Source organism: Pelophylax lessonae, assembly GCF_965119305.1.
Source record: "Pelophylax lessonae genome assembly, chromosome: 9".
NCBI lineage: Eukaryota > Metazoa > Chordata > Amphibia > Anura > Ranidae > Pelophylax > Pelophylax lessonae.
In genome coordinates this window covers 185,747,966-185,820,054 of record NC_138776.1, presented here as the reverse complement: position 1 = coordinate 185,820,054, position 72,089 = coordinate 185,747,966, and positions in this window count along the sequence as shown.

Genomic DNA, 72,089 nt, shown 5'->3' with positions numbered 1-72,089 from the left:
ACAATCAGTGCTCGTCACTCCGGACGTGTATGAGGTGTCTGGGATTGATGGTTTCGGCTTTCGAGGCGATTCCCTTCGCCCAGTTTCACACACGGGAGCTTCAGGCGGAGGTCCTGGCCAAGTGGGACGGGCGTCCACAATCTCTGGATCTGCGGCTGTCGTTGAGCCGTCTCACCCGCAGGGGTCTTTTGTGGTGGCTCCAGTCCCCGGCGGTGTCGGGGGGCAAGTCCTTTCGTCCTTTGTCGTGGACGGTGATCACCACGGATGCCAGCCTGTCGGGCTGGGGTGGTGTTCTGGGCGTTCTGTCCGCCCAGGGAACTTGGTCGGAGGAGGAATCCTCCCTTCCGATGAACATTCTGGAATTGCGAGCGATAAATCTCTGTCTTCTGCGTTGGAAGGACAGGCTTCTGGGCCGTCCAGTTCGGGTACAGACGGACAATGCCACAGCGGTGGCCTACATCAACCACCAAGGGGGCACCAGGAGTGCCCGAGCGGCGCGGGAAGTAGCCGACATTCTGTCTTGGGCCGAGACGCACGTCCCGGCGATATCTGCAGTTCACATTCCGGGGGTGGAGAACTGGCAGGCGGATTATCTGAGCCGCCAGACCCTGGACCAGGGAGAATGGTCCCTTCACCCGGATGTCTTCCAGATGTTGTGCGCGAAGTGGGGGTCCCCAGATGTGGACCTGTTCGCGTCTCGTCTAAACAACAAGGTGGAAAGGTTCGTGGCAAGGACGCGCGATCCTCGGGCAGACGCCTCAGACGCGTTGGTGGCGCCCTGGCATCAGTATCGCCTGATGTATGCCTTTCCACCGATTCAGCTGCTGTCCAGGCTCCTTCGCAGGTTGGCCTCGGAACCGCACACGGTGATTCTAGTGGCACCAGACTGGCCTCGCCGGTCTTGGTACGCAGACCTCGTGAATCTGGCGGTCGACGCTCCGTGGCGTCTGCCACTTCGAGAAGATCTCCTGTCTCAAGGACCGATATTCCATCCTGCTTTACAGTCGCTGGCTTTAACGGCCTGGCTGTTGAAAGCCAGGTCCTGAAGGATAGGGGTCTTTCCCCTGAGGTCATTCCCACTTTGATCAAGGCTAGGAAGGCCTCTTCGGGGAAGATTTACTACCGTACTTGGAAGGGTTACTTTGCCTGGTGTGAGTCCAGGGGGTATTCCCCTCGCTCGTACTCGGTGTCGAGAGTGTTGGCTTTCCTTCAAACGGGCGTGGACCAGCGTTTGGCGTTGGCCACGATTAAGGGTCAGATTTCTGCGCTGGCCATTCTCTTTCAACGCCCTGTGGCGTCTAACTCTTTGGTTAGCACCTTTGTTCAAGGGGTGCGACATTTGGTCCCTCCTAGGAGGGAGCCTTTGCCTCCATGGGATTTGAACCTTGTTCTGTCCGTGTTGCAACATGCTCCTTTTGAAAAGATCAGGGAGATCTCGTTGTCTCTGTTGTCCAAGAAGGTTGCCTTCTTGGTGGCGATCACTTCGGCTCGCAGGGTGTCGGAGCTGGCGGCCTTGTCCTGCAAATCTCCGTATTTGGTGATTCACTTGGATAAGGTGGTCTTGCGACCTAACCCGTCTTTTCTTCCGAAGAGAATCTCGGAATTTCACCTCAATGAGGATATTGTTCTGCCTTCGCTTTGCGCGAAGCCTAAGCATCCGACGGAGGTGGCCTTGCATTCCTTGGATGTTGTTAGGGCGATCAGGGTTTACCTGTCATCGACTAAATCCTTTCGCAAGTCGGATTCTCTCTTTGTCCTTCCTGAGGGACCTCGGAAGGGCATGGCGGCGTCGGCTGCGACCATCGCCAAATGGATCAGACAGACGATTGTGCAAGCCTATGCTTTGAAGGGGAAGGTTCCTCCTTTTCCTGTGAAGGCGCACTCTACCAGGTCTCTGAGTACGTCTTGGGCCTATCGTCATCAGGCTTCTGTGGCCCAGGTGTGTAAGGCGGCGACTTGGTCGTCCGTTCACACCTTTTCGAAATTTTACAAAGTGGATGTTCAGGCATCGGCAGATGCTTCCTTTGGCCGTAAAGTTCTTAGTGCGGCGGTGCCTTAGGGTCCCTTGTTTGGGCCCTTGGCTGTTGGGGTGTTTTTACCCCTAGGTTACTTGTTCTTTCCTGGGTTGTTGCTCCTGTTGAGCACATTTTTCCTGTTGCCCAGTTGGTTCTCTTACTTTGGTAAGGTTCCTTTCTCTGATGTGGGTACTGTGTTGCTTTAGGCGCGGCTGCTTTTTTCCCACCCCTCATGTCTACACTGCTATGGGACGTCCCCATTAGTGACGAATATGAAGAGGCGGCGACTGTCGGAGGACGTAAGAGAAAACGGAATTTTGTAAAATTCCTTTCTCTGAGTCCTCCGACAGTCGCCGCCCCCGCCCCTCTTTTTGGGGTTTGTTTATGTACTCTACTGCTATGCTACTGAAACTGAGTTGGAAATGCAGGAAGCAGGGAGGTATTGACTGAGGGGACCACTCCCTGGGGGTGGGATATGCTAAAAGCTTTGATATTAATATATTCTGTTGCCTAGCTACTCCTACGGAGCAAAGGTCAATAACCCCATTAGTGACGAATATGAAGAGGCGGCGACTGTCGGAGGACTCAGAGAAAGGAATTTTACAGGTAAGATCTTACAAAAATTCTGTTTTTTTTTAAAGAAGTCTATAACCAAATCACACGCTTTTGAAAAATGTCATGAGCACCAGGTGGCTAAGTGGTTATCAAATCTGTCGTGCAACAGTGTATTTGGACGTTCAAATCCCTGAACTACCTACAACTGTCTCTGTTCTATATGACAAGCAACACCAGGGCCGTCTTTCCGAATGGGCACGCCCGGCACTTGCCAAGGGGCCCCACACACAGGGTGGCAATGATCTGTCCCCCCCCCCCCCCCCAGGTCAGATTAGTTTACCTGGTGGTCTAGGGGCCCCCCCTGACCAGTTTGTCAGTCTGCGCTGTACTGGTTGCTAGGAAGGCCCGCCGACTGGCATCTAGCAACCAGTGACGTCCTGAGGAGAGGGGACCCAGCATTCACAGCAGGAGGAGGATCCTCCTCGTCCTCGGCACCTAGAATGGCTCCACCCACCGCCTCCCTTCATGTGCTGTGCGGCCACTGTGGAAGGTAATTAGACTGCTGCAGCTGCTTGATTTTTTTTTTCTCTCTCTCTCTCTCTCTCTCTCCATCCTCTGTCTGTGCCATCCTTTACCTGCCATGTACATCCCCTGTGTGCCATCCTCTGTGTGCCATGTACATCCTCTGTGTGCCATCATCTGTGTGCCATGCACATCCTCTGTGTGCCATGTACATCCTATGTGTGCCATCTTATACTTGCCATGCACATCCTCTTTGTGCCAGCCTATACTTGCCATGTACATCCTCTGTCTGTGCCATCCTTTACCTGCCATGTACATCCTCTGTGTGCCATCCTATACCTGCCATGTACATCCTCTGTGTGCCATCCTATACTTGCCATGTACATCCTCTGTCTGTGTTATCCTATACCTGCCATGTACATCCTCTGTGTGCCATCCTCTGTGTACCATCCTATACTGTACTTGTCATGTACATCCTCTGTCTATGCCATCCTATACCTGCCATGTACATCCTCTGTCTGTGCCATCCTTTACCTGCCATGTACATCCTCTGTGTGCCATCCTATACTTGCCATGTACATCCTATGTGTGCCAGCCTATACTTGCCATGTACATCCTCTGTCTGTGCCATCCTATACCTGCCATGTACATCCTCTGTCTGTGGCATCCTTTACCTGCCATGTACATCCTCTGTGTGCCATCCTATACCTGCCATGTACATCCTCTGTGTGCTGCCATCCTATACTTGTCTTGTACATCCTCTGGGTGCCATCCTATACTTGCCATGTACATCCTCTGTCTGTGCCATCCTATACCTGCCATGTACATCCTCTGTCTGTGCCATCCTATACCTGCCATGTACATCCTGTGTGCCATCCTATACTTGTCTTGTACATCCTCTGTGTGCCATCCTATACTTGCCATGTACATCCTCTGTGTGCCAGCCTATACTTGCCATGTACATCCTCTGTCTGTGCCATCCTATACCTTCCATGTACATCCTCTGTCTGTGCCATCATTTACCTGCCATGTACATCCTCTGGGTGTCATCCTATACTTGCCATGTACATCCTCTGTCTGTGCCATCCTATACCTGCCATGTACATCCTCTGTCTGTGCCATCCTATACCTGCCATGTACATCCTCTGTGTGCCATCCTATACTTGTCTTGTACATCCTCTGTGTACCATCCTATACTTGCCATGTACATCCTATGTGTGCCAGCCTATACTTGCCATGTACCTCCTCTGTCTGTGCCATCCTTTACCTGCCATGTGCATCCTCTGTATGCCATCGTCTATGTGCCATCCTATATCTTTCCTGTACATCCTCTGTGTGCCATCCTATATCTGTCCTGTACATCCTCTGCGCCATCCCATACCTGCCATGTACAACTTCTGTCTGTGCCATCCTATACCTGCCATGTACATCCTCTGTGTGCCATCCTATACTTGCCATGTAAATCCCCTGTCTGTGCCATCCTATACCTGCCATGTACATCCTCTGTCAGTGACATCCTTTACCTGCCATGTACATCCTCTGTGTACCATCCTATACTTGCCATGTACATCCTCTGTCTGTGCCATCCTATACTTGCCATGTACATCCTCTGACTGTGCCATCCTATACCTGCCATGTACATCCTCTGTCTGTGCCATCCTTTACCTGCCATGTACATCCTCTGGGTGCCATCCTATACTTTCCATGTACATCCTCTGTGTGCCATCCTATACTTGCCATGTACATCCTCTGTGTGCCAGTCTATACCTGCCATGTACATCCTCTGTGCCATCCTTTACCTGCCATGTACACCCTCTGTATGCTATTGTCTATGTGCCATCCTATATCTTTCTTGTACATCCTCTGTGTGCCATCCTATATCTGTCCTGTACATCCTCTGTGCCATCCCATACCTGCCATGTACAACTTATGTCTGTGCCATCCTATACCTGCCATGTACATCCTCTGTGTGCTATCCTATATCAGTCCTGTACATCCTCTATGTGCCATCCTATACCTCCCATGTATACTCTGTGTCCATGTGCCCTCCTGTACCTGCACTGTAAGTCCTTTTACTGTGCAATCCTATATATGTTATGTACATCCTCTGTATTCCATCCTATACCTGTCATGTACATCCTCTGTGTGCCAGCCTATACCTGCCATGTACATCCTCTGTCTGTACCATCCTTTACCTGCCATGTACATCCTCTGTAAGCCATCGTCTATGTGCCACCCTATACCTGCCATGTTCTCTCCTTTATTCAATAATCCAAAGTGTTTTTGTACTGTAATTTCTTGTTTTTCAATTCCTTGTGTTTCAAACCCATGTTATATTGTCCAAACGTTGTGTTAAAGTTTAAACGCTGATTTTGTTGGAGATACCAATAAATATCGCCTTATCGATAATTAGCATTTTTATTCTCGTGGGTGATTGTGTAGGCAGGGCCCCAGTGCACTGCATTGCCCATGGGCCTATAAGGCTCTTAGGATGGCACTGAGCAACACTAATATGGCTCCTCCCCAAAAATAAAACATTGTATATGTGTGAAATTAATATATTTTTGGGTTGGTTAGATATAGGAAGTAACACTAATATTGGTTTTTGCATATGTATGTTTTTTTTATATATATATATATATATATATATATATATATATATATATATATATATATATTTTATATATATATAAAAAAAGGAGCAAGTAGAGATAAAACCGGGGGACTAAAAACCTGCTCAACCGGCGCTTGTGTAAAATATTAAAATACAATATGAGAACAACACATAAAGTGTAAGCTGCTGCTATAACATAAAATCACATAAAAAAAGGTGCATATAAAGATTGCAATATTCAAATACAGCAGGCTAAAACGCACTAGCAGCGCTCAGATACAGTGCAACCCAATGGGCTGGGGAATAAAGTCAATAGAGTTCATGCACAGTGCCCGAATGGTGTCCACTGACGACAGTCCTAAACAAGCAAAAATCCTTTGTTGTTCACCACACAGGACCCTCCACCTCACCACGGTGATCACCCTTAAGGTAATGCACTCACCAGAAATCTGGTCAAAGCTAGCCCAAAACATATGCCGATCACCAGCTGAGAGTAGATCGTCCGATCTCCACTGTAGAGAACCCGACTTCCACCAGACAGGCACCTTTCTGTCCCCTAGACAAAGCTCTGTGCTCAGCCAGCCAGGGGGAAGAAGTGAATGAGCTGAGTGCATTACCTTAAGGGTGATCACCGTGGTGAGGTGGAGGGTCCTGTGTGGTGAACAACAAAGGATTTTTGCTTGTTTAGGACTGTCGTCAGTGGACACCATTCGGGCACTGTGCATGAACTCTATTGACTTTATTCCCCAGCCCATTGGGTTGCACTGTATCTGAGCGCTGCTAGTGCGTTTTAGCCTGCTGTATTTGAATATTGCAATCTTTATATGCACCTTTTTTTATGTGATTTTATGTTATAGCAGCAGCTTACACTTTATGTGTGTGTGTGTGTGTATATATACAGTGGGTACGGAAAGTATTCAGACCCCCTTAAATTTTTTACTCTTTGTTATATTGCAGCCATTTGCTAAAATCATTTAAGTTCATTCTTCTTCCTCATGAATGTACACATAGCACCCCATACTGACAGAAAAACACAGAATTGTTGACATTGTTGCAGATTTATTAAAAAAGAAAAACTGAAATATCACATGGTCCTAAGTATTCAGACCCTTTGCTGTGACACTCATATATTTAACTCAGGTGCTTTCCATTTCTTCTGATCATCCTTGAGATGGTTCTACACCTTCATTTGAGTCCAGCTGTGTTTGATTATACTGATTGGACTTGATTAGGAAAGCCACACACCTGTCTATATAAGACCTTCCAGATCACAATGCATGTCAGAGCAAATGAGAATCATGAGGTCAATGGAACTGCCTAAAGAGCTCAGAGACAGAATTGTGGCAAGGCACAGATCTGGCCAAGGTTACAAAAAGATTTCTGCTGCACTTAAGCTTCCTAAGAGCACAGTGGCCTCCATAATCCTCAAATGGAAGACGTTTGGGACGACCAGAACCCTTCCTAGAGCTGGCCGTCCGGCCAAACTGAGCTATCGGGGGAGAAGAGCCTTGGTGAGAGAGGTAAAGAAGGACCCAAAGATCACTGTGGCTGAGCTCCAGAGATGCAGTCAGGAGATGGAAGAAAGTTGTAGAAAGTCAACCATCACTGCAGCCCTCCACCAGTCGGGGCTTTATGGCAGAGTGGCCCGACGGAAGCCTCTCCTCAGTGTAAGACACATGAAAGCCCGCATGGAGTTTGCTAAAAAACACCTGAAGGACTCCAAGATGGTGAGAAATAAGATTCTCTGGTCTGATGAGACCAAAATAGAACTTTTTGGCCTTAATTCTAAGGGGTATGTGTGGAGAAAACCAGGCACTGCTCATCAACTGTCCAATACAGTCCCAACAGTGAAGCATGGTGGTGGCAGCATCATGCTGTGGGGGTGTTTTTCAGCTGCAGGGACAGGACTACTGGTTGCAATCGAGGGAAAGATAAATGCGGCCAAGTACAGGGATATCCTGGACAAAAACCTTCTCCAGAGTGCTCTGGACCTCAGACTGGGCCGAAGGTTTACCTTCCAACAAGACAATGACACTAAGCACACAACTAAAATAACGAAGGAGTGGCTTCACAACAACTCCGTGACTGTTCTTGAATGGCCCAGCCAGAGCCCTGACTTAAACCCAATTGAGCATCTCTGGAGAGACCTAAAAATGGCTGTCCACCAACGTTTACCATCCAACCTGACAGAACTGGAGAGGATCTGCAAGGAGGAATGGCAGAGGATCCCCAAATCCAGGTGTGAAAGACTTGTTGCATCTTTCCCAAAAAGACTCCTGGCTGTATTAGATCAAAAGGGGGCTTCTACTGAATACTGAGCAAAGGGTCTGAATACTTAGGACCATGTGATATTTCAGTTTTTCTTTTTTAATAAATCTGCAACAATGTCAACAATTCTGTGTTTTTCTGTCAGTATGGGGTGCTATGTGTACATTCATGAGGAAGAAGAATGAACGTAAATGATTTTAGCAAATGGCTGCAATATAACAAAGAGTGAAAAATTTAAGGGGGTCTGAATACTTTCCGTACCCACTGTATGTGTATATATATATATATATATATATTGATATTTATTTATATATACAGTACATTGCGAAAGTATTCGGCCCCTTGAACTTTTCGACCTTTTGCCACATTTCAGGCTTCAAACATAAAGATATAAAACTGTAATTTTTTGTAAAGAATCAACAAGTGGGACACAATCATGAAGTGGAACAAAATTTATTGGATATTAGAACTTTTTTTTAACAAATTAAAAACTGAAAAATTGGGCGTGCAAAATTATTCAGCCCCCTTAAGTTAATACTTTGTAGCGCCACCTTTTGCTGCGATTACAGCTGTAAGTCGCTTGGGGTATGTCTCTATCAGTTTTGCACATCGAGAGACTGAAATGTTTGCCCATTCCTCCTTGCAAAACAGCTCGAGCTCAGTGAGGTTGGATGGAGAGTGTTTGTGAACAGCAGTTTTCAGTTCTTTCCACAGATTCTCGATTGGATTCAGGTCTGCACTTTGACTTGGCCATTCTAACACCTGGATATGTTTATTTGTGAACCATTCCATTGTAGATTTTGCTTTATGTTCTGGATCATTGTCTTGTTGGAAGACAAATCTCCGTCCCAGTCTCAGGTCTTTTGCAGACTCCATCAGGTTTTCTTCCAGAATGGTCCTGTATTTGGCTCCATCCATCTTCCCATCACTTTTAACCATCTTCCCTGTCCCTGCTGAAGAAAAGCAGGCCCAAACCATGATGCTGCCACCACCATGTTTGACAGTGGGGATGGTGTGTTGATGGTGATGAGCTGTGTTTCTTTTACGGCGAACATAACGTTTTGCATTGTTGCCAAAAAGTTCGATTTTGGTTTCATCTGACCAGAGCACCTTCTTCCACATGTTTGATGTGTCTCCCAGGTGGCTCGTGGCAAACTTTAAACTACACTTTTTATGGATATCTTTAAGAAATGGCTTTCTTCTTGCCACTCTTCCATAAAGGCCAGATTTGTGCAGTATACGACTGATTGTTGTCCTATGGACAGAGTCTCCCACCTCAGCTGTAGATCTCTGCAGTTCATCCAGAGTGATCATGGGCCTCTTGGCTGCATCTCTGATCAGTCTTCTCCTTTTATGAGCTGAAAGTTTAGAGGGACGGCCAGGTCTTTGTAGATTTGCAGTGGTCTGATACTCCTTCCATTTCAATAGTATAGCTTGCACAGTGCTCCTTGGGATGTTTAAAGCTTGGGAAATCTTTTTGTATCCAAATCCAGCTTTAAACTTCTCCACAACAGTATCTCGGACCTGCCTGGTGTGTTCCTTGTTCTTCATGATTCTCTCTGCGCTTTAAACGGACCTCTGATCCGGGGACGCAGTCTTAAACTTGATACAAACAAAACAGTGAGCAGGAGTAGGGAAGAGGCCTGGTGCCAGGGGGGGGGGGGGGCAACCAGACCCGCAAGTCAGCAAGAGCAGGCCCTGCAGGCAAGCATTCAGCACCGTCCGGCCACCCAGCCAAGTACCTCACCGCCCCCCAAAGGGAACATACTCACAAACCAAGGGGGACACTAAGAGGTAAACGGTTCAGCGGGTCATCCAGCGTAAAACCTCAGGTAATTTAAGGATGAGAATCATGGGCGCACTCTAGGAAGCGACTCCAGCCATTGCATAGTATCCTCAGGGGATGTAAAAAATCGCACCATCTCACCATCTAGAACCCTCAGTCTTGCAGGGAACAGCATACTGTAATGCTACGGTTGCGGAGTTGCAGCTTGACCTGGTCAAAAGACCTTCTCAGGCACTGGGTGTCAATGGAGTAATCCGGGAATATCATCAATTTCGCTGCTTCATAGCGGAGGGAGTCCATCTTCCGGGCTTCACGAAGCACCAGGTCACGGAAATTATGAAGACGCAGGATGAGAGTGCAGGGGGGGGGGGGGGGGGCCTCGGGTCGCCGGCATCCTGTGCGCCCGCTCCACCACAAAGAAGGGGGAGAATTGGGCCTGTGTGTGCGCAGGAGCCGTTCGGTGAAGAGAATCGGGTCTGCGCCCTCTGCCCCCTCAGGGAGACCTACGATGCGCAGGTTGTTCCTCCTATTGTGGTTTTCAGCATCCTCAGCCCTGGACTGCAGGGCTTTCACCCTGGTGGTGAGCGTGCGGAGGGTTCCGTCGTGGGCATTGAGAATATCCTCCGCATCCCCCACCCGCCTCTCGGCCTCTTTCAGCCTGGAGCGGAAGGTGTCTATATCTCTCCGGATCAGGCCGACATCCATCTGCACGGTCGATCTTTCCGGTGAGGGCCGCCTGGCCGCCAGCGGTAGCCTGCATGTGAACAGTGAAGTTGGCTTGCTCCACCAGAGCCGGTTCAGTGTCCTCTGTTTGGGTCGCCATATTTAGGAGAGTGGCGGGAGAGCATCCCACCCCACCGGCCGCAGTAGAGCTTGAATGCGATTTAGCAGGGGCGCGGAAGGAGGAAGAGTCCCTACTCTTCAATCTGGACGGCATGTAGAACTGGGCAGTGTGAAAGGTGGGTGATCAGCCCCAATTCTGCAGAGAAAACAGGGTGAAAACAGCAGCTAGGTTTGGAGCCTCAAGCCCCGTACACACGAGTGGAAATTCGGCCGGGAATTTTCGTCCAACAAACGATCTGCCGATTTTCGGCTTGTTAGTATGGTGCTCTCGACAACCGACTCAGACTTTTCGGCCAAAAAAATCCTGGTGTGCAGGCTATAAAATTTTTGTCCTCCGTCAAAACACGTCCGATTTTCATGCAGTCACTACAGATTTCAATGGGGAAAAATCTTATGAGCAAGACTAGGCATGCTCAGAGATGAAAGAACGCATACAAAGCAATCCAACACATGACATCACTTCTGAAGTAGAATTCTGTCATGCGGGAAAATTCGTGTGCAGTCTAGAGCACATTCCAACCAACAGACACCACTCTGGACAAAAGACGGACGACCGGTCGGCGGAAATTCATTGTGTGTGTACGAGGCTTCAGTAAAACACGTCCGCTGCGGTGGCCATCTTGGACACGCCCCCCTGTCCAGCTCTTTGAATGCTTTTTCTCCTGGCAAGAGCAAAGCAGCGTAGTAAATGCACCTAAATCCATATTTTGCAAATGTGATTAGAAGCCTTTAAGTGTGTCCGGCGTTCGGGTGTTTATCTATTCAATTGGCCCGAATATTAATTTTTGAAAGAACGCACCTAGTGCTTAGGCATGTTTGGGAGCGTTAAGCATTTTTTTCTGCTAAAACACTCCTCTTGTGAATGCACATGCATTAATGTACGTATGCGTCTAACGTAAATGTGCATTTGCTGTTTTTAATGCTCAAATGTACCTCTTCTGAACGCACAATTTTTTTTTTTTTTTTTTTTATATATATAAATATAAACACCTATTTCTGCATGGACACATAGGCTGACATAGTTTGGCATTTAGAGGCAGAAAAAAGTCAACTGCCCTTGAAAGTGGCATTTTTGCCGCCCAGCGTGGCCTAAAAATTGTAGGCTGGAGTTCCACTTTAAAGCAGGATTTCACCAAGAAGTTCCACTGATCCCTTTCACCTTGGGCACTTTTTTTTTTTTTTTTTTTTTTTTTTTTTTAGGGAGTACCTATTTCTGGCAGGTACCTGTACCCACTTCCACACCTCACAGGTTCCAAGAGGCTGTGGGACCAGTCGCACAGTGCGCATGTGCAGTGAGGATCTAACTTTGAAGCTGCAGGAAGTCACAGCTGGCTTCCCACAGTAAACATGGCTGTATCGGGAACCTAAAGACTGGTGAAGAGCGGGCCCAGGTGAGAACAGCGCTGGATCCCTGGACAGGTATCTCTTTATTAAAAGTCAGCAGTCACAGTATTTGACCTCATTTTTTTTAAAATTGACGGAAGATACTCTTTAAATGACCCTCATTTATGAAAGTGACCTAAAAAGTACGACTTATGCTGCTCATAGTAGCCAAAAACATTACTTTTCATACACTAGAGATATGAAACGGAGATGTGTATTTTATGATCCAAAATATGTTCTAAGGGCTTGTTCACACCAGAACGCAGTGCTGGAAATCCACGTTCCATGAGCGTTTCCCACACCACCTTCAAAATGCATCGCTGTGGGTGCCAATATATTCCTAATGAAACCCCAAACACAAATTGCATTTGCTGCAGCAGATCACTCACTACCATGCAATTTGGTGTAGTGCATTTTTGAAAAGTAGTGTGATTGAGTGCGATATCAGCCCATTCAAATGAAAGGGCTGAAAATTGTACTGCATTGAGTCTGCGTTCTGCGTTCCTGTGCAAATCAGGTGTGAACCAGCCCTAATTACATTTATATAATATACTCCGATTTATAAAAAAAAATTGCATAATTTATTCTCTATCAAAACTAAGTGTTAATCTTTTTTTGCAACATTTAATGTTCTTAGGCTATATTCTCTGTAGACCGAATCTATAGATGAGGAGAATACTGCATTATGGCCACTGGGTGGCACTGATGGGCATATTTATTTCTTATGTTACTCAGCGCCATCTTCTGGCTACAATGTAGTATTTTGCCCATTAACCCAAATGATTTGCAGAGAATACATTGTAGCCTGAAAATATTGAATTTAACTAATTATCACAGAACAAATTTACATGCAGTTTCTATGGATGAACAGCTATGAAACTGTAATGATACACCCCTTAGTCTAATGATCTCACCCAGTCGGATACCTGGTATGATGTTGCTGTATATGATATTGATGTAGTGCTCATGGAATAATCCCAGAGCGTGGTTCAGCTCGTACTGGATAGAGCCGTGTACCATAAAGCAGCTCGACTTCCTCCTTGCTTACCAACATAGGAGCAACATCTGTAGGAAACGAAAGATAACCATTTTATTATGTCATCGCAAAGGGTGATGTGCCAAGAGCTGCATTCAGTAACCAATCACATTAAAGTGTAGGGAACAGTGTATATCAAGGCTGCTGCAGCCATGATTCCCCCATTTCCTCTGTGACAATGAAGCGGGAAGTGACAAAGATTTTGTCACTTCCGGTTTTCGAAACTGCCTTGGTCTGGCCGGTACAGCCAAGGAAGCATCTGAACAAACACAATCTGTGCTTAATCAGATGTTTTAAAAGGCAGCGGAGACATCAGGGGTCTAATAGGCCCCTGATGTCTCCATAAAAAGTACCTGTGACTGCCCAAAGCTATCGCAAGGTGCTCCTTCACCCCTGGTGATAGCAATAAAGTTAAATGAAAAATAAAAAAAAAGCGTAAAACAAATTTATATAAAATAAAGAAAAATTAAGAAAACAAAACAAACTCCTGGTTTTCAAAGTGGTTCTTTGGAGGGTTTTTTTTACCTTAAAGTAGAACTAAAGGCAAAACATTTTTTTTAGTTTTGGATAGCGTGAAGAGGGATTAGAACACCTGTCAGTTTATATTGCAGTCTGTGCCCCTGTTTGGAAGATTCAGCCTCTCTATTTGTCCTGTTTACCATTATCATTGAAAGTGAAATAAAATCCAAAATTTTGGGTTGTCCTCAGAAAAGAAATAAAGGTAAAATCTTTGAATGGGGACATTAGTTTAGGTGGCCTGGGGGTCCCCAAGGAATTCCCTTAATTTACAGGGATTTCCTCTCACTTCCTGTTTGGCTATCGGACAGGAAGTGAAGGGAAATCTCTGCAATGGGACACAGATGTCGAAATAAAATAAAATATAACCCTCCCTTGCTCTATCCAAAATGGAAAAAAAAACCCCACAGTTTTGCCTATAGTTCTACTTTAATGCATTTTACTTATGCAGGGAGTATATACTGGGAGTGCATCTCCCCCTCAGTCCCCCTTATATTTACCTGAGCCCATTCTTGATCCAGCGATGTGCACAAGAGCATCAGCTCTACCGTGTCTCTCTTCCCTCATTGATTCATAAAGGCAGCGGGAACCATTGGCTCTTACTTCTGAGCCAAAAAGGAGAGCGCGGGGGGCCACTTGGCACTTTGCAATGTCCTTTCACAGGAGTGCGACTCGGTAGCGAGCCTGCTCAAGTGCCTCCATAGCTAGAGGAAGGAGGAGCCAGGACCGCCAGCAGGGGACCCAAGAAGAAGAGAGGCTGCTCTGTGCAAAACCATTACACAGAGCAGGTAAGTATTTTTTTTTATTTTCTATTTTTTAATAATAAAGAAAAAAAAAAGACAAAACTTTAGAATCATTGTAAATCATCAGCTATGGACAATTTTAAGTGCCGTAGTTTGGCAGCAATTCACTAGCAATGTGAAATCTTGCTGTGTTTGGGATATATTTACTTGGCGCAACATCACATTTTATATTTTACGAAAAAATGGGTATTATGTTGTGTTTGAGTACACTGAAATGCATTTAAGTGATTTTTTTCAAGAAAATGTAAAACTATTTGCAACTATAGTAACTATTAGGGTTGCACCGATACCGTTTTTTTTATTGGTGAGTACGAGTACCGATACTTTCGGTCAAGTACTCGCCAATACCAAGTACCAATACTTTGCCATGCGATTTGCATCAATAAAAAAAATTGGTGCAAATCATACTGCAAACTATCATATGGGATTTCCCCCACTGCTCCTGTGTGTGTGTATAAATGGGTATTAAATCGCCATCTAGTGGGCAATTTAGAAAATGTCAGAACTCACAGTACATATGTGGCCACATGCAAAATAATCTATATACGCTATATTACCAAAAGCATTGGGACGCCTGCCTTTACACCCACATGAACTTCAATGGCATCCCAGTCTTAGTCCGTAGGGTTCAATATGGAGTTAGCCCACCCTTAGCAGCTATAACAGCTTCAACTCTTCTGGGAAGACTGTCCACAAGGTTTAGGAGTGTGTCTATGGGAATGTTTGACCATTCTTCCAGAAGCGCATTTGTGAGGTCAGGCACTGATGTTGAAGAGAAGGCTTGGCTCACAGTCTCCGCACTAATTCATCCCAAAGGTGTTCAATGGAGTTAAGGTCAGGACTCTGTGCAGGCCAGTCAAGTTCCCCCATCCCAAACTCTCTCATCCATGTCTTTATGGACCTGAGCTTTTTGAGCATCTAGGTGAGTACCAATACTTGCCAAAATGCTTGGTATAGGCAGCGATACTAGTATAGGTGCATCCCTAGTAACTAACTAAAAATTGCAACAGCTACCATTTTATTCTCCAGGGCATTGGCTTTCAGAAAATGCTTGGGGGTTCTAAGTAATTTTCTTTAAAAAATAAGGATTTTAACCACTTACCACAAAGTGACGTAGGGGTACGTCAGCAGATTTGCGGTATTATACCGGGATGATGCCTCTAGCTAGAGGCACCATCCCGGTACCGTGGTTTACAGCCAACGGTCGGCTTTCCATCGGTAACGACCGATGCGGCTCGGGACCCGCTCGATCATTACCCGGGTGAGCACCCCCCCTCTCGCCGCCTTCCGTGACTTTGCCCGGGCCTTCCGTCCCACCGGGAGACCCGAGCACCCAGCTGGCGCGTCCGCCGGCTGGATGGAGTCCCGATCTAAGCTGGAAGCGGCTTAGATCGGGTCTCTGATGACATAATCCGGAGGCGGCGTCCATGACGTCACTTCCGGGTTAGTCTGCTGCAAAGGGCGGCAGATTTAAAAAAACGGCTGTATGCAAAAATGCCGTTTTTGGCGTTTTGCATACATGAAAGTGTAGTGGAGGGGTCGAGGGTCTTTTAGACCCTCGACCCCTCCATAAAGAGTACCTGTCACTGCATATTGGTGTCACAAGGGATGTTTACATTGCTTGTGAGTGTAACAGCAATAAAAGTGATGAGATTTTATTTTTTTTTTAAAAAACCTGTAATAAAGTAAAAAATAAAATAAATAGGAAAAAAAATGAAAAAATGTTAGCCGCCCCCGTCACGGTTAGCTCGCGCCGCTGCAAAAACGAGTACTGGCTCCACATTCACATCAAATTGGAAAAAAAGGAAAGGGAGGCTGGAGAAGAATTTTTCACATACCCATCCATAGTACATAGTCTGATTCCGTGGTACGTAGGATGAAGCGAACGCAGGTGAGAGTCGCAAATTCTTGCATGGCGCTGAGGAATACTGCGATATTGGAGGAACCTGTGGAACCAGAAGACATCTTTATTAGGCGCATCTTGTGAAATAATATTGGCATTGCGTTTTCCCACACCCGCTTTATATACACGGATTCAGCCATATTCATACCATCCCAACGGTAATGGGAGGAAAGCTGAAGTGGGTGAATGCAAATGGAGAGTTTGCTCCCTCTAGTGGCTGATCAACAATTATCTACTTAATCAATGCACTATCAAAAGATAAAACGACACGCATTTAAAAATGTGAAACTAGCGTAAAAAAATTGTATTTGACTGTAAACAATGCAAGAATAAACAAAAGTATGAACTGAAAATACAGCATGCTGCTCTGTATACCACCCTTTGTCGCAGTTATGTTGCACTTGTTATTGCTTTATTTTGCAAAACAGCTCTAGGTACTAGTCTATGGACTATTTTCTGTATTGTATTATACTTGTCCACTCTTCCTCACTGTAATTTGGCATGGCAGATGATGGCGCCATACACATACATTATTATTATGAAAAATAAATCAACTATGCACTAGGGCAGACCGTATGTTATTGCTAAGCCAAAGCTGCCACTGAACTAAGCAGTGCAACTGACTGAACTGCAGAGTACAAGACCCTGAAGAGAAGGAAAAGATGAGTGCATGTCTATTAGATTGTAAGCTCCCAGGAGCAGGGCCCTCCTAACCCTCTTGTATTGTTGCTGTATTGTCACTATAGTTAGCACTATATCAATTCTGAATAATAATAATAATAATAATGTCGTTTGAGCTTCAGAGAGTCTTGTGACCACCTTCATTCAGTATACCACCCTTTTTGTCAGCTATTTTCCACTTAATGCTTTTTTTTTTTTTTTCTAAACAGCTCTATCTTCTAGTCTATGGAACATGTTCTGTATTATTATTATTATACAGGATTTATATAGCGTCAACAGTTTACACAGCACTTTACAATATAAAGGGAGACAATACAGCAACAATACAATTTAATACAAGAGGGCCCTGTGCAGCACTTTACAACATCTGCACAGACAGTACGTTTACAATACAATTCAATACAGCAGGAATCTGAGAGCCCTGCTCATGTATTACACGCCCACCCTCCCTTGTAATATCTGTCACTGTAGTTTGGCATGGCAGATGATGGCGCTATACACATGCTTTATTATTGTATCAGTTACATCAACTATGCACTATGGGTTAGCATTATACCATTGCTAAGCCAAAGCTGTCACTGAATTAGGCAATACAACTGGCTAAACTGCACCCTGAAGAGAAAGAGAGGATGACTGTGTACCTTTTGAGCTGCAGAGAGTCTTGTGACCATCCTCTGTAGAAGCTAAACCCCTTTCCTGCACACAGTTATCGTACAATAACCATAAGAACTTTTAAAAAAAAAAGAAATAAATGAAAATAGACGTTTCATCCAGGTGTTGCCCCTTCTATTCTAGACGCCTGACCTACTGTCTTGTACAGGAGCCGCACACAGGCAAAGAGAGTAGACAAAGCCTTCATTCTCATAGTGTCCTGCTGGGAAATGGCCCCCGGGGCCATAGTACTGCAGATTGATGTTTCATCATGGGAGGAGTCAGAATACTCACTGAAGGCGGAGGAGAGGGTGTCGGGCACGTTCACGAATCCAGTGCTGTTTTTGCTCCATCTGCAGGAGTTGTCGTCACAATTTAAAGCATTGCGTCCGAGATCCACAGCGATGTCTCCTTCATGCAGCAGCGCTTTGCTCTCTACAAACACATAAGACATTTGTATTGCTAACTGGCAGATAAAAAAGCTCAATTCTATTTTTCTGAAAGTCACAATAGGTTAGAAAACAGAAGTGAAAGACAGGACTAAAGCCAACCCCAATTAAAGCTGAACTCCGGGATCAGCAAATATTGTCTAATGACAAGAGCCATGTGGATTCTTCCTTGTATCTCGGTGTACTTTGTGTATTTCTTCCAGTGTGAGACTTCCTGTAATAAAGACCACTCACTGCTGCTCTCTCTCCTTCTGCAGGGTGACTGGTCCTGTCTCCACCCCCTTTGCAGGCAGCCCCTCCCACAGCTCTGCTCTCTGCACAGGTTATTTACAGAACGGTGATGATGTCACTGCTACTTTTTACAAGGTAAATATCTGCCTTTGATAAGGAATTTGGTACACATAAAATGGGCTTATATTATTTGAGGCTCCATGTCTGGTGCAGCTTTAGTTATGGTTTTTAGTTTTAGACAGCATGGGGAATCATTTTCAGATTTTTTTGTCACTTCCTGTCTCCATGATGCCTATATGAGAGAAGGAGAGCAAATGGAAGGTGAGTCTGAGCGACTGGTGAGCCCATCCTTAGGCCTCATTTACACTTGTGCTTGTCGGGGAGGGGAAATGGGAAAGATGTGCGTCTACCGCCACCCCAACTCTTCTTACCTTATGCTGCAAAGGCAGAGGAGAGGGGGGGGTAAAAATTTGCCACATGGAAACAATTATTCCTACTGTGATGTTTATCGGGCGGTCACACAAGCCATTTAACTGAATGGGGGCACCCCACAACCTTGTGTGATGCATGAGGTTGCGGTACGCTAGTGCCGGTTCAAGTGTTTAAAGCAGATAAAAAAGGCAAAAAGAGCCAAGGAGACAGAAGGAATAACGAGCAGAGGAGGAAGGAAAGACATGCGGAAAGAGCAGTATGCCATAGATTGGTGCAAGTATCAGAGAAGCTGCAAAGAGAAAAGAAGGAAGGCGGCATAGAGGAGGAAGGAAAGGCAAATTTGTGGGAGTAGTGGAGAGGGAGCCAAAAAGAAATAAGGAACAAGGAGACAGAAGGGACTAGGAGTAGAAGAATTAGGAAAGATGTGGAGAGTATAGTAGGTCATAGAGTGGTGGGAGTAGCAATTACAGAAAGAAGAACCATAGAGTAGAGGGGGAAAGACGTAAAGAGTACAGTAATCCATAGAGTTGTGGGAGTAGCAGAGAGGCAGCAAAAGAGACCGAAGGAAGAAGGCGTAGAGGAGGAAGGAAAGACAGAATTGTGGGAGTTGTGTAGAGGGAGCAAAGGAAAATGAAGAAACAAGAAGTAGAGAAGGAAGGAAAGACATGTGAGGAGCACAGTAGGCCAAAGAGTGGAGGGAGTAGTGGAGAAGGAGCCAAGCAGAAAAAAGGAACAAGGAGTAGAGGAGGATGGAAAGGCATGCACACACGCAAAGCACAGTATGACAGTGAACGGTAGTAGTGGAGAAGAAGTGAAGGAAAAGGAAAGAACAAGAAGTAGAGAAGGAAGGAAAGACATGTGAGGAGCACAGTAGGCCAAAGAGTGGAGAAGGAGCCAAGCAGAAAGAAGGAACAAGGAGTAGAGGAGGATGGAAAGGCATGCACACACGCAAAGCACAGTAGGACAGTGAACGGTAGTAGTGGAGAAGAAGTGAAGGAAAAGGAAGGAACAAGAAGTAGAGGAGGAAGGAAAGATGTGAAGAGTACAGTAGGGCTATAGAGTGGTGGAAGTAGTGAGGAGGGAGGGAGACAAATAAAAAGAAGGCACACGGAGTAGAGGAGGAAGGAAAGACATGTGAAGAGCACATGTGAAACTCTCCATTCTGATCTGCACCTCCTCTCGCCCCCTACCCTGCTGATTGGATGACATCATTGGCCAGGTGGGTGGAGGTGCTGGGAGAGGATATGCAGGCATGGCCACACAGCAGGAGATGAGCGGCGACCGCAGTCTGCACGGGTCTAATGCAGTCACCGCTCATCTCCTGCTGTGCAGCCCGGTCATCAACAGGCTGTGGACCGTCACAGGTCCGTGGCCGGGGTTGGGGACCCCTGCACTATAGGACCAAAACAGAACCAAAGTGCCGTTTACAGAGTACTTCTAGAATGGGGGCTTCAGCCATGTATCATGTTCTACACACATGAGCATAGCCAGTCCCGCCTCAGCCATATATCCCAACAGTATAACGGGTTCTGGCTCTACTGTTATATCAGTCCACTGAGACTGATATAAGCCCTGGTGTGCTATTGGTTAGGTTTCCTCCACTGTCCAACAAGAGCCCTTATTGGATACAGTGGGGAGACTCCCCAAGCTCAACAGACACACCTGGAAACACATGACAGTCTAGCTGAACAATCAGGCCCCCCTGATAAGCAGACAGGGCCACAATATGGTTTTCCTAGCACCTACCTAGGAGGGTGCTACACATAGATATAAATAGGCAATTTGGATAAACGGATTACATGTATTAAACAATAATAATAGCTTTCCATGGACTGATTCGCATCTTACCAAAAAGTATTTGTTTTCAAAAGAAATCTCTATTATGCTATATTATAATAACCGCGCAAACATATTGCATAAATGAACCCATCATATAAATTGATGCTCTAGTGTGCACAATGTTGGAAAGATTCTAGTAACAAAATAAAAATGCATAAGTAACATATATGTGCATGTGTGATGGTGAAGGGTTGCTGCTATTATGAAATAGAAGGGTATCTACTTATTAAATGTTGCATGGAAGTAAACTGTGTGTTGCGTGAAAAGTTATGTGTTTTATTGACTTTTTTAATCAATAAAGATTTCTAAATCCGGACTACACTATGAGACATCTGTACCTTCTTTCTCACATATCCACACACGCCTGAGTCCTCTGGGAGACAAGGAGGAAGGAGAAGGGAGAGGAGTCAGGAGAGGATCGCAGGAGGTATTGGCCAGCTCCCTGGTGGGGGAGACCACCTTAAGCCTGAATGATCCCCTTTACCGTAAGGCAAGAGGGGATCCATCACATCTGGTGAGTTTTCCTGACACATCCCCCGAGCACATAGTGGTGACCCCGATCTTCATCCTCTACATTCAACCTTCTTTCTCCTGGGAGCTATTTGTGTTTTTTTATCACCAATCCTGCATGACATTGTCTATTTGTATGCGGACTTACTACAGCCTGTGAATAACCTTTTTTGCACTCTTGCACAATAGACGTGCTTGAAAATTTGCTATATATATATGTGGGTCATTATAGTCAATGCAATATTTCCTATTCCTTTTATATATTTCTTTCTAATCTTAATTTGATGTTTTTTTGGGTATTTATCCACTGATTCATATCACGTGCAGCCTATGTTTAGTTTGCACTGAATATATGCAGCACATTTTATTGTTTTTTATTGATTTTCTAAGAATGATTATATGCAAATCCTTCCCACCACTCACTTAATCCTTACCCACATTCTACTAATATTTTTAGTACTTAATGGTACTGGTACTCGCAAACGCTGAACTAGGAGGGTTTTTTTTACCCCCTGTTTTTCTCTTTATTTTATCTCCATGGCAGGAGGGGGTTCAGCAGCTGCTTTATATTATATTACATCATTTAGTACTTTTTTAGTAGGTTATACCCACAGAGGTGGTCTGTTGGCGCGGGTGACCCCCCCCCCCTTTTTTTAGACACTAAACTCTGGTTAAAAAAAATAAAGGTTCTGTTCAAGTATGTGTTCTTAAAGCGTTTGTTACCCCAACACTTCATATTCCTGATATGTGGCTGCTGTACCATGTACTTGTGAAAAGGTTGTAACAAATGAAAAACATCAATTACAAAGTGCGCTAAAAAGTTATGGAACACAAATATTCACAAAAATGGTGATTGCTGATGTTCAGCTAAACACAAAGTCTATATTCCAAATGGTGAGACTGTGCAAAGGTCTTGAAAATCCAAAGAATATAGTGAGGTTGGGGAGTGATGAAGGATAAGGGTAACCTCTTCCCAAACGGTGATCCAGACAGTGCTCAAATGTACACGTGATGCACCCAGTGTTAAGAAGGGACTCTTACCAGATGATGGAGAGATGCAAACATATAGTGTATAACCCTGGAGTCCGTTAAGGTCAGCTTGTAGAAGAAAATTCACAAGAGGAATAAAGCGACCATCTGCTTCCAAAGTGTGGGGATCTAGAGGCTTCCACTCAAGGGGATATCGCCACCAAGAACATGCCCAAGGAAGAGAAGGGGACTATAGTGCATTACCTCACTTTATTGAACCAATAAGAAAGAGTAACACTTACATTTTCAGGAGAAAAAACAGCATATGTAAATATTGGATCGAGGACCTCTGCAGTAGTCCGGGATCAAAGGCAACACGGCTAGCTCCCCCTGACGCGTTTCCACTAACAAGTCGGCTTCTGGGACTGGAGCTGTAGCCGTGCTGCTCGCATCTCTCATGTAAATAATGTGGCTGATGGACACTTCCGGTGCGGCCGTGGCGGGGACCCGGAAGTGTTATGACGCACTTCCGGTTCAAATACCACTTGTCATAACACTTCCGGGTCCCCGCCACGGCCGCACCGGAAGTGTCCATCAGCCACATTATTTACATGAGAGATGCGAGCAGCACGGCTACAGCTCCAGTCCCAGAAGCCGACTTGTTAGTGGAAACGCGTCGGGGGGAGCTAGCCGTGTTGCCTTTGATCCCGGACTACTGCAGAGGTCCTCGATCCAATATTTACATATGCTGTTTTTTCTCCTGAAAATGTAAGTGTTACTCTTTCTTATTGGTTCAATAAAGTGAGGTAATGCACTATAGTCCCCTTCTCTTCCTTGGGCATGTTCTTGGTGGCGATATCCCCTTGAGTGGAAGCCTCTAGATCCCCACACTTTGGAAGCAGATGGTCGCTTTATTCCTCTTGTGAATTTTCTTCTACAAGCTGACCTTAACGGACTCCAGGGTTATACACTATATGTTTGCATCTCTCCATCATCTGGTAAGAGTCCCTTCTTAACACTGGGTGCATCACGTGTACATTTGAGCACTGTCTGGATCACCGTTTGGGAAGAGGTTACCCTTATCCTTCATCACTCCCCAACCTCACTATATTCTTTGGATTTTCAAGACCTTTGCACAGTCTCACCATTTGGAATATAGACTTTGTGTTTAGCTGAACATCAGCAATCACCATTTTTGTGAATATTTGTGTTCCATAACTTTTTAGCGCACTTTGTAATTGATGTTTTTCATTTGTCACAACCTTTTCACATATTTATATTATTTCAGTGCTGCTTTTTCCCCACTTTCTTTCTCATTTAAGGTTCGCGCACCTATTTTTCTTTTCACCATGTACCATGTACTTGTATGAGAAAGTCTCCTGTTCTCTTTCTATTGCTTCCTTTATGTCAAATCCCTGGTGTTCCTGCCAGTCACTCTGTTTTCCTATTATAAACTGTCCACACTAAGCAGAAAAGCACAACGTGGCCAGTTCCCTAGCTGTGCTGAGAACTCAGTGTAATCTTCTCCAATGATCAGACTTGTCCTGACACGCCCCCGTCTACATAACAATTCACTGGGAAGCTCAGTGTGATGTTGTTTCTGCTCCCCCAGCTCATATGAAGCTGAGAACAGACAGAATGTGATCACTTATAAAAAAACATTATCTACACAAAAATGTTTTGCCTTTCTTTTTTATTTTCAACTGAATGGGTTGTCTTACTAGGTGATCGTTTACAATCACTTTAACTCAAAAAAGTCCCTTCTGTTGGTCTCAGCCTCCTATTCTCCAAATTCCTTTTGTTTTTCCTGTGATGTCACTTCCTGTTAGAGGGTGGCTATGTTCATTCTCCATGGTCCTCACAGTAAGCAAGAGCATTGCCTGTGCAATATGAGACTTGCAGTGTACACAGAGCACTGTACATGACTGCCACTAATGTGCACTGCTCATTCCAAACAAACAGATGTGAGAGAGAAAAGGAGAGGTGTTGGAGCTCATGGAGGATGTTACGGATGTAAGGCAGAAAACACAATAAGAAAGGACTTAATTGAAAATAAATTACAGAGACATTAGGTAGTGGATGTGTATGGATTATTTAAAAAATATATATATTATTTAACATCACAAAAAAAAATCTGGCCTCCTCCACCCCTTATAGCCGGCCAATCACACTCCTTTTTTTGTAAGATGTTGAAATGACACTTAAAGAGGAAGTAAACTCAGCTTTAATAATCATTTTTTTCTAATGTATGTATAGAACAAACAATGTTAATGAATTGCACATTAAATAGTTATATTAAAAAGTTTAGAAAATACCTTTTTGTTGAAGTTTACTTTTAGCTTCTTCCTGGACTCGGCTGCGCCATCTTAGCTACTGCTGCCGGCTCCCCCTGCGGATGTTTCTGCGATCTGGTGCTTTCCAAGCCTCTTTCTCGACCACCGTTACTACGGCAACCGAGCCCCGCAGTATGGCACTCTGTATTGCTAAAGCTGATGCTGCCCTGGTTCACTCCCCCTGTGTGACGTTTCACAGTCACAAGGGGAGAACCAGGAAGCTGAGGAGAAAGGCACAGTATCTTCCTAGCTGTGCCGTTTTCGGACGAACTGAGACCAGTCATGCTGTTGTTATGGAAACGGCACACATATTGTGCCATGAATTGAAAGACAAACTGAGCATGCGCCGATGACGTCATAAATGTTTTCTGGATGAATTGCAGGAAGATTATACAAGTAAGTAATGTTTTATAGGCACCGATCTATAGCTTTGGTTAGGCAGATTAGAATGAGCTAAAGTTGAAATGGGGAGTTTACAACCACTTTAAATTTAGTTTAACCACTTCTGGACCGGAAAGATTTGCCCCTTAATGACCAGGCCACTTTTTTCAAATTGGCACTGTGTGATTTTAACTGACAATTGCACGGTCATGGATTGCTGTACCCAAACTAAATTTACGTCCTTTTTTTTCCACAAATAGAGCTTTCTTTTGTTGGTATTTGATCACCTCTGTGCTTTTTATTTTTTGCGATATTAATAAAAAAAAAAAGCGAAAATATTGAGAAAAAATGACATTTTCTAATTTTTCTTATAAAAAATATCCAATATACTAAATTTTTGTGATATTTTTATTGGTTTGCGCAAAAGTTATAGCGTCTACAAACAATGGTGTTTATACTGGAATTTACGCAGCTTTTACTTTCTGACTGCCTATCTCATTTCTTGAAGTGCTAAAATGGCAGGGCAGTACAAACCCCCCCCGAATTACCCCTTTTTGGAAAGTAGACATCCTAAGGAATGTCCTGAGAGGTCCGTTAAGCCCATTGAATATTTTATTTTTTTGTCACAGGTGTTTGAAAAATGACAAAAAAAAAAAATGTTTGTTTTTACACAAAGTTGTCATTGAAATGATATATTGCTCACACATGCCATGGGTATACGTGCAATTACACCCCAAAATACATTCTGCTGCTTCTCCTGAGTACAGAGATACCACATGTGTGAGACTTTTAGGGAGCCTAGCTGTGTACAGGACTCCAAAAAACAATCACCGCCTTCAAGCTCTCTAAAGGGTGTAAATTGCACATTCTACTTCCTCATCGCCTATCACAGTTTCGGAGGCTCTATAATTTCAAGATAGCACACAACTCTCCCCCAAATGGCCCAATTTTGCAAAGTAGACACTCCAAGCTATTTGCTGAGAGGCATGTGAGTCCATGGAATATTTTATATTTTGCCACAGGTTTCGGGAAAATCATTATTTTATTTTTTTACACAAAGTTGTCCCTAAATGATATATTGTTCACACATGCCATGGGTATATGTGAAATGACACCCCAAAATACATTCTGCTGCTTCTCCTGAGTATGTGTGAGACTTTTTGGCAGTCTAGCCGCGTACAGGACCCCGAAAACCAATCACCACCTTCAGGCTTTCCAAGGAGCATAAATTGTTGATTTCACTCCTCACTACCTATCACAGTTTCGGAGGCCATGAAATGCCAAAACAGCACAACCACCCCCCCACCCAAATTACCCCTTTTTGGAAAGTAGACACCCTAAGCTATTTGCTGAGAGGCATGTTGAGTGTCTTGCAGATCTCACTTTTTGTCACAAAGTTTTGAAAATGGAAAAAAAAAAAAAAAGGAAAAAAATGCATTTTCCTTTTTTCTTTTCCAAAATAAATGAGAGCTGCAAAATACTCCCCATGCATCTTAGCAAATACCTTGGGGTGTCTACTTTTCAAAAAAGGGGTAATTTGGGGAGTGGGGGTTGTGCTATCCTGGCATTTCATGGCCTCCAAAACTGTGATAGGTAGCGAGGAGTGAAATCAACAATTTATGCCCTTAGAAAGCCTGAAGGTGGTGATTGGTTTTCGGTAGCCTGTGTGCGGCTAGACTGCCAAAAGGTCTCACACATGTGGTATCTCCATACTTGGAAGAAGCAGCAGAATGTATTTTGGGGTGGCATTTCAAATATATTCATGGCATGTGTAAGTAATATATCATTTAGTGACAACTTTGTGTAAAAAAATAAAATAAATAATAATAATTTTTCCGAAACTTGCGGCAAAATATAAAATATTCCATGGACTCACCATGCCTCTCAGCAAATAGCTTGGGGTGTCTACTTTGCAAAATGGGGTCATTTGGGGGGGGGGGGGATTGTGCTGTCTTGAAATATCAGGACAATTTACGGCATTAGAAAACCTGAAGCTGGTGATTGGTTTTAAGGGTTCCGTACACAGCTAGGCTCCCAAAAAGTCTCACACATGTGGTATCCCTGTACTGAGGAAAAGCAGCAGAATGTATTTTGGGGTGTCATTTCACATATACCCATGGCATGCGTGAGCAATATATCATTTAGTGACTACTCTGTTTAAAAAAAAAAATTGTAATTTTCCCGAAACTTAGAGAAAAATATAAAATACTCCATGGACTCAACATGCCTCTCAGCAAATAGCTTTGGGTGTCTACTTTCCAAAATGGGGTAATTTTGGGGGGGGGGGGGGTGTTTGAACTGCCCTGGCATTTTTTGCTCAATCTTAGCCACACATCACCCACTCTTCTAACCACTTGAAGACCAAGCCTTTTCTGTGACTTTTTTACATGAAAACATATTTTATTTTTAACCACTTGCCGACTGCCGTCCGACTATATACGGTGGCAGTCAGCCCCTCACAGGCAAAGTGACGTAGGGGTATGTCACTAGCCTGTGAGGCTCTGGGGAGCGAGCGAGCGCCGCCGGATGCACGCTCCCGCTCGGTCACGGACCCCCCCCACGCGTGTGCCTGGCGGACCCGATGCTCGAAACTTCGGGTATCTTAGGCTATAGAGATGATTGGAGCCATTCTCGTCTCTGATCAGCTCTATGGTCAGATAATGGAACCACTGGCTGCACTCTCAGGTTGCCCGGTGGTACAGGAGATCCAGAGAAAAACCACGGAAGGCAGTGGGGGGGGGGGGGGGAAGCAACTAGCCGCTAGACTGTAAAAGCAGTCTAGCGGCTAGTTACCTGCTAGGATCGCTTTTACATGTAAGCCGACCACTGGCTGTAAAAAACTATACCAAGATGATGCCTAAATCTGCATGCATCATCCTGGTATAACCACTCAAAGTCCAGCGACGTACTAGTACATTGCTGGTCTTAGTTCGGCATATATTGTAGGTTTTTTTTTTTTACATGCAGCCTGTGGGCTGAACGAAAAAAGAGAACCTAACAGATTCCTCCATCCACATCAATCGATGTGGATGAAGAAATCTCTGCCAGAAAATGTGTGGTATACCCATCATTAGACCGCCCAACATCCACCCACTTCTAATGATGGGCATACATGATGAAAGCCATGTATGCCTTTTTTTTTAAACTGCGGTGGTTAAATCCCCTCCTACAGCGCTGCCATCGTAGATTTACATATATGCTGAGTGCAAACGCTGTTGCTGTCAGAATATATAAATCAGTGTGGCAGCTGATGGGCGTACCTGCAAGGCAAACAATGGTTAACAATAAGAATAAAACATTACATTATAATAGCATGGAATGTTGGTATCTGAAAAATAAAAAATGGTTAACAATGAAAAGCAGCAACAATAAAGTACAGTAAAAGTAGAAAGAGTAGAAGTAAAAGAGCAGAGTAAGAACAGAAAATGAACTCAATAAAACTACAACTATTTTTGGCTTTTTTTATTTAATTTTTTTTTGTAACTTTTTTTTTCTGTAACTTTAAAACGTTCCAGGTTAGGGTCTCTCAAAATGCGATCGCCATCGAACATCTTTGGAGACCCTGTGTAAGTTTGCCCTAGACTGTGCCGTGCTGTACCCTATAGTAATAATCCACTAGTGTGTGGTAGCGATGGAAACATTCATGCAGGGACCAGGTTGGCCAGGACAGGATGGACAATAATAACTGGTGTCACGTCTAAATCCGTGTTTCCTACAGACACGACATCTTCTTTGGGGGTATCTTTGGGTAGGAGTTGGGTCGGGAGGACATTCGGAAAATGCCTCTCATGCAGCCGGATCACTGCATCTGGTAGGGGAAGTTGGGCCAAAGCACCTCCTGGATACAGACGGTCTCTGATTATCTCTTCCTGGAATTGTAGGAAGGATCCACTTCGTCCTAACGCTTTGTATAGCACATAAGCGTTCAGCAGAGCCAATTGAAATACATAAACAGACACTTTTTGTACCAGCGTCTGGCCTTACGAGCAATTAAGTACGGCGCCATCATCTGGTCATTGAGGTCCACCCGTATTAAGGTTGTAGTTGTGGACACAGAGGGGCTTCTCCAAAACACCAGTTGCCGTAGAAATTTGGACTGTCATGTCTGCGTGAATGGAGGACAGAACGAAAACATTCCATGTATCCCTCCACTCCAAGCAATCTGTTTGTTTTCAAGCAGGCTCTCTCCCCCTGTCTATGTTGGGTATCTACAAGCTGTTGGGGGAAGCCCCGGGGATTATGTCGCACGGTGCCACATGTGCCAATTTTAAATTCAAGTAGGTGACTAAAAAGTGGCACGCTTGTGTAAAAGTTGTCCACGTATAAATAGTACCCCCTTCCAAAAAAGGGTGACACCAAGTCCCAAACAACCTTGCCGCTGCTCCCTATATAGTCTGGGCAGTTGGGGGGCTCCACATTGCTATCTCTTCCCTCGTAAACATGGAAACTACATGTATAGCCTGTGGCCCTGTCACATAGCTTATACATCTTGACCCCGAATCTGGCACGCTTGCTGGGGATAAACTGCTTTAAAGCAAGGCAGCCAGAAAACTTAATCAGGGACTCATCATAGCAGACAACTTGTTGGGGGATAAACAAGGCTGCAAATCTTTGATTGAAATGGTTTACGAGGGGCTGAATTTGTGGAGCCAGTCATATCCAGGGTCACCCCAAGGATGACAGAGTTCATTGTCACTGAAGTGCATGAACCGCAGGATTTGCTCGTATCTCGTCCTGGCCATGGAAGCAGAGAACACGCGCATATGGTGAATTGGGTCAGTGGACCAATATGACCGCAACTCACTACTTTTAGTAATGCCCATGTTGAGGGATAGGCCCAGAAAGGTCTTAAACTCGGAAACAGTTATAGGTTTCCATCCGAATTCTCTGGTAAGGGACAAATTTGGGTTTGCGGTGATTAATTGATTAGCATATAAATTGCTTTGGTCCACAATAGATCTGTACAGATCTTCCGTGAAAAACAGCTCATAAAAATCAAGGGAAGTAAAATTGGATGTTTCCCCTTAAGTCCTGGGTTGGCCAGTGAATGGGGGAAGTACGGGCGCTGCAGAATCTGTGGGCTGCCAATCAGGATTTGCCAGCGCATCAGGGAGGGCACTATGGGCTCCACAGGCCTGTCTTTAAATTCTCTTTGGCTGTGGGCCACTACTCGTGCTAGCCACCGCACCAGCTTGAACTGCACTTATGGGACTCACCACGTCACCAAGTGATACTGCAGTGCTGGTTTGTCTACGACCAGGATGTACTCGGCTGCTGGTGCTTGCCAGTTCACCAGAAGGTTGAGCGGCACTAGTACCGACACTCTGCTCCATACAAGAACTCTGCGATTGTTGCACATCAGCAACTCGAGAACAGGGTTGGGTATGCCTAACCTTAGCAGGGACCACTCCGTGGTCAGAGCTATCTGTCAGGGTACCGCTGCTCTCTACAGGTTCGTATACTGACCCTGATTCTGCCAGTGAGGCCTCCCCATCGCTCTCATCTAAAAAAATAAATTTACAGGTACGTAGTGTGGCTCACAGGTAAAAAAGCCCCTGGTTGTCAAGGACTGTTTGAATCGCTACGAAAAAAAACCTGCTAGTGCTAGCAGAGATCAGGCCTGACTCTGCTAGTGCTGTGGTTTTGTGTGTTGTGTTTTTGGAAGTAACAGTAATCTATTTATACCTGCACTTGCTCAGGTGGGGTGGGCTGGGCGAGGGGCTAAACGCAGGTGCTGGCAGGTGCCATGGCCGATCCTGCTAACGCTGCATTTTGGGAACCCTAAACTATTGGGGACGCTAGTATAGTTCTGATCAGATCAAAGATTTTGATCCGTTCAGACACTATACTAGTAATGGAGGTGTATAGTGTGTGTATGTGTGTGTCACTGGCAATCAAAGGGTTAAATTTATATTTCTAAATATGCGGCGGGGATCTGACGCTGTCCTAGATTGACGCTAACTAGCGTTAACGCTAACTAATGTCACCTGTGACACTAATATAGTGATCAGAAAAGAGATCTGTACACTATAAAAGTGACACTGTGACAGTGCAATGAAGGGGTTAACTGGGGGTAATCAGGGGGTTAAATCTTTATGGGGGGGCTGACGGGTACCCTAAACCTATTTGGGACAGAAACTAACAGCCGCTAGCGCTAAATGAAGTCACAAGGCACACTATTACAGTAATCAGCAAAACAGCTATATACTGTATATAGTGTGCACTGTGACAGGGAGTGAAAGGGTTAACTGGGGGGTGATCAGGGGGTTAAATGTGCCTATCTGAGGTGGTGTACGTATAGTGATTGGTGTACTCAGGGTTAGATGCTCTCTCCTCTCAAGCTGGAACCGAAAAGGGCTCCACGAGGGGAAAGAGCAGCATTTCCTGTGCCTGTGTTTGCAAAACACAGACACAGGATGTTCTGCCATTCGTCAGAACCGATCGCCAGGACCAGGCCAAAAATCATTGGCCTGGACCTGATGACTGATCGGTTCTGTACCGAATCAGACCATCACGGGACGGAGGGCTCACTACCACTCGCCCCGAGCAGTGCTCACGACCCCACGTAGCCCTACATCGGTTAGCGCAGGAGGTGCTGCCTGCCGCTGTATATCTGCGGCATGCGGTCTGGAACTGGTTAAAAAATATATATCTAATTCAGGTATGTGTTCTTTACCTATAAAAATGCTTTTTACTGATCTCAGATTCCTTCACGTATCTATTTATTTTAACTTTTTTCTGATCTAACTTCCTGAAATGGGCTTTGGGCTGCGGGCTGTGGCTTTTGGGCTGCAGGCTGTGGGTTTTGGGCTGTGGGTTTTGGCCTGCGGGTTTTGTGCTCCATAAAAGTGATTTTTACTGATTTCAGACTCCTCCAAATCTCCATATTTATTTTTGTGTTCCGACTTCCTGCTGTGGGTGGGGGGGGGGGTGGACTGTAGGGTATGGGTGGTGGGCCGTGGACTGTAGGGTATGGGCGGTGGGCCGTGGACTGTAGGGTATGGGCAGTGGGCCGCAGGCTATGGGTGGTGGGCCGTGGACTGTAGGCTATGGGCGGTGGGCCGTGGACTGTAGTCTATGGGCAGTGGGCCATGGACTATAGCCTATGGGCGGTGGGCTGTGGACTGTAGCCTATGGGCGGTAGCTAATGGGCGGTGGGCTATGGACTGTAGCCAATGGGCGGTGGGCTGTGGACTGTAGCCAATGGGCGGTGGGCTGTGGACTGTAGCCAATGGGCGGTGGGCTGTGGACTGTAGCCAATGGGCGGTGGGCCGTGGACTGTAGCCAATGGGTGGTGGGCCGTGGATATGGGCTTTGCAGTGTACACGGAGCAGTGCACATAACTGCAACTAACGTGTACTGCTCGTTCCAAAGAAGAAGAAGTGAAGGGGAAAAGGAGAGGTGTGGGAGCTCATGGAGGATGTTACAGAACAAGGAAGCAGAAAAAAAGTAAGAAATGATTTATTGAAAAATAGGTAACAGGGTCATTACCTAGTGGATGTGTATGGATTTTTACTGAAAAAAAAAAAGGATAATGTTTAGTGTAAAAAAGAAAAAAAAATCTGGCATCCTCCTCCCCTTATAGCCTGCGAATCACGCTCCTTTTTTTTTATAAGATGTTGAAGTGACACTTAAATCTAGCTTAAAAAATATACTGTGGGTTTTGGGCTGCAGGCTGCGGGTTTTGGGCTGCAGGCTTTGGGTTTTGGGCTGCGGGCCGTGGGTTTTGGGCTGTGGGCCATGGGTTTTGGGCTGCAGGCTATGAGTTTTGGGCTGTGGGTTTGGGCTGCAGGGTGTGAGCTTTGGGCTGCCAGTTTTGGGTTGCAGACTGTCTGTATTGGGCTGCGGGCTCTGGGTTTTGGGCTGCGGGCTCTGGGTTTTGGGCTGTGGTCTGCGGGTTTTAGGCTGTGGGTTTTTCGCTGCGGGTGTTGGGCTGCAGGCTGTGGATTTTGGGCTGCAGACTGTGGGTATTGGGCTGCGGGCTGTGGGTTTTGGGCTGCAGGCCGTGGGTTTTGGGCTGCGGGCCGTGGGTTTTGGGCTGCAGGCCGTGGGTTTTGAGCTGCGGGCCGTGGGTTTTGGGCTGCGGGCTCTGGGTTTTGGGCTGTGGTCTGTGGGTTTTGGGCTGCAGGCAGAGGCGTACCTAGGGTCTCCAGCATCCTTGGCGAGAAGCTGTATCGGCGCCCCCCCCTCCCCCCCCCGAGAGAGAGAGAGGGTTCGACAGAGAGAGGGGGTTTGACAGAGAGAAACAGGGGGGGGGGGTGACAGAGAGAGAGGGGGGTGACAGAGAGAGAGGGAAGGGGGTGACAGGGAGAGAGAGCGGGTGACAGGGAAAGACAGGGAGCTGACACGGAGAGAGGGAAAGGGGGCTGACACGGAGAGAGGGAAAGGGGGCTGACACGGAGAGAGGGAAAGGGGGCTGATACGGAGAGACAGGGACAGAGGGGTGACAGGGACAGAGGGGGGTGAGAGGGTAGGGAGAAGTAAGTTCGGTCACAGTGCTCATCTTACTCAGTCAGGGGCCATGTTCACCATGTAGTAACTTTCCCGCCCACACATCTCCTTCACAGATAGCACGCACGGGCTGCACTGAACGTATGGGCGGGCACAGGGAGAGAGAGAGAGGGGCGGGAGAAGGCCGAGCAGATGCAGCCTCTCCCATTCCTGGAGGAGGGGAGCTGCGCTCACTGGGCTATGTGAGACACACACAGCCTTGTGACGGGAGGGGGGGCGAAGGGGGCGCCGGCCGAAGGAGCTACACTGCCAATGTTTTTGCACCCCCCCCCACTCAGCCTGCGCCCCTTGTGGGCGCCGGTTTTGCCTACCATTTGGTACGGCCCTGGCTGCAGGCTGTGGGTTTTGGGCTGCCGGTTTTGGGCTGCAGGCTGTGGGTTTTTGGCTGCAGGCTGTGGGTTTTTGGCTGCGGGCTGTGGGTTTTGGGCTGCGGGCTGTGGGTTTTGGGCTGCGGGCTGTGGGTTTTGGGCTCCGGGCTGTGGGTTTTGGGCTCCAAAAAAATGATTTTTACTGATCTCAGACTCCTCCAAATCTCCATTTTTTTTTTGTGTGATCTGACTTCCTGTTGAGGCAGTGGCGGAGCCAGAGCGTTAGCTGGGGTGGCGATTGCCACCCCAGACAAAGTCCTTGCCACCCCTGTTGCCACCCCGATCCTGGGCGGGTGCATGGCAGCAGAGGAATCTTGGGATCGCTGTACGAGAGCTGCGGATGGAGGCGGATGGAGAGCTGGTAGGCAGAGGGAGGGAGGAGGAGCGGAGTAATCACAGGGGAGCGCCGATCCATCCCACACCAAGACAAGAAGACTGGACAATTGTCCTGTATCTTACATTGTGTCCTCCCAATTCTGGGTGATGTCATAAGGGAGGGACTAAGGAGAACCTCAAATACCCATTGGCTGGGGAGGCAGCAGGAGTCGGTGCAGCCTAAATCTTGCAGGCTGCACCGCCTCCTGCTACTTACACAGCCAATGGGTGCATCGGAAGCTCTGTCTGTCAATCACATGCCTTAAATCTTCATCCCGATTCCCGCGGTCTTCCTGTCTTGGTGTGGGTCTTGTGGGATGGATCAGCTCTGAAAGGAGTTCCTGGGCAGCCTGCAGTGACTGAGGTGAGGGACAGTTTTGCCCAAGTAGCAGAAGCGCCTGTTCCTGTACAGTCTATGCTCCTTACCAAAAATGTTTCCCCCTTTAATAAGTCATTGTAATGCCACCCATATTCTTGCCCTTTTACCAGGGTGAAAGTAACACCTGTGCAGCATTAGTGTCAGCTTACTGTCAGTCACCCTGTTTAAAAGGACAGGAATATGGGTGGCATTACAATGACTTATTAAAGGGGGGCAAAATTATTTATAATAATTCTCCTAAATCCTGCTTTTTTTATTTTTAGCAGAGTGGCAGATTTCTTATGGGACTAATAAGCCACAACAGCAAGCCAAGTGTTTGGCTTATGGTTGTGGCATGGCCCCATTGACCTGGATAGCCAAATTTCACATAGGCTTAACATAAACCATCAAAGCTGTGGCACATGTAGAGGGGTTCCAGTTGTGATCTAGACTTCGAGTTGTCTGTTTTTACCATCCCCTGACCACTCAGAAAAAAGTCTTAAATGGGCAAGATTATCTGAAAAAACTGACCCTTTAACTACTTCAGCTCCCCCTTAATGACCAGGCCATTTTCTGCGATAGGGCACTGCATTGCTTTAACTGACAATTGCGAGGTTGTGTGACGCTGTACCCAAATACAACTGATGTATTTTTTTCCCACAAATAGAGATTTCTTTTGGTGGTATTTGATCACCTCTGCAGTTTTTATATTTTGCGCTATAAACATAAAATTAGCGACAAATCCTTTTTACTTTCTACTATAAAACATTCCCAATGAAAAAAATCAAATTTTTTCATAAATTTAGGCTAATATTTATTCTGCCACATATTTTTTGTAAAAAATCCTAAGTGTATTTTGATTGGTTTGCAAAAAAGTTATTACGTCTACAAACTATGGAACTTTTTATTTTTTTAATTGTTTTTACTAGTCATGGCAGCGATCAGCGATTATTAGAGGGACTGCGACATTGCGGTGTAATTGAACACTTTGTATATTGACCCCCCAAAATAATACCTTGCCACCCCTTTGCCACCCCTGTTTTAAAAGTCTAGCTCCGCCACTGTGTTGAGGGGGTGGACTGTAGGCTATCAGCGGTGGGCCATGGACTGTAGGCTATGGGCTTTGCAGTGTATATGGAGCAGTGCACATAACTGCAACTAAAGTGTACTGCTCGTTCCAAAGAAGCAGAACTGAAGGGGAAAAGGATATTGTTTAGTGTAAAAAAAAAAAAAGTCCGGCCTCCTCCTCCCCTACAGCCGGCCAATCACGCTCCTTTTTTTGTAAGATGTTGAAGTGACACTTAAATCTAGTTTAAAAATATATAATTCAGGTATGTGTTCTTTACTGATCTTAGACTCCTCCACATATCTATTTATTTTATCTTTTTTCTGATCTAACTTCCTGAAATGGGTTTTGGGTTGCGGGCTAAAAAAGAAGTTTGGGAGGTAATGGAGGAGGATGACATAAGGAGGCAGAAACATACAGAGACAATTTCATAAGAGTCGCTGGTGCCTCAAGGATAAAATGTGTTCACCTGAGAGCTGGTGGCTTCATCAGGATTATCGGACTCTTTTCTGTGGTAAATACCTGGAGTGTTTACCTGAGAGGCGGTGGCCTAATCAGGATGAAAGGACTCCTTTCTGTGGTAGAGGTCTGGAGTATTCATCTGAAAGGTGGTGGCCTCATCAGGATTAACAGACTCCTTTCTGTGTTAAAAGTCTGGAGTGTTCATCTGAGAGGTGGTGGCCTCATCAGGATAACGAACTCCTTTCTGTGGTAAAAAGTCTGGAGTGTTCATCTGAGAGGTGGTGGCCTCATCAGGATAACGAACTCCTTTCTGTGGTAAAAAGTCTGGAGTGTTCATCTGAGAGGTGGTGGCCTCATCAGGATAATGAACTCCTTTCTGTGGTAAAAAGTCTGGAGTGTTCATCTGAAAGGTGGTGGCCTCATCAGGATAACGGACTCCTTTCTGTGGTAAAAAGTCTGGAGTGTTCATCTGAGAGGTGGTGGCCTCATCAGGATAACGAACTCCTTTCTGTGGTAAAAAGTCTGGAGTGTTCATCTGAGAGGTGGTGGCCTCATCAGGATAACAAACTCCTTTCTGTGGTAAAAAGTCTGGAGTGTTCATCTGAAAGGTGGTGGCCTCATCAGGATAACAAACTCCTTTCTGTGGTAAAAAGTCTGGAGTGTTCATCTGAGAGGTGGTGGCCTCATCAGGATTAACAGACTCCTTTCTGTGGTAAAAAGTCTGGAGTGTTCATCTGAGAGGTGGTGGCCTCATCAGGATAACGGACTCCTTTCGGTGGTAAAAAGTCTGGAGTGTTCATCTGAGAGGTGGTGGCCTCATCAGGATAACGAACTCCTTTCTGTGGTAAAAAGTCTGGAGTGTTCATCTGAGAGGTGGTGGCCTCATCAGGATAACGAACTCCTTTCTGTGGTAAAAAGTCTGGAGTGTTCATCTGAGAGGTGGTGGCCTCATCAGGATAACAGACTCCTTTCTGTTGTAAAAGTCTGGAGTGTTCATCTGAGAGGTGGTGGCTTCATCAGGATAACAAACTCCTTTCTGTGGTAAAAAGTCTGGAGTGTTCATCTGAGAGGTGGTGGCCTCATTAGGATAACGGACTCCTTTCGGTGGTAAAAAGTCTGGAGTGTTCATCTGAGAGGTGGTGGCCTCATCAGGATAACGAACTCCTTTCTGTGGTAAAAAGTCTGGAGTGTTCATCTGAGAGGTGGTGGCTTCATCAGAATGAACGGACTCCTTTTTGCGATAGACGTCTGGAATGTCCCCCTGAGCGGTGGTGGGTTGATCAGAATGAACAGACCCCTTTTCTCTGGTAATAGTTTGATATCTAGTAGTCTATTATCACATATTATGCCTACAGGCAGATAATAAGCATTTTCTACTATAAGGAGAAAATAGCTAAAATATATATATATATATATATATATATATTGGTCTAAATTACTGCATGTTGTTTTACAGGCATCTGAAGAGAAAGGTGTTATACATACCAGAAAAACACTTGGGGGTCTCCATCTTCACCAAGCTCCAGGATGACATGAATGTTCAGAACGTCTATCTCACATGGTAGAGGAATACTTGCCCGGCACAAGGGACAAGTAGCAGAGTGTAAAAGCCATCTGTGGATACAAACAGAATGGAATGTATGAGAACAGCCTAGTGTTCTGGTGTCCTCTGTGACATACTCACTCAGGCAGATGGAACAGATAGGCCGCTCCACTGCTGGTGGTCTCTGTGGCGCTGGGTGGTGCTCAGCATCCCTGCGGTCTCTGGGAGAACGGCTCCGGTTGTTGGCCGCGTCCTCCTGTCTCCTCCAAAGTTGGCCTCTCGTCCTGTGGGCGACTGGAGACTCTCCGCCCTCTTGACGTGGTCGCCTTCCACGGGTACGTTGTCGTGAATGACGTGGCATTCTGATGCTGACTGATGTTGGTGTACCTGAAAATAGCTAAAAGTTAGTAATAATAGTAATATATAAAATAATAGTTTGATAGCAATATATTTGAATAAAAATGCTAATAATCGCAGTTAATCGCAGGCGACACAATTGGACAATGTGACTCGGTGCTGGGAGGGGATTGGAGGGATTTGTACTGGAAGTAGGGGATTGGGAGATTTGTAATGGGAGGAGGGTATTGGGAAGATTTGTACTGGGAGGAGGGGATGGGGGGATTTGTGCTGGGAGGCGGGGAATTGGGGGGGTTTGTGCTGGGAGGAGATGGGGGGATTTGTGCTGGGAGGAGGGGATTGGGGGGGTTGTGCTGGGAGGCGGGGAATGGGGGGATTTGTGCTGGGAGGCGGGGAATGGGGGGATTTGTGCTGGAAGGAAGGGATTGGGGGGATTTGTGCTGGGAGACGGGGATTGGAGGATTTGTGCTGGGAGGCGGGGAATGGGGGGGGGGGGGTTGTGCTGGGAGGAGGTGATTGGGGGGATGTGTGCTGGGAGGCGGGGATTGGGGGAGTTTGTGCTGGGAGGAGGGGATTGGGTGGATTTGTGCTGGGATTGGGGGGTGGGGGATTTGTGCTGGAAGGAAGGGATTCGGTGCATGTGTGCTGGGAGGAGGGGATTGGGGGGATTTGTGCTGTGATTTGGGGGGAGGTTTGGGCTGGAAGGAAGGGATTGGGGGGATGTGTGCTGGGAGGAGGGGATTTGTGCTGGGATTTGGGAGGAGGTTTGTGCTGGAAGGAAGGGATTGGGGGGATGTGTGCTGGGAGGAGGGGATTGGGTGGATTTGTGCTGGGATTGGGGGGGGGGGATTTGTGCTGGAAGGAAGGGATTGGTGGGATGTGTGCTGGGAGGAGGGGATTGGGGGGATTTGTGCTGTGATTGGGGGGGGGGATTTGTGCTGGAAGGAAGGGATTGGTGGGATGTGTGCTGGGAGGAGGGGATTGGTGGGATGTGTGCTGGGATTGGGGGATTTGTGCTGGAAGGAAGGGATTGGTGGGATGTGTGCTGGGAGGAGGGGATTGGGTGGATTTGTGCTGGGATTGGGGGGGGGGATTTGTGCTGGAAGGAAGGGATTGGTGGGATGTGTGCTGGGAGGAGGGGATTTAGGGGATTTGTGCTGGAAGGAAGGGATTGGTGGGATGTGTCCTGGGAGGAGGGGATTGGTGGGATGTGTGCTGGGATTGGGGGATTTGTGCTGGAAGGAAGGGGTTGGTGGGATGTGTCCTGGGAGGAGGGGATTGGTGGGATGTGTGCTGGGATTGGGGGATTTGTGCTGGAAGGAAGGGATTGGTGGGATGTATGCTGGGAGGAGGGGATTGGGGGGATTTGTGCTGGGATTGGGGGGGGGATTTGTGCTGGAAGGAAGGGATTGGTGGGATGTGTGCTGGGATTGGGGGATTTGTGCTGGAAGGAAGGGATTGGTGGGATGTGTGCTGGGAGGAGGGGATTTGTGCTGTGATTTGGGGGGAGGTTTGTGCTGGAAGGAAGGGATTGGGGGATTTGCGCTGTGATGGGGAATTTAGGGGAGTAGATTTCTGCTAGGAGGGGGAATTGGGGGGGGGGGGAAGTGAGTTGGGAAAAATATTTATACCTGTGAGGGGGGGGGGGCCCTGTCAGGTAAGCTGTTTGGGGCCCCTGTCAGGAGGCTGTTCGGGGCCCCTGTGATTTCTAATGGCAGCTCTGATCCTGAGTGTGAAAAAGTGATTTCTCTTCCCTCCAACTAGAAAGGAGGAGAGAAAACACTGGCAGATTATTTACAGTACAAACCGGGTCCAGGTCTCTATTGTCCTCCCCCCCACACACACACACATATCCAGACACTGGACCCGACCTCACTGGTAAGGTGACATGACAGCTAATGACACTTACCGTCTCTCCTGGATACAGAAGATTTGATATAGAAGCTGTGGCTGTAGTGTTAGAAGATTCCACTATAGGGCGCTGTGACGGCAGTGACAGGAGACACTCCCTCTCCCTGGCAACCACAGTAAAAATGGCGCCGCTCCGCCTCCGCGTGCTATAAAATCACATGATCCGCCTGCCCCCTGCACCAATCAGAGGAAGCGCGAGCCCACCTCCGCGCGCTGCCAGTGAGGCCGCTCATCCGTGAGGCCCACTGACAGGAGTGACAGAGCTGGGGAGAGGATTAGACTTTCTCCTCCCTCCAGCCTGCAGGTGGCAATAGAGAGCGCCTCTGTGTAGTGAGGGGAGGCAGCCGTCCTCCCTCTATCACCCTGGTCACATGACTGGAGGGAGGAAATCGATGCTTCCTGGTGTGTTAAGTACAAGGGGGGAGAACTCAGCCCAAGACCTTCCCTCTCTCCTCCTCACACCTCTCCTCTCCTCCTCATCCTGAGAGTTCTCTCAACTACCCATCCCCTCTCTTCCCTAGAACCCCATCTCCTCACCTACCCCCCCCCCCCCATCTCCTCCTCAGATCCTCACCTACCCTCCCCCCCCCCCCATCTCCTCCTCAGATCCTCACATACCTCCCCCACCCATCTCCTCCTCAGATCCTCACATACCCCCCCCCCATCTCCTCCTCAGATCTTCACATACCCCCCCATCTCCTCCTCAGATCCTCACATACCCCCCCCCCCCATCTCCTCCTCAGATCTTCACATACCCCCCCCCCATCTCCTCCTCATATCTTCACATACCCCCCCCCCATCTCCTCCTCAGATCCTCACATACCCCCCCCCCCATCTCCTCAGATCTTCACATACCCCCCCCCCCATCTCCTCCTCAGATCTTCACATACCCCCCATCTCCTCCTCAGATCTTCACATACCCCCCCCCCCCATCTCCTCAGATCTTCACATACCCCCCCCCATCTCCTCAAATCTTCACATACCCCCCCCCCATCTCCTCAGATCTTCACATACCCCCCCCCCCATCTCCTCAGATCCTCACCTACCCCCCCCCCCCCAGGCTTATATTATATGGAGCCCAGAAAATGTCATTGGTAATCCTTGGTAAAGTCTCCCAGTAAATCTATCAGTGCTTTTCCCATCAGCCTGTCAGTCTATTCTCTTTTTATTTATTGATTTATTTTACCATGAAAGCAGACATTTATTTTCTACATTTTCATCTTATTTTTTTATTTCCATGACTTTCTTGCATTTATAAAGCATTTCTCTGCTAAAGCCCCCCTCTGGACGAACCCTTCACCACTTTATCCAAAACAACAGCAAAACCATAAATGTTGTCTTAGTGCCGCTTCACATTTCTGCCATCACAGAGATGGCATGTAATTCTGAGCGCTCCTAAAATAACATGCCATCTCTGTGCGCTGCAAATTCACCCATACAGATTGTATGACTCAATTCCCACCGCAATCGCACCGATCTCGCACAGGACCCTTTTTTTGGTCTGCAGCAGAATCGGATGGCATGGTGGTTCACACTAGTGTGATCCGATTCTGTGCCAACTTATAGATTGCACTGCGATATGCCATCTGATCTGGGGGTGTCGTTAACCTTTAATTGACACCCCCAGTGTATGGCATATGGCAGTGTGAACTGCCAGGGGTGCGGATGCGATGCGGGAACACGCTGTATATTCGCAGCGTTCCTACATCGCAGAAATGTGAACCGGCACTTATACAATAATTTTTAGTGTATATTTATGAAAATCCATGAGTAAAAATACATTGTAATTAAAAATAGCCAACAATAAAATGACTTTAAAAATATATTTTATGCATCAATAATAGTGGTGGGGGAGGGGATGTATGCTCAGAAATGAGGACACCCGTTGATTGAAAAGAGGGGGTCTCATGGATTTTTTATGCAGTGAAGTAACAATTGCCACCACAGTCCATGCAGCTGCTATGGTGCCTGGGTGGGGGAGGGGGGGGGGCTGTTGGCTCTGACCCTGTACCCCCATTGTGACATTTTCCAGCTAATGTTAGATATATAGGGGACTTCAGGATCATTATTGTTCTTTGTCACCAATTCCTATTTGCAGGCTGTGCAGTAAAAATAATTTATCTGTCTTAGTAGAGAACCCCCTCTCTTCCTCACCCCCCCTCTCTTCTTTTGACCCCCCCCCACCCCTTTCCTTAGAACCACCCTCTTCCTCAGACCCACCCCTCTCCTCCTCACTCCTCCCCTCCTTGATTGGGTCTCGGATATAGTAACCTGGAAACGATGTCACAATGTCACTTCCAGTTTACTCGGCAGCCAACAGCGCCAGTTTTAATTAAATGTCAGTAAACCGCCGATCTTGGTGTTTTGAATGCTTTGAAGTGCGAAGGATGGATTTGGGGTCTTCTAGACCTCCGATCTCTCCAAACAAATAGCTGACATGTGACTATTGCTGTCACATGGGATGTTTACATTTCTTGTGACAGCAATAAAAGTGATCCAAATTTTTTTTTATAGGGACAGTGTAAAAAATAACTTTTTTTTTAAGCACCCCATCCCTCCATGCTTGCGTGCCAAAGTAACGCATACGTAAGTCGCGCCCAAAAATGTAAAGTGTTCAACTTCAAACCACACATGTGAGGCATCGCCCCGATCGTTAGATTGAGAGCAATAATTCCAGCACAAGATCTCCTCTGTAACTCTAAACAGATAACCGGAATCATTTTTTAAACTGTCACCTATAGAGATTTTTAAGGACCGAAGTTTGTTGCCATTCCACGAGTGTGCGCAATTTCAAAGCATGACATGTTAGGTATCTAATTACTCGGCGTAACATCATCTTTCACATTATACAAAAACATGGGGCTAACTTTACTGTTTATTATTCTAAAATTCCTACTTCTATCCGGGTGGGACTGTGCTGGTACACTTGCTCAGAGGCCACTACCATCAGAGGGACCAAGCAAGCTGGAGGATAGGAGAGCACTGGCTTTGTAACAGATCCTCACTACAGAGTCCAGAGTCACCGCTATTTCCACAGACTCAGCCCTTGAATGTCCCGGGTTCCGTACAGCAGAGAAAGGGAGACGGCGTTACAGCAGACTGCATACTAGTGAGAGGCCGTTGGTTACAGTCTTGTTACGCTTCTCTTAAAGAGACAGTACCACACTAATTTGGGATTCAGTTTGGGGTTTTTCTTCCCTTTACTGTTGGATTACAATTTTTTTTTTTTGAGAGCTCCAACGCAGGACTCTGGGCCCCAGCACTAGCCAATGACTATTAGTCGCCTTGATCAGTGGGAGGGTTTTAGAGAGATTTTAAGTATCACTTATTTTACTTGCTGTGTGTAATGGTATTGCATAGAGCAGCCCCCATCCTCCTTCTCCTGGGGTCCCCCACCGGTGCTTCTGGCTCCTCCTGCTTTCAGAGTGCCCCAATAACAAGCCGCAAAGTATAGTATAGAGTGCCCCTATAGCAAGCCCCAAAGTATAGTATAGAGCGCCCCCTATAGCAAGCAGCAAAGTATAGTATAGAGTGCCCCTGTAGCAAGCCACAAAGTATAGTATAGAGTGCCCCTATAGCAAGCAGCAAAGTATAGTATAGAGTGCCCCTATAACAAGCAGCAAAGTATAGAATAGAGTGCCCCTGTAGCAAGCCACAAAGTATAGTATAGAGTGCCCCTATAGCAAGCCCCAAAGTATAGTATAGAGTGCCCCTATAGCAAGCCCCAAAGTATAGTATAGAGTGCCCCTATAGCAAGCCCCAAAGTATAGTATAGAGTGCCCCTATAGCAAGCCCCAAAGTATAGTATAGAGTGCCCCTGTAGCAAGCCACAAAGTATAGTATAGAGTGCCCCTATAGCAAGCCCCAAAGTATAGTATAGAGTGCCCCTATAGCAAGCCGCAAAGTATAGTATAGAGTGCCCCTATAGCAAGCCCCAAAGTATAGTATAGAGTGCCCCAATAGCAAGCCGCAAAGTATAGTATAGAGTGCCCCTATAGCAAGCCCCAAAGTATAGTATAGAGTGCCCCAATAGCAAGCCGCAAAGTATAGTATAGAGTGCCCCTATAGCAAGCCACAAAGTTTAGTATAGAGTGCCCCCTATAGCAAGCCACAAAGTATAGTATAGAGTGCCCCTATAACAAGCCACAAAGTTTAGTATAGAGTGCCCCCTATAGCAAGCCACAAAGTATAGTATAGAGTGCCCCTATAGCAAGCCACAAAGTATAGTATAGAGTGCCCCTATAGCAAGCCGCAAAGTATAGTATAGAGTGCCCCTATAGCAAGCCACAAAGTATAGTATAGAGTGCCCCAATAGCAAGCCGCAAAGTATAGTATAGAGTGCCCCAATAGCAAGCCGCAAAGTATAGTATATCTGTGCTGCACTGTGTATACTGACATGTATGAACGGTGTACTGAGCTGTGTGTGTGCTGCACTGTGTATACTGACATGTATGAACGGTGTACTGAGCTGTATGCGTGCTGCACTGTGTATACTGACATGTATGAACGGTGTACTGAGCTGTATGTGTGCTGCACTGTGTATACTGACATGTATGAACGGTGTACTGAGCTGTATGTGTGCTGCACTGTGTATACTGACATGAATGAACGGTGTACTGAGCTGTATGTGTGCTGCACTGTGTATACTGACATGTATGAACGGTGTACTGAGCTGTGTGTGTGCTGCACTGTGTATACTGACATGAACGGTGTACTTGCTGTTGCTACCTAAAGGCAAGGTAGGCACCGGCCTTGAGCACACATCAATAGGGGGCGCTGGAGGTTCCACCGTTGCCTCCTCGGCTGTGTGAGTTGGGGACAGCCTAATGGAAAGGGGACTTCCTCTCGTTCCATACAGCACTGTGCAGGCCTAAATGGCTGCTGGAGGGAGGATTTTGCTCCCTCCCCTTTCCCCAGCTGCAGGACTTCTTGTTGTGAGTGTTGTGTCCACCCCTCCCCCCCCCCCTCCTGCCGCCTTCCGCGGCTCGCCCCGGGTCTACCATCCTACCTCCGCCGCCCAAGAGAAGACCCAGATCTCTGGAAGTGATGTCATGACATTACTTCTGGGTACTCGGCGCCGAATTAAAAAAAACTGACTGCATTCAAAACAGCCAAACTTGGTGTTTGGAATGCTTTTCGGTGCTGAGGGGGGGTTTGGGGTCTTTTAGACCGCCGGATCCCTCCAGAAGGAGAACCTGTAGAAAAAAAATATATACATTTTTTAAATTTGTGAAAATATCCGCTGATACCGATATCCGATCACCAAAATATCGGTATCTGCATTAAAAAAACGATATCCGTCGATCACCACTAATTTTAACCCACCTCCCCTCTTCTGCATTTGTGGTATTAATAACCCCCTCCCCCCACATTGGTGGTCATGGAAGGGGTTACATTTCAATGCCATTGACCACCAATGTGGGGAAGGGGGTTAAAGAGGTTGTAAACCCTACAACCTTTTTTTTTCTTTTCTTGCAACCTGTAAGAGAAACACATAATGAGCTAGTATGCATCGCATACCAGCTCATTATGAAATATTTACCTTAGAACGAGCCCCCGCCGTGCCGTCCGCTTACCTGTATGACGGGCGACACGTCTTCCGGGATCGCGGCATCCGGCCATCTGATTGGCCGGAGCCGCGGTGACGTCACGCGCGGGAGCCGACAGTCACGGCACGGGACTCTGAAGGAACAGCACCAGCGGCCGTTCCTTCAGAGCGCATGCGCCAGTGACGTCACTGGCTGCATGTAAGGTAAATATCTCCTAAACCGTGCATGTTCAAGAGATATATTTACAGTACCTATAGGTGATCCTATGATAAGGCTTTCCTATAGGTAAAAGTGTCAGAGGAGGATTTACTTCTTCTTTAATTATACTGACACCTGTGCTAGGGGTAAATAATGCAGCCTCTGACACCAATACTGGGGGAGCTTTAATGCGTCCACTGACACCAATACCGGGAGGTTTAATGCGTCCACTGACACCAATACTGGGGGGTTTAATGCGTCCACTGACACCAATACTGGGGGGGTTTAATGCGTCTCCTGACACCAATACTGGGGGGGTTTAATGCGTCCCCTGACACCAATACTGGGGGGGTTTAATGCGTCCCCTGACACCAATACTGGGGGGGTTTAATGCGTCCCCTGACACCAATACTGGGGGGGTTTAATGCGTCCCCTGACACCAATACTGGGGGGGTTTAATGCGTCCCCTGACACCAATACTGGGGGGTTTAATGCATCCCCTGACACCAATACTGGGGGGGTTTAATGCGTCCACTGACATCAATACTGGGGGGTTAATGTATCCCCTGACACCAATACTGGGGGGGGGTTAATGCGTCCCCTGACACCAATACCAGGGGGTTTAATGGGTCCCCTGACACCAATACTGGGGGGTTTAATGCGTCCCTTGACACCAATACTGGGGGGGTTTAATGCGTCCACTGACATCAATACTGGGGGGTTAATGTATCCCCTGACACCAATACTGGGGGGGGGTTAATGCGTCCCCTGACAGCACCAGCGGCCGTTCCTTCAGAGCGCATGCGCCAGTGACGTCACTGGCTGCATGTAAGGTAAATATCTCCTAAACCGTGCATGTTCAAGAGATATATTTACAGTACCTATAGGTGATCCTATGATAAGGCTTTCCTATAGGTAAAAGTGTCAGAGGAGGATTTACTTCTTCTTTAATTATACTGACACCTGTGCTAGGGGTAAATAATGCAGCCTCTGACACCAATACTGGGGGAGCTTTAATGCGTCCACTGACACCAATACCGGGAGGTTTAATGCGTCCACTGACACCAATACTGGGGGGTTTAATGCGTCCACTGACACCAATACTGGGGGGGTTTAATGCGTCTCCTGACACCAATACTGGGGGGGTTTAATGCGTCCCCTGACACCAATACTGGGGGGGTTTAATGCGTCCCCTGACACCAATACTGGGGGGGTTTAATGCGTCCCCTGACACCAATACTGGGGGGGTTTAATGCGTCCCCTGACACCAATACTGGGGGGGTTTAATGCGTCCCCTGACACCAATACTGGGGGGTTTAATGCATCCCCTGACACCAATACTGGGGGGGTTTAATGCGTCCACTGACATCAATACTGGGGGGTTAATGTATCCCCTGACACCAATACTGGGGGGGGGTTAATGCGTCCCCTGACACCAATACCAGGGGGTTTAATGGGTCCCCTGACACCAATACTGGGGGGTTTAATGCGTCCCTTGACACCAATACTGGGGGGGGGGGTTTAATGCGTGCACTGACATCAATGCTGGGGGTTTTAATGCGTGCACTGACATCAATGCTGGGAGTTTTAATGCGTGCACTGACATCAATGCTGGGGGTTTTAATGCGTGCACTGACATCAATGCTGGGAGTTTTAATGCGTCCACTGACACCAATACTGGGGGGGTTTAATGCGTCTCCTGACACCAATACTGGGGGGGTTTAATGCGTCCCCTGACACCAATACTGGGGGGGTTTAATGCGTCCCCTGACACCAATACTGGGGGGGTTTAATGCGTCCCCTGACACCAATACTGGGGGGGTTTAATGCGTCCCCTGACACCAATACTGGGGGGTTTAATGCATCCCCTGACACCAATACTGGGGGGGTTTAATGCGTCCACTGACATCAATACTGGGGGGTTAATGTATCCCCTGACACCAATACTGGGGGGGTTTAATGCGTCCCCTGACACCAATACCGGGGGGTTTAATGGGTCCCCTGACACCAATACTGGGGGGTTTAATGCGTCCCTTGACACCAATACTGGGGGGGGGGTTTAATGCGTGCACTGACATCAATGCTGGGGGTTTTAATGCGTGCACTGACATCAATGCTGGGAGTTTTAATGCGTGCACTGACATCAATGCTGGGGGTTTTAATGCGTCCACTGACACCAATACTGGGGGGGGGGTTTAATGCGTGCACTGACATCAATGCTGGGGGTTTTAATGCGTGCACTGACATCAATGCTGGGAGTTTTAATGCGTGCACTGACATCAATGCTGGGGGTTTTAATGCGTGCACTGACATCAATGCTGGGGGTTTTAATGCGTCCACTGACACCAATACTGGGGGGGGGGTTTAATGCGTGCACTGACATCAATGCTGGGAGTTTTAATGCGTGCACTGACATCAATGTTGGGGGGTCTTTATTGCATCCACCGACATCAATGCTGCAAGTTTTATTGCGCCCACTGAATTCAGTGCTGAGGGTCTTTATTGCATCCACTGACACCAATGCTGGGGTTTTATAAAAAAGGGGTGCGTATAAGAGCCTCAGCCCATATAAACACTAGAAGCGCTAAAAACAGCCTCTGACGAGGTTGAAGGTATATGGCAAAAACAAACAGCCTAACAAAATAAGGAATTGTTATAAAGCCTTAAAGTTCATAAGTCCATAATACTCTCAGGGTGAAGTCACACGAAAGAATGGGTGCATAGAAAACTCGTTGTGTGGTGAAACACAAGACTTCTTTATCGATCACTCAGCAACCATCATATCCTTCACCTCACCGCTGTGCTCCCCCCCTTGAGAGTGGACACGTACCCTAACGCTAAGGTTTAGCGCTTTATTCAATCAATAATCCTCCACTTCCGGATGGTGATCCCCTCAGGATTCCACTCCAACTAGTAGGGATATAGGCAGCACCTCCTCCTCAAGGAGAGTTTTCTATGCACCCATTCTTTCGTGTGACTTCACCCTGAGAATATTATGGACTTATGAACTTTAAGGCTTTATAACAATTCCTTATTTTGTTAGGCTGTTTGTTTTTGCCATATACCTTCAACCTCGTCAGAGGCTGTTTTTAGCGCTGCTAGTTTTTATATGGGCTGAGGCTCTTATACGCACCCCTTTTTTATGTTATGTTTTGAGTATAGCAGCAGCTTTATTGGTTATATAGGCATATGAGTATATCTTGCTGCATTGCTAGATACATACGTTTTGATCCTAGGAGTATTGCATACACATGAGCGCTGAGTGGGTGGGATAAGGAATACTGTTTCTTTCTTGCTCCTTTTCTATATAATGCTGGGATTTTAATGCATCCACCGGCACCAATGCTGGGGGTTTTAATGCGTCCACTGACATCCATGCAGGTGGTGTTTTTTGCGTCCACTGGCACCAATGCTGGGGGGTCTTTAATGCGTCCACTGACACCAATGCTTGGGGTTTTAATACGTGCACTGACACCAATGCTCGGGGTTTTAATGCATGCACTGACATCGATGCTGGGGGGGGGGTCTTTATTGCGTCGACCAACACCAATGCTGGGGTGTCTTTAATGCGTCCACTGACATTAATGCTGGGGGTCTTTAATGCGTCCACTGACATTAATGCTGGGGGTCTTTAATGCGTCCACTGAAATCAATGCTGGGGGGTTTTAATGCGTCCACTGACATCAATGCTGGGGGGGTCTTCATCAATAGACATCAATGCTGGGAAGTTTTAATGCATTCCATGACATCAATGCTGGGGGGTTTTAATGCATCCACTGACATCATTGCTGGGGGTATTAATGCGTCCACCGGCACCAATGCTGGGGGTTATTAATGTGGGGGAGGGGGTTAATAATACTGGCACCTGTGCTAGGGGTTAATAATACTGGCACCTGTGCTAGGGGTTAATAATGCATCCCCTGACACCAATGCTAGGGGATCTTTAATGCATCCACTGACACTAATTCTGAGGGTCTTTAACCGCTTGTCGACCGCCGCACGACTATTTACGTGAGCAGTCAGCCCCTCACAGGCAAATCGACGTAGGTCTACGTCGCTAGCCTGTGAGGCTCTAGGGAACAAGCGCGCGCTGCCGGAGGCGCGCTCCCGCTCGCTCACGGACCATCCCCCCAACCCCCCTTCCCCGCGTGTGTGCCCGGCTTACCCGATGTCCGCCGGGCAGTCGCGATCGTCCGTTAGAGCGGGAGAAAGGCATGCGGCAAATGTGAACACAGCCGCCTGTCATTCTCCCCTGTGTAAGAATGGAGATCATACGGTTCTACTATGTAGGACCGTTTATCTCTGTTCTTACACCAGTAGCCACAGCCAATCATAGTTAGAAACACGCCCCTAGGGACACACTTAACCCCTCCCTCTCCATGAAAGTTAACCCTTTCCCTCCCATTGTCATTTTTACAGGAACAGTGAATATGTATAGCAATGATTACTGTAGTAATGTCACTGGTAACCCCAAAAGTGTCAAAAATGTCAGTCAAGGGTCCGATCTGTCCGCCCCAATGTCGCAGTCCTGCAAAAAAAAAAATCGCAGTTCACCGCCATTACTCGTTAAAAAAATGACAAAAATCTTTCCCTTAGTTAGTAAACGCAATAACTTTTGCGCAAACCAATCAAAATACGCTTTTTGCCATTTTTTTTTTTTTTTTTTTTTACCAAACATGTAGCAGAAAAAAATTGGCCTAAAATGTTAAAAAATTTTGATTTTTAAATTTGTTTTTTGGGGAATTTCATATAAAAAAAAAATGTGAAAAATATTATTTTTGCAAAATTGACGCACTTTTGTTGTTTATAGAGCATGATCAAAAAATCGTACAGGTAATCAAATACCACCAAAAGAAAGCTCTGTTTATGGGGAAAAAAGGATGTGAAATTTGTTTGGGTACAGCGTCGCATGACCGCGCAATTGTCCGTTAAAGCAACGCAGTGCCGAATCGCAAAATAGGCCCTGGTAAGGAAGGGGTTAAAATCTTCTGGGGCTTAAGTGGTTAATGCGTTCACTGACATTAATGCTGGGGGGGGTCTTTAATGCGTCCACTGACACCAATGCTGGGGGATGGGGGGGGGGGGTTTAACTGCGTCCACTGACATTAATGCTGAGGGGTTTTAATGCGTCCACTGACATCAATGCTAGGGGTCTTTTTTGTGTCCACTGACACCAATGCTGGGGGATCTTTAATGCATCCACCGACATCAATGCTGCGAGTTTTATAGCGCCCACTGAATTCAGTGCTGAGGGTCTTTATTGCATCCCCTGGTACCAATGCTGGGGGTCTTTAATGCATTCCCTGACATCAATGCTGCGGGTTTTAATGCATCCACTGACATCATTGCTGGAGATTTTAATGCGTCCATCGGCACCAATGCTGGAGGGTTATTAATGTGGGGGAGGGGGTTAATAATACTGGCACCTGTGCTAGGGGTTAATAATGCAGCCTCTGACACCAATGCTAGGGGATCTTAAATGCATCCACTGACATTAATGCCGGGGGTCTTTAATGCGTTCACTGACATCAATGCTGGGGAAGGGGGGGTTAATGCGTCCACTGACATCAATGCTGAGGGGTTTTAATGCATCCACTGATACCAATGCTGGGGGGGTTTAATGCGTCCGCTGACACCAATGCTGAGGGGTTTTAATGCGTCCACTGACATCAGTGCTGAGGGGGTCTTTTTTGTGTCCACTGACACCAATGCTGGAGGTCTTTAATGCATCCACAGACATCAATGGTGGGGGTTATTAATGTATTCACTGACATCAATGCTGGGGGTTTTAATGTGTCCACTCAATTCAATGCTGGGGGTTTAATGCGTCCACCGACACCAATGCTTGGGGTCTTTAATGCATCCACTGTCAGAGTGTGTGGCGAGGAGAGCCGATCAGCGGCTCCTCCTCAAAGGGAAGCCTAGGAAAGGTAATCAGGGCACTGTTCATCAGTGCCCTGATTACTGTAAAGTAAAAAACAGTGCCCATAAGTCCCCCCCAAGCAATGCCCATCAGTGCCCACCATCAGTGCCCATAGTGTTGCCAGTCAGTGGCTGCCCATCAGTGCTGCCCGTCAGTGCCCATCAGTGCCGCTTCTTAGTGCCCATCAGTACTGCCTTTCAGTTCCGGCTATCAGTGCCCATCAGTGCAGCATATTAGTACCTCCTCATCAGTGCCACCTCATCAGTGCCCATCAGTGCGGCCTATCAGTGCCCATCAGTCCCGTCTCATCAGCGCATTTCCTTCTGTGCCTGTTAACTGTTGGCGCTTTAAGTTCCCTTTAGTCCATTTCTCTTTTAAATGGTAGCTTTTACGCCCATCTAACAGCATATAAATTCCTGGTCCTTCCTCCTCCCTGTACACTTGAAAAAGGACTGCGCATGCCCAGTGGAGCCGCCGTGCATGCTCTGAAACACGTTGTGTTCTCCTTCCGCCCGCTGGGTGTTAGGAAACACCCCCTAGGCTCACACTTAACCCTTTGATCGCCCCTGGGTTAACCCCTTCCCTGCCAGTGTCAGTACAGTAACAGTGCATATTTTTAGCACTGATTACTGTAGTAATGTCACTGGTCCCCCAAATGTCAGTTAGGTGTCCGATCTGTCCACTGCAATGTCCCAGTCCCACTAAAAATAGCTGATCGCCACCATTACTAGTAAAAAAAATAAAAATATAAATAAAAATGACATAACTCTTTCCCCTAGTTAGTAGACGTGATAACTTTTTTGCGCAAACCAACCAATCAAAATATGTTTATTGGGATTTTTTTTGTTGCAACTTCTTAACATACTAGAAGAGATGAGTGTAGAAGGCGATGTGGAGTCCCTCTAGAGGAACATTGGCCAGGGTGAGGCGCTTCGAGCAGTTAAATGGTCTTTAAAAGAGAAATCTTCGCTTAAGATGGAACAACAGATATTTCTGGGGGAAATGTTGGACCGAGCCATGGGTAGCAACTATTTTTGGCATGATGGAACATATTTCCGTCAACATAAGGGAGTTGCGATGGGAGCTAAGTAAGCACCCAGCGTGGCAAATATCTTCTTAAAGTGGAACTCCGCTGATCTTCCTCCCCCCTCCCCCCTCCAGGAGCTCTGTTTTGCTTGCATATTTATTGTAATCTATTGCATCTGACCCTATCGGGAAAGTTTTTTTTTTTTTTTTTATTCAATGACTTATAATTTTATGGTACTACACCATGAGGAGTCCACCTCTCTCTCTTTGCCTTTCCGGGGATTTTCGCATAAAGCGTCCACCTAGTGGAGAGGACCCATCGGGAGGACAAGTTGAGGACCTGTACTAAGATCATAGAGATCTAATAAGCCTGCTTGGATCTCTAATATATATATATAAACTTAGACACCCACTGTCAAGTCCAAATATCTTTGCACTTTAGGAGGAGTCAGTCACTTGCCTGCTATAATGTGGAAACACTGCTGCTACTTAAACAAATACTGGATAATATTTGGAAATACAGAAATGGAAAAGAAGTAGCGCATGAAATCACTGTTAGATGACTTAAAGTGTAAAAAGCATGCTTGTCAAAGATACTGCTTGATAAACACTCAAAAAAATATAAAGAAAAGCAATGTCCTTCAAGTCCATAAAATCCAGGAGTGCGTGAAGTATATAAATGGATCACCATCCACCACCAGGTGTCACACCGATAGATAGCAGAAATGGCAACTCACCAGAAAACGATGCTCAAGTGTTCTCACACCAGAGCAAACTGAGCAGGGATACCATACAGATGTAGGGAGCACACGCATGGAAGACCAGAGTCTCTTCACCACTGCCGCATAGAAGTACCCTTCACACACTTTCCTCAATGTAATGGTATTATGGAGAGAAAGAAGGGCTCCAAATAGTGAAGTACCATCAAAACACTTGCTTTATTAAAATATATAAATTTTGCACTCACATGTAAAAGCATATGGATAGGCATTGAATTCCATATCGGTCAAAGAGGAAGCCTGACTCGTCCAGTGTACTGGGCTAACTCCACGCCAGCCCAGTCCCTTCCGGGTAGCTCCTCTGCCGTGTCACGTGATGTCGGATGTGTCGTCTGGTCACGCCCCGACCGGTTTCGTCATGTCCGACTTCAACTGGAGGCGTGACCTAAACGACAACATCCGGCATCTAAATAGCCCTGCTGGAACGCTCTGCGTCCAATCGGCAATGAGGTAAGTAAACCGGAAGTTAACCAGCTCACCGCACTGTGGAACTTCCGACATCAATAACAACAATAAGGAAACCTGCCATATAATAGATTCACTTTAGCACTGAAAAATGACAATCCAAATCACATAATATGGGAAAAAGATAACATTATTATTCCTTGGAGTACTACCCCGTGCCGATGTGGATCTGCAGAGCATTACCAGTAACATTCTGCATATAAAACAGGTCATGTTAATATCAAGCAGTATCTTTGACAAGCATGCTTTTTACACTTTAAGTCATCTAACAGTGATTTCATGCGCTACTGCTTGGATCTCTGCTTACCTTATGGCAAGAGGGATCAACACTATCTGGTGAGTGTGAATCTCTGCCATTATTTAACATGGAGGGTGCCACCATCACTATATTCAGGAATTATTGCACCTTAGGAAGAGTGTGTTCACTTGGTGGGATATTTTTAAAGGAGCCAGCACACAGTTATTATTGGACTTTTGGACTAAATTTGCACAGTTTTTTTTTCTATTTTATACTTTTCTATTTTTCTCTCTTTTTCCACTTATTTACTTGCACAGAGCACTTTATTGTCATTATTGCTAAATTGTGTTTACTCAATTTGCACAATTATTAATCAGTTGGCTTTCAAATTTGCGCTGCTGATCACATATATAGTTGCGGTTAATTTATATATACCTTATGCCCCTTAGTGGCTTGCAGCATTAGCAGTCATAATTGATATTGTTTTGTATTTTGTTTTTTCTTTGGCGCGAGTGTTTTTGTGATTCCCATACAAGAATACAAATTGGCCTAAAAGAATGAAAACCTTTTGATTTTTAATCTTATTTTATTTATTTTTGGGGAATGTTATACAGCAGAAAGTAAGAAAAAAAAAAAAAAAAAAATATATATATATATATATATATATATATAATATTTTCTTTTTTTTTTTTTTTTTTTTTTTCAGAATTGTCAAAGTCACACAGGTGATCAAATACCACTAAAAGAAAGCTCTATTTGTGGGGAACAAAAGGACACCAATTGTATTTGGGTACAGTGTCGCACGACCGCACAATTGTTTGTTAAATGGTCATTAAGGGGGCAAATCCTTCCGGTCCTTAACCACTTAAGCCTCGGAAGATTTTACCCCCTTCCTGACCAGGGGGTATTTTGCGATTCGGCACTGCGTGACTTTAACGGACAATTGCGCGGTCGTGCGACGCTGTACCTAAACAAATTTGGCGTCCTTTTTTTCCCACAAACAGAGCTTTCTTTTGGTGGTATTTGATCACCTGTGCGATTTTTTTTTTTTTTTTTTTTTGATCACGCGCTATACACAAAAAAAGAGCGTCAATTTTGCAAAAATAACAATATTTTTCACATTTTTTTATATGAAATTCCCCCCAAAAAAATGTAAAAATCAAAATTTTTTAACATTTTCGGCCAATTTGTTTTATGCTACCTATGTTTGGTAAAAAAATTTGCAAAAAGCGTATTTTGATTGGTTTGCACAAAAGTTATCGCGTTTACTAACAAAGGGAAAGATTTTTGTCATTTTTGTTGTTTTTTTAACGCGTAATGGCGGCGATCTGCGATCTTTTTTTTTTTTTTTTTTTTTGCGGTATTGCGGCGGACAGATCGGACCCTTGACTGACATTTTTGACACTTTAGGGGTTACCAGTGACATTTCTACAGTAATCAGTGCTATACATATGCACTGTTACTGTAAAAATACACTGGTAGTGAAGGGGTTAACTTTATTTGAGAGGGAGGGGCTGTGTGTGTCCCTAGGGGCGTGCTTTCTACTGTGATTGGCTGTGGCTTCAGATGTATGAAGAGTGATTGACGGTTCTACATAGTAGAACCGTATGATCATCCTTCATACACCGGGGAGAATGACAGGCAGCTTGTTTACACAAGCCGCCTGACTTTCTCCCTCTCCCCTGCCGATCGCCGAGTGACCGGCGGACATCGGGTCAGCCGGTCACACGCGCGGGGGGGGTGCGTGACCGTGCCTCCGGGGGCGTGCGCTCGCTCCCTAGACCCTCCACAGGCTAGCGACGTAGACCTACGTTGCTTTGCCTGTGAGGGGCTGACTGCCGACGTAGATCTGCGTTAGGCAGTCGTTAAGTGGTTAAAGTAAATAAAAAATGATTTTAGAACCACTTTTATATTTTATAAAAGAATCGGTAATGTACTCTGTTGATGTGCCTTGAAGTGACCACATACTGAATATGTGCTCTAATAGTGTATGTGTACAAATATAATGTATGTGTGGCAGCAGAAGGGTTATACTATAATGTGTGTGTGGCAGCAGAAGGGTTAAGAAACAATGAGGACTATTAGCCCGCCCCCTGGGGTCAATGGTACAATAGAGATACATGATCCATCAGCCGGCCAATACAGGAGCAAGCAAGGTGCTCTCAATTAGGGGGGCGGGACCGCACATTGATTGGCTCAGTGTCAGCGATCTGTCTCGCTATTGGCTGTCACATAGGAAGCTGTGTGTAGGTTCCCGGGCGGTGTGTAGTTGGAGCTGTGCACGGTCCTGGCATCATGGCATCGGCTGGCAGCGCTGCCTCTGCTCACTTCCAGAGGGCCAGCCTGTTGTGGATGACGATCATCACCCTGTCTATGGGGTTCTTCGCAGTAAGAGGGGCGGGGTGGTGAACGATCATTCCATGGTCAGCACATTGGAGGCTGTCATGGGGGGGGGGGGGCACGTGATGACATTGATTGGACTAGTACACAGGACATTCCACCGTAGGATTTCTATAGAAGAGGGGAGTCTGCATTACTGGGGATAGGGGACAAGCTGTCATCACAAATCATGACCTACCTGGGTTATCTCTATAGGGGTGTGATCAGCAGACACCATCATTGGATCTAAGGTGGGAGCTGGGTGTACCCCCCCCCCCCCATCAGTGGGGGCTGGGTGTACCCACCATCAGTGGATCCAAGGTGGGGGCTGGGTGTACCCCCCCATCAGTGGATCCAAGGTGGGGGCTGGGTGTACCTGCCATCACTGGATCCAAGGTGGGGGGCTGGATGTACCCCCCCATCACTGGATCCAAGGTGGGGGGCTGGATGTACCCCCCCATCACTGGATCCAAGGTGGGGGGCTGGCTGTACCCACCATGACTGGATCCAAGGTGGGGGGCTGGCTGTACCCTCCATCACTGGATCCAAGGTGGGGGGCTGGGTGTACCCTCCATCACTGGATCCAAGGTGGGGGGCTGGGTGTACCCTCCATCACTGGATCCAAGGTGGGGGGCTGGGTGTACCCTCCATCACTGGATCCAAGGTGGGGGGCTGGGTGTACCCTCCATCACTGGATCCAAGGTGGGGGGCTGGGTGTACCCTCCATCACTGGATCCAAGGTGGGGGCTGGGTGTACCCACCATGACTGGATCCAAGGTGGGGGCTGGGTGTACCCACCATGACTGGATCCAAGGTGGGGGGCTGGGTGTACCCACCATGACTGGATCCAAGGTGGGGGGCTGGGTGTACCCACCATGACTGGATCCAAGGTGGGGGGCTGGGTGTACCCACCATGACTGGATCCAAGGTGGGGGGCTGGGTGTACCCACCATGACTGGATCCAAGGTGGGGGGCTGGGTGTACCCACCATGACTGGATCCAAGGTGGGTGGCTGGGTGTACCCACCATGACTGGATCCAAGGTGGGTGGCTGGGTGTACCCACCACGACTGGATCCAAGGTGGGGGCTGGGTGTACCCTCCATCACTGGATCCAAGGTGGGGGGCTGGGTGTACCCTCCATCACTGGATCCAAGGTGGGGGGCTGGGTGTACCCTCCATCACTGCATCCAAGGTGGGGGGCTGGGTGTACCCACCATGACTGGATGACAGCCCAAGCTGTCACAAGGGATGTTGTTCATCACTTGTGATAGCAATAAAGTTCGTACAAAAAAGATAAAGCGCCCGTCCAACTTTACTGTTTTTTTTTTTTTTCTCCATTAATGTGTTTTTTCCCCCAAAAAATTGCATTTGAAAAACCGCTGCGCAATACTGTGTGACATAAAAAAAAATTACAGCACACACCATTTTATTCTCTATGGTCTCTGCTTAATAAAAATATGTTTGGGGGTTTGAAGTAATTTTCTAGCAAAAAAAAAAAAAAAGGTAGATTTTCACATGTAGGAGTGAAGTGTCAGAATAGGCTTGGGAAGGAGGGGGTTAAATCCATCAATCCCTGTCAGAAAGAAGCTGTGCCTTGTTTACATTATAGGGAGCTCTCCGTTCTGTGTCTCTGCCCAACGTTCTGTGTCTCTGCCCAACGAGCACCCACAGATCAGCTTCTGTTGTAATTACAGCAGAAACGGGCTACCGGCAGCTTGCATATCCCCCAGGCGGAAGTGCAGAATCGTGTGTGTGTGTGTGTGTATATGTGTATGTATGTATGTGATTCTGCACAGGAGGGCTACCCTGTAGCTGTAAATCTGCTATGGGGCAGTCCTTAAGTGGTTAACCACTTAAGCCCCGGAGGATTTTACCCCCTTCCTGACCAGGGGGTATTTTGCGATTCGGCACTGTGTGATTTTAACGGACAATTGCGCGGCCGTGCGACGCTGTACCTAAAACGAATTCGACGTCCTTTTTTTCCCACAAACAGAGCTTTCTTTACCTGTGCGATTTTTTGATCATGAGCTATAAACAAAAAAAGAGCGTAAATTTTGCAAAAATTAGCAATATTTTTCACAATCTTTTTTTATATGAAATTACCCCCCCCAAAATGTAAAAATCTCTAAATTTAACATTTTCGGCCAATTTGTTTTATGCTACATATGTTTGGTAAAAAAAAATCACAAAAAGCGTATTTTGATTGGTTTGCGCAAAAGTTATCGCGTTTACTAAAAAGGGAAAGATTTTTGTAATATTTGTTTGTTTTTTTTTTTTAACGCGTAATGGCGGCGATCTGCGATTTTTTTTTTTTTTTTTTTTTTTTTTTCGGTACTGCGACCTTGCGGCGGACAGATCGGACCCTTGACTGACATTTTTGACACTTTTGGGGTTACCAGTGACATTACTGCAGTAATCAGTGCTATACATATGCACTGTTACTGCAAAATGACACTGGTAGTGAAGGGGTTAACTTTATTTGAGAGGGAGGGGCTGTGTGTGTCCCTAGGGGCGTGATTGGCTGTGGCTTGAGCTGTAGAAACACTGATCAACGGTCCTACATAGAACCGTATGATCAGTGTTTCTACACAGGGGAGAATGACAGGCGGCTTGTTTACACTAGCCGCCTGCCTTTCTCCCTTTGCAGCGACGATCGGCGAGCGACCGGCGGACATCGGGTCTGCCGGTCACACGCAGGGGGGGGGGGGTCCGTGACCACGCGAAGCAGGAGCGCGCCTCTGGGGGCTCGCGCTCGCTCCCTAGACCCTCACAGGCTAGCGACGTAGATGTACGTCACTCTGCCTGTGAGGGGCGGACCGCCGCAGTAAATAGCCGTGCGGCAGTGATTAAGTGGTTAAAGTAGGGTCAGTTTTTGCAGCATTTTGGGTGCGTTTCTATTGACTATAATGGAAGATGCGTTTTTGAACAGGGCAGGAAGATGTAGCAAGCAGATTGTACAAATTGTATAAAAACACAGCAAGGTAGGATTTAGGGACTTTTTTCCATGCACTTTTGCCATGCTGCGAAGCTGCGTTTTTAGTACAGCAAAAGCTCAACTGTTTGAACAAAGCTTTAGACTCCATTTCAATCGAATGTAATCAAACGGAATGGATTGACCGGGGTACTTTGTTCATTGATACAACCATATTTAGATTATGAGAATATGGGGCGGAAACAGAGATGCAATCAATGGTTTATGATCATAAGTTGAAATGGCATCCTAAAAATCCAAATCCACTTCCCCTTGTGTGGCATAGCAATCAAACGGGTTTTCGACTATAGCTGGATTATTCCAGTCGTAAAAGAAATCGATTGTTTATTGACGTGAATATGGACCAATAACTTTATCTTGTAAAGGCCCGGGTGATTGGATAGAAATTGGTCAGATAATTGAGGGGTACAGGGATTGTGCAATCGAATTGTAGTGTATATGGCCACCCTTAGCTTAGTTCATATCTGGTGATTAAAGGTCCATACACACGATAAGAAAATAGGAGGTAAAATTTCGTCCGACAAAACGATCTGCCAATTTTTGGATCGTTGGTATAGTGTATTCGACAGCCAATTTTCATACGACAAAAACTGGATGTGCGGTATAATAACAATTTTATAGACTGAACGCAGCGTTCGATTTTTCTTTAACCACTTTACCACCGGAGGATTTTCCTGCTTAACGTCCAGGCCACTTTTTGCAACTTGGCACTGCGCGACTTTAACTGACAATTGCGTAGTCGTGCAACCCTGTACCCAAACAAAATTTACGTCTTTTTTTCTCTTACGTCCTCCGCCTCCTCTAAGTCATCACTACTGGGTATTGACTTCCGCTCCGCAGGAGTAGCTAGGCATAAATACTTAGTCAAAAGAACAAAGGCATTTGCAAATACACACCCATGGGGGCTGTCCCACTGGTCAATACCCCCCTGCAGTGACCACTCCCAACCCAGTTTTCTTTCTGCCTAGCGTCAGGAGTAGTTAGGATTCTCAGTGCTGGGGCTACAGTTTCAGCCTTTCTTATCTTTTTTTATTTGATTTTTCTTTGAAAATTTCAGTTTTTTTCTTTGATTTACTAGCTGTTTATTTTGTCAGCTGTAGTTTTAGTTGATTCTTCAGATGAAGATGGATTCCTGCGGAGCTGGGAATTGGACTGACCGCCCTGGGTTTCCAGGGCATAGGGTCAGAGGGACCCCCAGCCCGCCATCGAGCATTCAGCCGTGGTTCGTCCTGGCATTATGAACGACCCATCCCTGCTCGCAGCAGGGATGCAGCCGTGAGGTGGCTGCCTCACTGGACACATCTGCGGTGCTGCAGTGTAATGTCCCTGGCTAACGGCATTCCCTGTCAGATGAGGACAGTGGCTTTCCGTTCTGAGAGGCTCCCCACGCCATCTGGTACAGGTAAGTACTTCTGTGTGGGGCCTCTGTCTGGGGTGGCAGTCCTGTGTTGCTGTGTCCCCCATGTCTGTGCTGGTGTGGGCATCCCTGTTTGTGATCCCTGAGGGGGTCTTTTACTGTATGTACATACGCTGCACTATGGTGCTGTGTGTTGTGGGAGCCCCTTTTTCCCTGTGTCACTTTGGTGTTTTCAGGGGGGGTGCAGACGATGTGTTTGGCGGCCACAGCGGGGAAAAACCGCACGGTCCGCCATTTTTGCTTTGGGCAGGCATGTTGGCTTCACTGTGGGCTGCTTTACATGCTGTTTTGGCGCCTTCCGACGCCATCTTGCGCGTGGCCGAACGATCTTTCGGCACGTGTTCGGCGGCCATTTTCCTGAAGTCTCCCATTCAGTCCTATGGGCAGCCATTTTCCCTGAGTCATTTGCAGCTTATAGTTCAGCCTCTCATGACCTCACTTCCTTTTCCTCTGAAGCAGCTACCTAGGTGGTAACACTCTGTGGGCTCTGCAGACTGTCTCTTCCATAACCTTCTGTTTTGTCATTTCTGGCTCAGTTTTCTTCTCCTATTGGGGGTCTTTTGTCATTGTTCACATATCGGTGGGCTGCGCACTCCGCAGCGGTGTTAAAGGGACAGTACCCTTTTTCTTGCACTATTATTTTCACCTTGGGCAATGGATTCTCAGGACAACAAATTCCCTCCAGCCCTGGTGGGGGACCCCAGTCCTGCTGTGGCCCCTGTTATGCCTGATTTGGCCGCTGTAGTGGCGTCCTTAGTGTCCAAAATGGAGGTGCTGATGGCTGAACGTGCTACTAGAAAGAGGCCCAGATTGTCTCTTTCCTCTGATTCAGATGGTGATATGGCTGCTGCGGCGGGCGTGCCCTTTTCAGGGTCTCGCTCATCCTTAGACCCGCTGGGATCTGAGGGGGAGGCGGAGGGGGGTTGATGATTCTCCCCCGGGGTCGCATGAAGAACGCGCGACCATGGATGCATTGATTGTTTCTGTGAAGGAAACACTACATTTGCAGGATGAGCCCAGTCCTCCAGGCATTGTGTCCTCTTTTGGGACACACAGGACCCGCAAGTCGGCGCAGGTTTTTCCCTGCCCCGCTGAGTTTCATTACACTGTTAATGAACTGTGGCGCACTTTAAAACATCACAGCGCAAACAATAGTGAATCGTATAAAGAATAATTAGGTAATTAGGTTCTACTCAAAAACTCATAAAGTGCACCGTGCAAATATGTGCAAAAATGGCTGGAGTGTAGAAACCATGTAAACATATACTAAGTAAATAAAGTGCCAGTCCAGATAAAATAGTTCTTTAAGATCTCAGTAGATAATAAGATATAAACAGTCCCAAAAATATGTCCCACGAAAGTGCTGGAGTTCCAGGAAGAAAGTGCACAAACATGCAATCTTTTGCGGTGCAGTGAGCAAGTGCCGGTCCTCCCCCTTTGGGTGTTCACTTACCGGACAATGGTGACCCCTATGCTGTATAGCTATAGAGATCGACAGGGCTTGGCTATAGAGATCGACATAAGCCCTGTCGATCTCTATAGCTATACAGCATAGGGGTCACCATTGCATGTTTGTGCACTTTCTTCCTGGCACTCCAGCACTTTCGTGGGACATATTTTTGGGACTGTTTATATCTTATTATCTACTGAGATCTTAAAGAACTATTTTATCTGGACTGGCACTTTATTTATTTAGTATATGTTTACATGGTTTCTACACTCCAGCCATTTTTGCACATATTTGCACGGTGCACTTTATGAGTTTTTGAGTAGAACCTAATTACCTAATTATTCTTTATATGATTCACTATTGTTTGCGCTGTGATATATTTTTCTTGCATTTGTGAATTTTGGGTTACCACAATTTATGAACAGCTGCATTCTAGAAATGTTTTCAATAATTTTAATATTGACAAATAGCTTTTTCACTTATCTTTGCGCTGTATTTGCACTGCACTTTAAAACATCCATTTCTGGTGCCTAGTCGGTTCAAATTACTTTATCCCTTTGCACCGGCTACGGAATCGCGATGGTGTGTGCCTCCACAGGTGGATCACACTGTGGCCGTGTTAAACAAGGCTACCTTGATTCCTACTGAGGAGACCCCGGTTTTTGGGGATCCCACGGACCGACGGTTGGAGTCTCTAGCCTGCCATTACTACGGTGGCGGGTTCCTTGCTCAAACCGGTTTTCGCGTCCGTTTTGGTGGCTCAGGCGGTGGCTGATTGGACTAAGGTGCTTAGGAGCAACCTCGTGTCTGATGCGGTTCCACCTGCCCGCCTGGCTATGGTGGATCAAATTCACCAAGGAGTCATGTATTTGTGTGATGCGGCCTTGAATGAGGCCCCTTTGGTAGCACACCTATCTAGTGTCGCGGTGCTTAACCGTCGACTGATCTGGCTGAAGAGCTGGTCGGCTGACCAGTCATCACGGAAAACAGTTGCTGATTTTCCCTATGCTGGTTCTCTCCTTTTTGGTGAGGCGTTGGATACCTTGGTGAAAGGCGTCATGGGGGGCAAGAGCACCTTGCTGCCCCAGAACCCGAAGAACAAGTCCTTTCGCGGCAAGCGGGGTTCTACTTCTCGATCCACTCAGGGGTCCTTTCGTGCCTTTCGGAACCAAACTAAGGGCAAGCCCTTCAAGGGCCAAGGTAGCCAGAAGAAGCCCTGGACGGGCAAGCAGAAGTCCGGCACCCGTTTCAGGGGTGGGGGGACGTTGGCGCGGTTTCCTCCAACCTTGGCTGCTCCGAATCTCGGACAGGTGGGTTCAGGAAATCATTCGATCAGGGTACAAGATCGAATTCCTTTCCCGGCCGGCGGACAGATTTTTTTCCCTCAAATCTTCATTTGCCTCCGGGGCGCCTGCAGGACCTGCAACGAGCGGTTCTGGACCTTCTTGCTCAGGGGGTGATTGTCCCGGTGCCTCATCGGGACAGGTTTTGGGGGTTTTATTCCAATCTGTTCAATGTGCCCAGAAAAGAGGGCAACGTACGTCCTATTCTGGACCTGAAAGCGCTGAACCGCTTCGTGCGCGTTCGGAAGTTCCGCATGTAATCTCTCCGTTCGGTGGTGGCCTCGATAGACCTGAAGGATGCGTACCTACACATCCCCATTTTCGAGGGTCATTAGCGGTACCTTCGGTTTGCTATCGCAGAGGACCACTATCAGTTTGTGGCGTTACCTTTCGGTCTCGCTTCGGCTCCAAGGATCTTTACCAAAGTGATGGCGCCGGTTCTGGGCCTGTTAAGGGCACAGGGCATTGCAGTCTTGGGGTATCTGGACGATCTCCTACTGAGATCGAGTGTCAGCCAGGACCTAGTGCGCGATCTGTCCACCACGGTACAGACGCTCCGGGAGTTCGTATGGACCATCAACGTTCATAAATCGACATTGTCTCCTTCGGTTCGTCTTCCCTATCTGGGAATGATTCTGGACTCTGCTCAGGCAAAGGTGTTCTTGCCGGAGGACAAGCTCCGGACCTTGCAGGACGAGATCAGGTCCCTCAGGGACAAACCGTCCTCGTCACTCAGAACCTGTATGCGGTGTCTGGGGTTAATGGTGTTGGCCTTTGAGGCGATACCCTTTGCTCAGTTTCACACACGGGCTCTCCAAGCGGAGATCCTGGCCAAGTGGGACGGACTGCCTCAGTCCCTGGATCTGTGTGTCTCCTTGAGTCGTCAGACCAGATTGGCTCTTTTGTGGTGGCTCCAGTCCCCGTCGGTGGCGGGGGGCAAGTCCTTCCGTCCGTTGGTGTGGACAGTGATTACCACGAATGCCAGCCTGTCAGGCTGGGGTGGGGTCCTGGGCAACTTGTCTGCCCAGGGCACTTGGTCGGGGGAGGAATCCTCCCTCCCGATAAATGTGCTGGAATTACGAGCGATAAAACTCGGTCTCTTCCAGTGGTCGGACCGTCTTCAGGGTCGTCCTGTCCGGGTACAGACGGACAATGCTACCGCGGTGGCCTACATCAACCACCAAGGGGGCACCAGGAGTGCTAGGGCGGCCCGGGAGGTGACCGACATTCTGTCTTGGGCCAAGACTCCTGTCCCGGCGATCTCAGCAGTTCACATTCCGGGTATGGAGAATTGGCAGGCTGACTATCTGAGCCGCCAGACCCTGGACCAGGGGGAATGGTCCCTACACCCGGAGGTCTTCCAAATGCTGTGTGCGAAGTGGGGATCCCCGGACGGGGATCTGTTCGCATCTCGGCTAAACCGAAAGTTGGAAAGGTTCATGGCAAGAACGTGCGATCCGCTGGCGGATGCCTCGGATGCGTTAGTGGCCCCTTGGCATCAGTATCGTCTGATGTATGCCTTTCCTCCGATTCAGTTGCTGTCCAGTTTCCTCCCCAGGTTAGCCTCGGAACCGCACCTGGTGATTCTGGTGGCGCCGGCCTGGCCTCGCCGGTCCTGCTACGCCAACGTCGTTCACCTGGCAGTGGCGCCTCCGTGGCGGCTGCCAATGCGGGAAGATCTACTGTCTCAGGGACCGATCTTTCATCCTGCTTTACAGTCGCTGGCTTTAACGGCCTGGCTGTTGAGACCCAGGGACAAGGGTCTCTCCCCGGAGGTTATCCCTACTCTAATCAAGGCTAGGAAATCCTCCTCTGGTAAGATATATTACCGTACCTGGAAAGCTTATTTTGCCTGGTGTGAGTCCAGGGGGTTCTCCCCTCGTTCTTACTCGATGTCGAGAATCTTGGCTTTCCTCCAGTCTGGAGTGGACCAGCGCCTGGCGCTGGCCACAATAAAGGGCCAGGTGTCTGCACTGGCTATCCTGTTCCAAAGCCCTGTGGCGTCTCATTCCTTGATTCGCACCTTCATTCAAGGTATGCGACATTTGGCTCCTCCCAGGAGGGAGCCTTTACCTCCATGGGACTTGAACTTGGTTCTGTCCGTGCCACAGCATGATCCCTTTGAGAACATCAGGGAGATATCGTTGCCTCTGCTTGTCAAAAAAGGTTGCTTTTTTAGTGGCGATCACTTCGGCTCGCAGAGTGTCGGAGCTGGCGGCGTTGTCTTGCCGCTCCCCTTACTTGATAATTCACAAGGATAAGGTGGTTTTGCGACCACCCCCGTCCTTTCTTCCCAAGGTGATCACTGAGTTCCACCTTAATGAGGACATTGTCCTGCCTTCGCTTTGTACGAAGCCTAAGCATCCAAAGGAGATTGCCTTGCATTCCTTGGATGTCGTCAGAGCGATCAGGGTTTACCTGTCGTCTACGGAATCCTTTCGGAAGACGGATTCCCTCTTTGTCCTTCCTGAGGGATCTCGGAAGGGCATGGCTGCGTCTGTAGCAACTATTGCCAAATGGATCAGACAGACCATTGAGCAGGCTTATGCTTTGAAGGGACGGGTTCCACCCTTCCCTGTTAAGGCGCACTCTACTAGATCTTTGAGTGCGTCCTGGGCCTATTGGAATCGGGCCTCGGTGGCCCAGGTGTGCAAGGCTGCGACTTGGTCGTCGGTGCACACTTTTTCCAAATTCTACAAAGTAGATGTTCTGGCATCAGCTGATGCTTCCTTTTGGCCGCAAAGTTCTCAGTGCGGCAGTGCCATGAAGGACCCTTGAATTTTTTTTCTGGGTCCCTGGCTATTGGTATTTGCTTTCCTGGGCTGTTGCTCCTGTTGAGCATTGTTTTTTTTTTCTGTTGCCCAGTAGGTTCTCTTACGGTGCATGTAAGATTCCTTTCTCTGATGTGGGCACTGCGTTGCCTTTTCTATGGTTGCGTTTCCCACCCCTCATGTCTATACTGCTTTGGGACATCCCAACAGTGATGACTTAGAGGAGGCGGCGACTGTCGGAGGACGTAAGAGAAAACTGAATTTTTGTAAAATCTTACCTGTAAAATTCCTTTCTCTGAGTCCTCCGACAGTCGCCGCCCCCGCCCCTCTTTTGGGGTTCTTATTACCTACTGCTATGCTACCAAACTGAGTTGGGAGTGATACTGCAAGGGGGGTATTGACCAGATGGGATAGCCCCCATGGGTGTGTATATGAAAATGCCTTTTGTTTTTAACTAAGTCTATATGCCTAGCTACTCCTGCGGAGCAGAGGACAATACCCAACAGTGATGACTTCGAGGAGGCGGCGACTGTCGGAGGACTCAGAGAAAGGAATTTTACAGGTAAGATTTTACAAAAATTCCTTTATTATTCGCACAGGTCAATGTGGTGACAGGCAGATCATCCTCATGAGTAAAGTGTCCAGATGATGGTGTGGGCTGGAGGGTGACACAGAAGTCGTGAGTATCAGTGCAGGCACTGCTGTGTACAAAGAGCTGATTGCAGCAGCAGGGAGATGTGTATTGAATGGCGCTGTCTAACTGCTGCCGTGCCTCACACAGAAGCGTCGGCAGCTGGATGCTGGTAACTGGAAATGGCTTCATCCCCAGACGCCGGATCCTCCACGGATACCGGCGAGGGTGACGCCACTTTACTCATGAGGATGACCTGCCTTTCCCCACATTGACCTGTGCCAATTTCAATGTAAGTGTGCGAATAATAAATGTGTTTTTATTACTTCCTTCACTGACCTGGCGCCCTTTGTTTTCTCTTGCATATTTGTTCCGGAGGATTCCCACACCTCTCATAGGAGCTGCCGGTCGCCTGCATCTCTTCTTTGGTTACAGTTTGACAGTGCCTTTGGCTATCATATCAACAGGAACTTTCCTTCTTCCCCCCCCCCCCCCTCCATTTGCCCTGGACGTATGCCAGCTCAGGCTTTTGATATCAATGTTTGTTTTTATTGGTTTACTTTTATGCACCTATTATTTGTTTCTTATTCCCTTTTGTATTTATTTATCATTATTTGTATGCACCAGTAAGCGCTGATCCACCCACTTTGGCCGGTGTTGTTTTGTTTGTATAATAGCCTCTCTATTACATTGCCAGCAGTCTCTGACCCTATATTGTACAATGCTAGCAGTCTCTGACCCTCTCATGTACAATGCCAGCAATCTCTGACCCTCTCATGTACAATGCCAGTAGTCTCTGACCCTCTCATGTTCAATGCCAGTGGTCTCTGACCCTCATGTACAATGCCAGCAGTCTCTGACCCTCTCATGTTCAATGCCAATGGTCTCTGTCCCTCTCTTGGACAATGCCAGCAGTCTCTGTCCCTCTCATGTACAATGCCAGCAGTCTCTGACCCTTTCTTGCACAATGCCAGCAGTCTCTGGCCCTCTCTATACATTGCCAGCAGTCTCTGTCTCTCTCTTGAACAATGCCAGCAGTCTCTGTCTCTCTTGGACAATGCCAGCAGTCTCTGTCTCTCTTGGACAATGCCAGCAGGTTCTGTCCCTCTCTTGGACAATACCATCATTCTCTGTCCCTCTTTTGGAAATGCCAGCAGAGTCTGTCTCCCTTTTGGAAATGCCAGCAGTCTGTCTCCCTTTTGGAAATGCCAGCAGTCTCTGTCCCTCTCTTGGACAATGCCAGCAGTCTCTGTCCCTCTCTTGGACAATGCCAGCAGTCTCTGTCCCTCTCTTGGACAATGCCAGCAGTCTCTGTCCCTCTCTTGGACAATGCCAGCAGTCTCTGTCCCTCTCTTGGACAATGCCAGCAGTCTCTGTCCCTCTCTTGGACAATGCCAGCAGTCTCTGTCCCTCTCTTGGACAATGCCAGCAGTCTCTGTCCCTCTCTTGGACAATGCCAGCAGTCTCTGTCCCTCTCGTGGACAATGCCAGCAGTCTCTGTCCCTCTCTTGGACAATGCCAGCAGTCTCTGTCCCTCTCTTGGACAATGCCAGCAGTCTCTGTCCCTCTCTTGGACAATGCCAGCAGTCTCTGTCCCTCTCTTGGACAATGCCAGCAGTCTCTGTCCCTTTCTTTTACAACGCCAGCAGTCTCTGACCCTCTCTTGTAAACTCTTGTAATCCAGGATGTAAGCTATGTTAGACATTTAAGCACACCCCATTTAACCACTTGCCGACCAGGCCATAGCCGAATGATGGCTACAGCGCGGTCAGCTTATTCTATGACTTCCTCACAGAAACGCGCTTTACGGGCGCCGGGGACCCTGCGCATCAGGGATTGTGGTAAAGGGCCAAAGACAGCGACCCTTTACCACGTGATCACTCCGTCCAATGGCGAAGCGATCACTTGTCAACAAACTGGCTCATGTCTGGTTAATTTCTCTCCTCTCACACACTGTACACAACTATCGTTACAGCGTGCGAGGAGAGGAAAGAAACTGCAGCTGCACCCATCCTCTGCCTCCTCCATACCTCAATTATGCCCATCCGTGCCTCATCCATACCACATCTGTGCCCACCCATGCTAACTCACTGCTCATACGTGTCTCATCCATGCCACATTAGTTTTCATACATGCCACCCCAGTGTTCATCCATGCCACATCAATGCCACGTCAGTGCTCATACATGCCACGTCAGTGCTCATCAATGCCACATCAGGGCTCATCCATGCCACATTCATGCCACGTCAGTGCTCATCAATGCCACATCAGGGCTCATCCGTGCCACATCAGTGATCATCCCGCCACATCCATGCCATGTCAGTAATCATCTGTACCACATCCGTGCCACATCAGTGCTCATCCGTACCACATATGTGCTCATCCATGCCATGCCAGTGCTCATCCGTGCCACATCCATGCCATGTCAGTGCTCTACCGTGCCACATCCATGACACGTCAGTGCTCATCCGTGCCACATCCACGCCACATCATTGCTCATCCATGCCACATCAGTGTCACTATAGTGCTTATTATCAGTGCCCTACAGTGCCTCACAATTGTAATGGGAAGTCAGGAAATGATGGTGCTCCCTGCATGTTGGGCCTTTGTATGTGGCCAGGCTGTATAAAAGTGTCACACATGTGGTATCGCCCTACTCAAGAGGAGTAGCAGAATGTATTTTGGGGTGTAATTTTTGCTATGTGTTAGAAATATCTTATAAATTGACAACTTTGTGTAAAAAAAAAAAAAAAAAAAAATGAGTTTTCATTTTCTTTCCACATATTCCAAAAACGTGGAAAAAAATGGCATATTCAAAAGACGCATTATGGCTCCTAGATTATGTGTTGGTGCGTTTTGCTTTCCAAAATGGGGTCATTTTGCGGGTGTTTCCATTGTCCTGGTGCTCCAGGGCCTTCAAAATGTGATAGGTTGTCAGGAAATTATTTGTGTAATTTTTGCTCCTAGAACACCTGGAGGTGCTACTTGGATGTTGGACCTCTTTATGTGGTCAGGCTGTGGAAAAGTCCCACATGTGGTATCGCCATACTCAGGAGGAGTAGCAGAATATATTTTGGGGTGTAGTTGCAAGTATGACAATAAAATGTGTGAGAAATAACTTTGTAATATGGCCATTTTGTGAAAAAAAAAAAAGAATCTTAATTTTGCAAAGAATTGTGGAAAAAAATCACAACTTCAAAAAACTCACCATGCCTCTTACTTAAATACATTGGAATGTCTACTTTCCAAAACGGGGGCATTTGGGGGTATTTGTACTTTACTGGCTTGTTAGGCTCCTTTCACACTATCTGTCCGTTGGACGGATTCCGTTTTTCTCAGCGGGGGAATCAAGCCGCAGATCCCCCGCTGAGCAGGAGGATGACAGCTGTGTCTCTGCGCTGTGTGCGGAGACACAGCTGTCAGGTCCCCATGCATCTCTATGGGGTAAATCGGATGGGAACGGACCGTCGATCCATTCTCATCTGATCCGATCCGCTGGAGGGATGGAAAATAGGGTTTCCATCCGTCCAGATTTGACGGATCGGGTGTCAGCGGACATGTCTCAGCTGATATCCGATCCCCCATAGAGATGCATGGGGGGACTGTTCAGATCCGCCAAAAAAACGGACAGGCGGATCTGAACGGTCCGCCTGTGTGAAAGGGGCCTTAGGGTCTCAAGAAATGAGGTAGGCCGTCAGTACATCAGGTGTGATCAATTTTCAATGATTAGCACCATAGCTTGTAGACTCTAACCTTCACAAAGACCAAAGAATGTATACTTATTTGGGTTGTTTTTACTAAAGATATGTAGCAGTATACATTTTGGCCAAAATTTATGAAGAAAAATTACTAAATTTATAAAATTTTAAAACTGAAACGAAGAAAAATGCTGTGGTTTTTTTTTTTTTTTTTTTTTTAACCAAATTTTCAGTCTTTTTTCATCTATAGCGCAAAAAATAAAAAACCCAATGATTAAATACCACCAAAAGAAAGCCCTGTTTGTGTCAAAAAAGCGACAAAAATTTCATATGTGCACAGTGTTGCATGACTGAGTAATTGTCATTCAAAATGTGAGAGCACTGAAAGCTGAAAATTGGTCTGTTAGGAAGGGGGTTTAAATGCCCAGTGTGTAAGTGGTTAAGCCACGCCCAATGTTTAGCATGAGTTTAGCCACTCCCATTTTCCCCGCAAAGTGTGCCACATGCTTTTACTATGGTCACACCCAAAATCTCTTGCTCCGTCCCTAATTAGCATAACTCTCCACTCACTTTCTTTCTGCCCAGATACAAAGAAACAGTGTCCCTAACAATTTTTTCCCCAATGATGGCAACTATGCTGTCAGTGTTTTCTTTCCTCTCCTCCTTTCTGATTGGAGGGAAGAGAAATCACTTTTTCACACAGGATCAGAGCTGCCATTATAAATCACGGGGGCCTCGGACAGTCTACCTGACAGGGGCCCCTTCTCCCAGATCAAATCTTTTCCCACCTCACATCCCACTCCCAATTCCCCCTCCTAGCTGAAATCTACTCCCCCCAAATTCCCCATCACAGCTTAAATCCCCCAATCCCCCCCACCATACTATTATTGTATATATTATTATTATTATTATTATATTAATTTATTTGCTATTTTCAGGTACACTGACATCAGTCACCATCGGGATGCCACGACCTTTACAACGCCGATCCCATGGAAGGCGATCACGTCAGGAGGGCGGAGAGTCTCCAGTCGCCCACAGGATGAGAGGCCAACTTCGGAGGAGATGGGAGGACGCAGCCAACAACAGGAGCCGTTCCCCCAAAGATCGCAGGGATGCTGAGCACCACCCAGCGCCACAGGGACCACCAGCCATGGTGCAGCCTATCTCTTACATCTGTATGAGTATGTTGCAGAAGACAGAGAACACTTCACTGTTCTCATAGTTTCCACTCTGCTTGTATGGACACATGGCTTCAACAAACTGCAACTTGTCCCGTGTGCCGGGCAATTATTCCTGAACCATATGATATAGACATTGTGATTATTCAGGTTTTCCTGGGGATTGATGAAAAGGTAGACCCCCATGTGGTTTTCATATATGTATAAAGAACCCCTTTTTCTTTCAAAGGCCTGGAAAACAAAATGGAGTAATCTATACCAATATATACAGTTTATTAGCTATTTTTTTCTTCTAGTAGTTACAGTAGATAATGCTGATAGATAGATAGATACTGTTACTTTTTATATTATTATTTATTATCTGCCTGTAGTAGACA